The sequence below is a fragment of the Trifolium pratense genome, linkage group LG7 (assembly GCF_020283565.1).
Source record: "Trifolium pratense cultivar HEN17-A07 linkage group LG7, ARS_RC_1.1, whole genome shotgun sequence".
In the NCBI taxonomy this organism is placed as follows: domain Eukaryota; kingdom Viridiplantae; phylum Streptophyta; class Magnoliopsida; order Fabales; family Fabaceae; genus Trifolium; species Trifolium pratense.
In genome coordinates, this window is record NC_060065.1 from 31137705 (window position 1) to 31208965 (window position 71261).

Consider the following 71261-nt stretch of genomic DNA (forward strand, 5'->3'; position numbering starts at 1 on the left):
ATTCAGAAATAGTTAAAATTTGAACCAATCCACATATTTTATCTTTCGTAACAATCCATATCTAAAATTTAAACTTGTTTCAAACTTATCTAAGAGAATTTTACTTCAACAAACTCATATTGAACTACTATTTAAACATAGTTAGAGTCAAATTTCTTAACCGATCCAAATCAGTGATATTCAAGAGCAACATCAAAATCAAAATATTCATAAGCCTAAGGAATTTGGTCACACAAACCAGGTATGACTTTGAATATGAATTCATGATTGTTTTGTTATATGTGACATAAAGTTTTATTTTTGGTATAAGAAATACAAAAACCTTGAGTTTGTAGTATATAATTATAGTCAAATTTGGTAAAAAAAAAATTATAGTCAAATCTTTCTTTAGTCAAACTCTATAGAACCGAACTTTTAAGTATGAAGAAGTAAAAGTTAGATTTATTAATTTACAATGAAAATCAAACTTAAAACCTCTAATATATTACTCAAACTCACCACCAATTGACCAAATTTAATCTTATGAACAAGTGATTAAAGTTACACATGGAAAATTTGGATTTCGAACTTGACACTTCGATAATAATATATTCTAGTAACTAACAACTGAAATACTGTTATTGGATTTTTTTTTTGTTGGTCAACTTAAAAGTGAATAAAAAAAAGTATTGAAATTTGAATCCGACTTTTGCATGTAAATAGGATATCTACCAACTGAGTTAAACTCGGTACTTTCCCTTTTTTAGCTATAAATAACTCTCATATACTTCACTTTGCCGACCTTAAAAATTTATAGATAGCATAGTACAATGAAATATGATTGAAAATCTAATACAAGATCTACATGTTTTCTTAGTAAAAAAATAACAGTTTTTTCCCTCTATTTTCGTACGTTGTTGTTTTGTCCTGATCCATCCCGTTTAATTAGCAACCTCGTCATCAAAAACAGAAAAATATCGAAACCAGTGCATAGTGTCTCCCACTACTCTATCTGCACTCTCATAAAGTCACCATTTTTTCAAATAAAGTCACCATTTTTGGTTAGTCTTCATCTCTCTGACTCATCACACACACCTACTTTCCTTATTTACTGTCTCACATCACAATTTGTTCTTTCCTGCAAAATCAAAACGTGTGCTTCATTTTTTGTTTTGTTATTACTGTTTTGTTATATTATATGCTTTATTAAATACATATTAGTATACCCTTTTGGATATTTTAATGAAAAAAGTTTGCTTTTTTGAGTTTTGAGATTAAGTTTTCTTCAACCCTTTTCATTGGATATACTTTTCTTTTGCTTCTCTTGCTTCTTTTTTTGATACTTTTTTGATTTGCCTTAGATACCAAGTGGGGTATAACTCCAAAATTAAATCTTTATTGTTTAATCTCTATTGGGTATGTTTGTTATGTTATAATGCTATATTATGTTCTTATCTATGATGTTTTATTTTGAAGGTGATTGTGAAGAAGCAAGAGCTGGGAAATTCAAAATGTCTAAGGTTTTGATTCATTTGTTTGGTGTTTTATGGCTATGTTCTTGGTTGATGTTAACTGGTGAAGCTCAAGTTGTTGATGAGTTGAAATACAAAGATCCAAAGCAACCGATTTCGGTTCGGGTTAAGGACTTGTTGAGTAGAATGACTTTGGAAGAGAAGATTGGTCAAATGACTCAAATTGATAGGAGTGTTGCCAATGCTAATGTTATGAAATCTAGTTTCATTGGTAAGAGAACTAAGAACTCTATTTTACTTTCATAGTTAATGTCTTTTGAATTGAAAATCTATATGCATAAAAAACATGATTTGTCACCAAGCTTATAGTTTTATGTGATGTTTTTCTCTTGACACATCTGCATTTGGTTTTTGCAAGTCGTTTTTGTTTAGTGATACGCTATTTAGTACTGAGTGTTGTCAGATAGTGGCTATAGCGGCCTTAGGCCTGTAGCTTAGCAGAATTTGAACTACCTGTTATTTTCTGTGATCGGCGATTGACAACATAACACTGGATAAATGTTTTCCATTATTTGTTTTGTTGGCTATGAATTTCGTGTCTTCCTATAAAAAATGGCAACCTTGTGCTAAAAAGCTCTCCAGCTTTGGATCGTCGATCTATTTTGGGCAGTGTTAGCTTGCATTTGCAACACACTTATTCAACAACTCAAACTTTTTAAACTATATATCCATTGCGGTCATTTTGGATGCCAACTTGGGATAATAAGTTAATGTCACCAGCATTTAATTTGTACTTACTGCATTTGCATATTAACCGGTTGCTTTAAATGCGTGCAGGCAGTGTATTGAGTGGTGGCGGTAGTGAACCCCTTCCAAAGGCTAGTGCCGAAGATTGGGTGAATATGATTAATGAATTTCAGAAAGGAGCTCTATCAAGTAGATTAGGGATTCCTATGATATATGGTATTGATGCTGTTCATGGACATAATAATGTCTATAATGCCACCATATTTCCCCATAATGTTGGACTTGGATGTACCAGGCAAGTTTTTTTGATTATCAAACATTTGATGCCAAAGTTTTCATGTAACTTGATATTTGTTTGTGTATATTTTTTGGTGCATCCTTCTTTGTTATAATAATCTTCGATGAACAGGGATCCGGACTTGGTAAAAAGGATTGGTGCGGCAACTGCTCTTGAAGTCAGAGCTACAGGGATTCCTTATACTTTTGCTCCATGCATTGCGGTAAGTAAAATAAAGATACGAATGATAAACGTGTAAAAAATGCTTTTTGTTGGACAAATTTGAGGTTGTCAAATATGTAATATTTTTCTTTAAATTTTACTGATATCTCGTAAACCGTTATTATAGGTATGTAGAGATCCGAGATGGGGTCGGTGTTATGAAAGCTATAGTGAGGATACTAAAGTTGTGCGAGAGATGACAGAGATCATAGATGGCCTACAAGGAGAACTCCCGCCCCATGCCAGAAAGGGATATCCATATGTTGGCGGCAAGTATGACAATTAATATTACAAACATTAACCGCAATTGTTATGTTACAGTCTTACTGAGCGGTTCTTTCTGTTTCTCTATCCTTCACTAGGCTAATAAAGTTATTCATTTTTTGTAGGACAAAGGTAGCGGCTTGTGCTAAGCACTTTGTTGGAGATGGTGGTACAACCAAGGGAGTAAACGAGAATAATGCGGTGATTGACTGGCATGGATTGGAGAGCATTCACATGCCTGCGTATATTGATTCCATCATTAAGGGTGTCTCTACGGTTATGATTTCATACTCCAGTTGGAACGGTGTAAAGATGCATGCAAATCGTGATCTAGTCACCGGCTTTCTCAAGAATAACCTTAAGTTTAAGGTGATTAGATTAGCCTCGCTGTATTCATCTTTTTTCTTATGCATAACTACGTAATAAATGGCGGAGGTGTAGTTCTATGCTAGGGAAGAAAATATTATTCAGCATCAATCGATTACTAGAACTATTTGAGTTTAGTATTATGTCTAACTACAATTATTATTTGCTTATTTGTCAGGGATTTGTCATCTCAGATTGGCAAGGTATTGACAAAATCACAACACCTCCTGGTTCAAACTACACATACTCCGTACAAGCTTCCATTGAAGCCGGTGTTGATATGGTTAGTCCATTTTTTATGCTGAATTTTACTGCAGGCTTGGAGCATAAAAAAAAATCCGTGCAAGTGTAGCTTATGAAACAATGTAATGTTTTCTGAAGAATAGATTATAGAACTCATTCTTTCTTTTTGTCAACTAATCATTATAGGTTATGGTCCCAATGAAGTTCGACGATTTCATTCAAGACCTTACGCTCTTGGTCAAGAGTAATGTCATTCCAATGGATCGTATTGATGATGCCGTTGGGAGAATTTTGCTTGTAAAGTTCACCATGGGTCTTTTTGAGAATCCTCTAGCCGATTTCAGCTTAGTCAATGAGCTTGGAAGCCAGGTATTCATTCAAACCATATCAACCTTAAAATGGATATTCAGTAACAAACTTGATTCATGTTTTTAGTTCAATCAGAACATTAAAAAACAATGATCTCTTTCCACCGATGAAAATAGTAAATTTGTATTCAATGAATATATGTCTCGAAACCTACTTTTATTAAGAAACTAAACATTATAAGTTGACATTTTTTGTTAATATTACCTTTATTGACTTTATCAATATTTTCTGTTTTATGTAATTACAACTTTCTGTTATATCGTATGACAATAATGACAACAAGAGTTTTGAGATATTTGAATATGTTGTTTAATTAGGCACACAGAAACTTAGCGAGGGAAGCTGTGAGAAAATCTCTTGTGCTGCTCAAGAATGGGAAAAATCAAAATTCTCCACTTCTTCCTCTTCCAAAGAAAGTCCCAAAACTCTTAGTTGCCGGCACTCATGCTGATAATTTAGGTTACCAATGTGGCGGATGGACAATCAAATGGCAAGGGTTCATCGGTAACACTGACACGAGCGGTAAGTGACTCTCAAACACTTGTAGCAAGTTAAGGTCTTTCCTATGGAAGCATATGAGATTCTAGGCGTTACATAAATATTTTTCAATTTTACTCTCGAGTCCAATATAATCTAAAAAAATGCGGACAAATAGTAAGCTATGATTGAAATTAAGATGTTTTTCTTTCTGTGGACAGGAACTACTATTCTCAGTGCTATAAATTCAACAGTTGATCCAAGCACACAAGTTGTTTTCCGTGAGAACCCTGACGCTGATTTTCTTAAATCCAACAAATTTGATTTTGCCATTGTTGTTGTTGGCGAGCCTCCTTATGCCGAGACTGCCGGGGACAGCACAGAACTTACAATGTTGGATCCAGGTCCCAATATCATCACCAACGTCTGCGGAGCTGTCAAGTGTGTAGTCGTCACCATTACTGGCAGACCTATTGTGATTGAACCATATCTTTCTTCTATAGATGCATTGGTTGCAGCATGGTTACCAGGCACTGAGGGACAAGGTGTGACCGATGTTCTTTTTGGTGACTATGGTTTCAGTGGTAAGCTTGCAAGGACATGGTTCAAATCCGTCGATCAACTCCCAATGAATGTTGGCGATCCTCACTATGATCCACTTTTTCCTTTCGGTTTCGGACTAACTTCAGAATCTGTCAGAGACCTAGTAACAAGGTAATTATCAATGACATTTCTTATAGACAATAGAATTAGAGTTTAACAAAGATGCACTGTAACTGTAAATTAGTTTTACACCGACATCTGATGAAAACTCGTCATATTGCCACATAAGCTCACTTTATAACCCGTTTAAAAAATGGCTGCAAAAATACTTGTTTTTCATTGGACGTCAGTGTACAGGACATTGCATGTTCCATATTTCATTGAAATTTGTATCAACTCTTCATTTACAATTCAACTTTCCTATTCAACCAATGTCCTTGGTCATTAACAACTTTTCATTTGACTTCTGTTTTATACTGATAAAGCTATCAAATTATCAATTGTGCAGGTCAACCTCAGCTTCTGAATTTGTGAGGGCTTGTATATTTACCATTATGGTGACACTACTCACCAGCTTATATTTAATTGGTATGTTTTTCTTCAACATAATACTCTTATGTTTAATTATGTCTCCATAATCCATATAGATAGGATATAATACAAATGATTGATTGTTTGTTCAATTTGTTGATAGGTTAAGCAACACATTCATGGGAGAGCTTATTGGATCTGGCAGCTAGAGAACTAACTTGGGATACATCCTAGATTAGTCCTATTTTAGTCAAATTCATTATATTATTATTATGACATTATTATTCATGAAATAGAACATTTTTTTTCGGTATATACAAAGATAATTTCTTTACTCCCGAGTATTTATTTGTTTTTCTTGAGTTTAGGCTTCAGGGATTGATTGTCTTTCTGCGAAGTTTAATTTGCATGACTTAAGATAACATATCACCCACCCCCAAAAATTAGTAATTAACTAATTATTATACGCGAAAGGATTTATGTTGGAATTTGACTTGTTAAGAAATGAACTTCCTGCATCTCGGACACAGTGAATATTGAACAGTTGATACCGATTTACAGAACTCGTGATGTGCGCCGTTTAATTTGTATCCAATTACTTGCATTGGCTAACTGCAATTATAACTGGAATTTACAAGTTAAAAATAATAGAAATCTTAGCAATGTGTTTTATAACACTTAAGTAAGAAATTCGTGGGAGTTCCATGAAACAGAGTGAGATTTACTTTTTTCAGCATTTCCTTTTCCAAAACATGCTATTCTTACTAAGAACAAGTTGTCCAGTAAAAAAACAAGATTAAGAACAAGTTGATGATTAAAAATCTCAATACATTATTGGGTAAAGACTTGTTTTAGTACCTAGAAAAAAAATAAGGTGCCTAATTTAGTTTCTGAATAAGATTACAAATTGTTCTTCAGAATTACCGTTTAGGGGTACATTAGTCCCTAAGAAAGAAGTTAAACACCCAAAATAGAGGCTAATGTTTTGAGACTAAAATGAGACTTTAATCTACACTCCACTTGTTAGATATAATAAACCCAATGAAAGAAAGACGTGCAATGCACCCTAGATACATCAATAACAAGAATTATATGCAGAAATGAACAATATATAAAAACTGTGCATAATATCATTGAGTTATTTCCTTCATTTCCTTTGGGTGGAATCAGTAACAAGATCTAATGTAAGCTTCTAACCCGTAGTACAGAAACAAAGTATACAAAAGTATATTTAACTGTTAAGAGTAGTCAAAAACTAAGGGTTGAGGAGTAGTCAATTCATTAAAAAATGGGACTAGTACATATGAACAAATAACAACCAATAGTGTTACAGTAAATTTGAGAAGATCCTGCTTGAGTTGTTCAAATTCCCTTCTTGCTTATCGAATGCATCCACAAGGAGCAAACTTTATTAGACTTTTCATACAGAACTGAATACTCCTTTCTGTCGACTGACCAATATAGGGACTCCTAAACATCATGTGGAATTATTTTCCAACATTTGCATCTGATATTAGCCATAGTTCACAAGGATTGTCCTTACATTTTTTCCCGATTCAGATGAGATGCTTGCACGAAAGTACTCCAGTTTTTGGAGGATATTGTGTCCTTTCTCTGGCACACCCGTGGTGGGAAGGTGAAAGATCATACAAACCTGAAAAGAGAAATAAAGGGTTTATACTACATTAGACACATTAAAAATTGCATCGATTACTTCCAAAACTTAGAATTCTAGATAATGACAGACAACTGGAGTTACAGGATTATAAACAATTGAGTGAAATTATAACATGACAATGCTAGTAAGATGACAACACAAATGATTTAAGCCATAAAATTAGATGCAAAATCAGTAACAGATAGGTTACACACTGTTAACAGAAAGTGGAAAACCAATGTTAAAAGTTGTGAAGGGCAGAAGGGTATCAGCTCAGTAGGTAAGAGACAATGCAGCATAAGAGGACGGAAGGTAAACAAACCCTTGCACTTTAAGAAATAAATGTGCGAATCCTGAATTTTAAGAATCTCAACAAGCATCGGGAGAACAAGAAGGAAACCAAAAGTATTGATAAAATGTGAACCACCAAAAGCCAAATGAAAATATAAAAAAATGATGAGCAAAATACGTAAACGGTTATATAAAACAATGTAGTGAAACTGTCACAAATCCATTCTTAGTGTTTAAGAAAGATATATCTGGTTGTGTTTAAGAAAGATGCATAATAACTGGATTTTGTGATTCATGAATCCATGATTTGGAATTGAGCACAACAGCATATACTAGAATCCATGCGCCCAACCCCTCCTAATATGATTGAGATACTCAACAAAAGAGCAAATCCCTTTAATGATTACAGTATCATGCCACAACTAAAGAATGCTGTGACATCATCTGAAAAATTATGAAACAATCATCACCAATAGTGTCATACTGACAGTAGGCAGTAGCTAAATAGTTTGTCATTCAAGTGAATCACCATGAACACTACAGCACCCAAATGAGCTTAAAACTGTGGCAGAAGTCCTGAATCCTGATGTATGAACTGTATAGCAGCACGGTAATCGTGCGCTCCAACTTATGCAAAACACTGGTTTTTACCCAAGAATGCAAGAGCGCTGAATTTTTTTAAAACGTCTGAAAAACTTATCACTGTTCATGAAAATCTTCTCAGGTAAAAACAAAATAGAAGTTGAGGTCAAGACCAGCTATCCTAAAGACTTGGCTATTAAGTGAAACTACAAAATAATACAATCTCTATATCTCTAATACACCTCCTCGCATAAAAGTCAAGCAGGTTTGTGATTAGTACCAAGCACTTTCAGAACCCTCAGTTAAAATCTATCTATAAAAGGAGATGAACCAAGCCACTTAAATACTCTACCGAGCATCCCATACCACTCGATGTGGAACTTGGGCACTCTATAATACCCAAGTCTCTATCAGTTTGCAGCGTGAATAATGCACAAACTTACCTAGTACTGAAATTTAATTTTCTTTTAGATGAATAAGGGGTAGCAAGGAACTAACTCATTACCTGTTGTTGGCCATAAAGGTTCTAATTTCAATATTAAGTCAAAGGCTAAGTCTCCTGAAATCTTAAGCTATCTAGTAAAAACACGTGGATGGCTTCTATATTTGTAGCAGTCGTCATTTTTGTCTTGTAACACATTTTTATTACTACATCTCAGGTTAGAAGGTAGAGAAATCATAGATGAAGAAAGGGAAGGTAAGAGAACAAAAGCATCTTGAACTATCCTATTCAAAACAAACACATGCAAAACAAATTATTAAAAAGTATTTCTATGCAAGTGCACATTACGAACCCTTTTGTTACATTTGTGCTTCATTCATCCTTGCATCATTTTCTCCCTCTTTGCTTGCATCATCCTGGTTTGAGCTAGCTAGCAAATGCTGATTCCCTACAACACTTCCGTCGCTCTTTGCTAAAGAAAGATGTTCCATAGGAAGAGAATTCCTTTTGTAATTCCAAACAAGCATTGAAATGTAATCTTGAGGTGTAACAAGACCTTGTTCTCTAATGCAACTCTGTTGCTCCTCCAAAGTCTTTGGATCTTCTAGTTTTATGTATTCTAGCAATGACTTTTCATGGTCAGGCCTCCAATTACCAGGGAACGGGGTGTAATCCGTCTCGGGTACGAGAGACATCCTTGTATACTGGAGCCCGTCGATTGATTCGGCAAGACCCATCCTAAGCAGATTATGGTACTCAGGAGACTGCCCTTTCTTCTCCTTCAGTGGACGGCTCAGATTTCGAGAACCAATCTTATACACTTTTGCACGCGAGCGAAGCTTGTATTTAGCAGCGTAAAGCTTTGCAAGCGAACCTCTTATAATATAAGAACAGAAGTTCACAATCTTCTTCCTATTGTCTGCAAACCTATACCACTCAACCATGGTTGCCAAAAACTTGTTCATTTGAGCATTGGTATGAGCTTGGGTGGCATGAAACATCCTAAAACAAGGTTGGGGATCGGGATCTCTATCACCCTTTAGAAAGCTCAACTTTCTAAATTGCCTAATGCATTGCTTTAAGCTCGCCGTAACCGACAAAAGTGTTCCTACACCCTTTTCACTAATGATCTTACCACCGGTCGCAGTGTACCTAAGAGTTGGATAAACAACTCTTCTACAAAGCACATGATCAAGAAACATTATACCTTTCGTTATATGTTCTATAGGAAGGCATTCATTATCAAGCTTGACCATTAACTTCTGGTCACAAAACTCAATTAACTGTTTCCTCAAAGTAGCCGTGTCTGCCCTAGGACCCCGAACACCAATCAAGATATGACCACCATATCTTATAAAATCCATCTTCCTAGTTTTATCAGGTCCACTAGTAGGCACAAACTCCGGCCAAGAAGTGTTTCCTTGCTCGGCTTCCCCTTCAGGACAATTCCATATAACATCACTCTTAGAAGGAACATAAATCTCCTTCATTTTCCCTTCCAACCAACGATCCAACTCATCCAAAACAATATTCGCCAGAAGTGGACTCAAAATTCCACAATGCCCCCAATTCGGAACCTTCTCAGCTTCCTCGGGCGCAAAACCGAAAAAAGTATCCAACCAATAAGGATCCGGCTTCGGTTCATCCTCATTCAAAACCCTCTTCTTCTGATACTTCCTTTTCGTCTTCTTCTTCTCTCTATCATCAACATTACTTACCACAACCGGCGTAACCAACGCGGATTTCAATAAATCAACAACCATCTTATCCCTAACATCTCTCATAACAGCATTAATAACTAACCCTACTTTAACCCCATCTAACAAAGTACTCAAATCACCTTTCAAATACCACAAATAACCAGCAAAATTCCTTCTAATAACTCTCAAAACCGTATGCGGCGTCCTCCCAGGACGAAACGCATACGATTTCTCTGAAAACCTAGGTTCATAAATAGGTTCAAGAATCATCAACAAAACCTCCTGAACAATTTTATCCTGAAAAGGTGTAGGTTGAGTAGTTGTCAAAATCATTTTAATTTTCCTTTTCGATAACGATTCATAATCAGTTTTATCAATCGGTGATTTGATATGAAATTTGAGACGCGAACCCCATTTAAAATTACCATCAATAACCGCATTTCGAAGAGCGAGAAGATCTTCGAGTTGCGGTCGTTGAATTGAACTACGAGGAGTGTATGAACCGGTTTCATCGGTGGTAACTTTTTGGTAAGCGAGGAGCCAGAGTTCGAAGCGGCGGAGATAGGAGGAGAGGTTGGTGATGATTTTGTCAGGGTGGCGGAAATTGTCGATCCACATTTGGGAACAGAGGGAGAATCCGTCTTCTTTGAGGAGGGTGGAGGGGTCGTTTGGATCGGGTGGTGGACGGCGGAAGTTGGTGGTGGTGGAGGAGAGGTGGCGGAGGAGGTGAGGGTGTAGGGGAGTTAAGGTGGGGATTGTGTGTAGGGGATTGGTGTGAGTGAGGAGTTGGAGAGTGAAGAGAGTGAAACGACGTCGATTCATTGTTTGTGAATTGTGAGTATTGTGTGGTGAAGAAGAAGGTTTGACATAAACCCAACAAAAACCCTCAAAGCTTTGCTGAAAATCAATCCATGGCGTTTATTTCATAGGAGCGATGGTAGTAAAATTGTCAAATTTTAAATTAATTTGGTAAACCGATATAAATAGGGAGATTAAAATTGTACACATAAAATAAATAATAAAAAAGTGTTTGTGTTCATGGGACAAATAGTAAGTTTTTAGGAAATTTTTATGAAAATATGTGAACTAGATATATATTGGAAATTTAAATGAAATGGTTAAAGAGTGTCTCAGAAATTATCAGCATTTTTATAATAGAGAGATTAAGAGTTCGATTGATATGTAAAATTTGGATTTAGATTCAGTGAATTCATCAAAACCAGTCACTGCAGTCAAATAGAATATGAGTCCTTCTAGATATCCAATGGACTATATTCCGCCACATCATCCAATTTTTTATAAAGGCAAATTGCTTTATGTCCCTTGACTGCCCTGCAATACTTTTGGCGGCAAATTACATGGGGATTAAGTGCCCATTCTTCTCTATTGGTAAAGTTAAACCTCAACAATCTTCTCCATTGATGAAACGTTTCAAAATTAACTCAAAACAAAGTAAGTTTCTTACATAAATTGATCTTTTTTTGTTGCAATTTTACATATTAGTGTTTATATTTGGCATATATTTGCTTCATATTCCTTTTCATTTAGTTGTAAAATGTGAATTCCCTGATTATGTTTATCTCTTTCATGAGAACATTTAGTTCTAAAATTTTGCTTTATATTCTCTATATGTAGTTCTTATTTTTATTGTTGATAAAAGACCCAATTTCTTTGATATATCTTGGTTCTGTATAATTTTATTTTAACAGGTTAGGTCAAACAATGACAATAGTTACAACACCTAGTGTTGGTATGAAATTTGATAGTGTAAATGAAGCATGGGAATTTTGGGCTGCGTATGGGAAAGAAAAAGGCTTTGGATTTAGAAAACAATGCACCAACAAAAGGAAGGACAGCTATATTAGATCGTTCCGATTCGTTTGTTGTAAAGAGGGTCATCGAACAAAGAATCTGACATCGCTCTTGGTGAAGAATCCTAAAGCTGAGACAAGAACCGACTGCCCAGCGAGAATTGCACTTAGTAGAAAGGATGAAAAGTTTGTAATCCACGAGTTCGTAGAAGCTCATAACCACCTTTTGCAGCTTCCAGAAACAACACACATGTTAGCCTCACATCTTAAAATATCTGAAGTTCAAGCATATGAGATTGAAATGGCGGAAGACTCTGGGTTGATGCAAAAGGTCTCATTTCAGCTCATGAGTGCACATGTTGGAGGTAGAGATAATCTTGGATATACTCGGCTAGATGCGAAGAACTATCTAAAAAAAGAAGAAAGCGTAGAGATAATTTTGGACAGATGCAAGAATGATTTTGGACTATGGATATTTTGGTGATGTAGTTTCTTTGGATACAACATATTGTACCAATGGTGCTAATAGACCATTGGCATTATTTTCGGGTTTCAACCATCACAGAGGTACAGTCATTTTTGGGTCTGCACAATTATATGATGAAACTGCTGAATCATTTGAATGGCTATTTGAAACCTTCCTTCATGCACATGGGAACAAAAATCCTCAAACACTGTTCACTGACCAAGACAGAGCAATGGCTAAAGCGCTAGCTGAGGTGATGCCGGAGACTCGACATGGATTATGCACATGGCATTTGATGCAAAATGGAATCAAAAATCTTGCACCAAAATTATTGAAAAGAGGAACTCATTTCATGTCTGACTTTGCAAAATGCATGTATGAATATGACCAAGAAGTGAAGTTTGAGGTAGCTTGGAGTAAGTTAGTTGCTGATTTTGATGTCTTTGAAGAAAATTGGGTGAAGTCAATGTATGCTCTAAAGGAAAAATGGGCAGCATGTTACATGAAGGAAGTAATCACTTTAGGAATGCGAAGCACTCAACTTAGTGAGAGTTTGAATTCCAATTTTAAGGCTTACATGAAGCCGAACATCAATATCGTCCAATTCTTCAATCACTTTGAAAGTGTTGTTGAGGAGAAGCGTTATAATGAGTTAGTTAGTGAATATGAGTCTCGACACAAACTACCAAAGCTAAGGTATAAGTATTCATCAATTCTGATGCAACTTGCACAGATATACACTCCTACAGTTTTTGAGGTGTTTCATGATGAATTTTCATTGTTTTTTTCTACTTGCATACAAGAAAGAAATGTATCTCAATTTCCTTTTGAATATGTTATCACCTTAGTCAATGATGAAGGAGAGTGGAGAGTGTTATTTGATCCTATACAAATCCATATCATGCAATTGTAGAAAGTTTGAGACTTTTGGAATACTTTGTTGTCATGCTTTGAAGGTGTTTCAGGCAAATGATGTTAAATTTATCCCTGAGAAATACATTCTAAAGAGGTGGACAAAGGATGCACAAAGTGGTATAATACATGACATACATGCTAATGAAGTTATGGAAAATCCCGAATTATCTATTGCACAACGATATAGACAATATCAGAATATTTTCTTTACTGGTTTTTCTGTGCAATATCATATTTTATGTACAATATCAGAAACATATTTGTTGATTTTTCTAGTTTACTGGTTTAGAGACAAAGTAATTTAAGAACAAAACAACCTCATTTATTCAATATGAAATTTTTACAATAGAGTAGCCATAAACCAAACCAAGCCCCTTTTACAACCATTGGCCCCTTTTATAATATGATAACTGTACAATGTTCCTAACTTCACCACTTATCATTAATCTATATCCCTTCCAAAGCAACAAAACACTACATCAATACACCGGTTGATAACAATTTCAAGCTTCATCCAAAACCACAAAGTAGTGCATCCAAAGCCAAGAAATTGAGTCATGCATATTCATTGTTAAGCACATTCTGCAATTTTATCAGTATAATACGAAAGAAACAAAATCAATATCTTCACTATCTTCCTTCTTATTTGTCAACAAATTCAAAACAAAAAGGAGAAAAAAATAAAATCAATTTTCTCCATTGTGCTTCAATAATTTCACTTTCTTCCTATCAATAAATACAAAAGAAACAAAATCAATAGAGAAAGGTAGAAACAAACAAATCTAGAATAAGGAAGGAAAGAAATTTCATGTTTTTATCATTCACCCGTCGTCTCTCGCAGCTAGTCATCTCCAACCATAGGCGTCGCTGCGTCATCTCCGACCACAACGCCGCTGCTTCGCCCACCGCTGCGCCGCTGCTTGCGCCGCCCAAGTTGGTGGTGTTGTGTGAATCGTTCGCAAGAAGAGGATATCTATTTCACGGGTTCAAATTTAGGATTTAGTCAAAAGGCAAAGAATTGTTTTCTAGCTTTTATTATCAAAATAGATTTTGACCGCAAGATTGATCTAACGGGTCAGTATTTGGAGAATGAGACAATGGGTGAAGGAGAGAATCCAGACCCATTGACTGCAGTGACTGCATCACTTGGTGAATTCACCGAATCCAAATCCGTAAAATTTAAGTACTCTAGTAATTGTTTGCTAAAAAAACAACTAACTTAAACAAAAAGTTATGTTTAAAAAAAAAACTTAACAAATAAGTTGTTTTTTATTTTTTTTATATTTTTATAATTAATAGATAATCGAGTCTTTTAATCATTTGATTTAGAGTTGACATATAGTCGGCGGTGCATACTAAAATTATTTAGCAAGAGAAATCAATCCCTAAATAAATATCAATTATTTTGTGCCACAGAGTTGCGTGTATCTTATTTTGACTTAAAATAAAAAATATTCATTCGTCCAAATTGATAGAAAACTTTGATGTAATTCAAATTCAAAGTCACTAAAAACAAAAAGGATAAATTTGCGAACAAATATATGACTAAACTCACAAATATGACTATATTTAAGTGTCCAGAATATCCAACATCAAGATATATAACATTGATGATGACTCCAAAGCCGACATTATTGGATCTGCACTAGACCGAAACTAATCTTTCAACCTGAAACAAATGAACATCGTACAAAGATGGAAAAATAAAATACACCTCATAAAGATGAAATAACAAAATAAACCGTACTTATTCAAAAATAAAATAAACCATACGAAGATGAAAAATCAAAACAAACAAATACATGAAAATCACACTTATTTATTAACGAGAAAGAAAACAATTTGAATGGGTGATTCAATGTCAAATTGACTTTAAATCACCTCTCTCCGGTGGGCTAAGAAGAAGAAGACAAAAAGTGGTGATGACTAAAATTAGAAGAGAAGAAGAAAAGAAGAATTTTTTTATTTTTATATTATAGTAGTCATTATAGTCTTTTTTTTTTTTGACAATATATAAGTCATTATATAATAAATTGATCATTAAGATTATTATATTATAAAAGGTAAGAACGAGAAGTACTTATAAGTTATACACAAGAAAGAAACAACAGGTTCATTTGAATCCATGCTCTTGAGATTTGAATTTTATCGGTTCGTCTTAGAGTCCACTTTATTCGTTACATCCAAAGATTAACAGCTTTACTTTGAATACATGACTTAGCTAGCTTAGATATCTTTTTGGCAAGAGTCACATTTGACTTTTTAAAGGATTAGGCTTGACTATACTTGCTTAACTTCATACATGCCACTAACATATAGTTACACGTCCCAAGTTCGTTGTGCATCATCAATTTAAAAGTAAAAAAGCACAAATTATAAATCAACACATGACAATTGATATGCATGAAAGGTTCAATTCAAATGTGGCTATTTGTAAAATTAATTAAAACATGTTCCTAGCTAGCTATAATATATAGTCAAAAGGATTCATGATTTTTACGGTTATTACCGTTAGCTCAGTTTTCTAGGATCAAAAGGCTGTACTATTAATATTATTACCGAGAAAATTAGCAAATTGTGTTACTTAGATTCTGAAATCAACATTATTTATTTGCTCTTAACTTAAAATTAATTTACTACTTTTTATAAAATATTGCTCTTTGGTTGTCTCTACGGACAATCGGCTATGTTATTCTCTATTAATTTACTATTTTTTAACCATGAGTCCATGATTGAAACTACCTAAAGAGTATCCAATATATCCACACATAAAATATTACTTTTGATACCATCCAAACCGAAAAAGAATTTAAAGATCATACAACAACTAAAAAATCCTTCAAATTGGGAATGTAAGGAATCAACAACAAAAAAATAAAGAGAAGGATAAAATTTACCTTCAAGTCTTCAACAATGGAAACAATCCTTCAATTGAGATTTATGATTTAACAATGGAGGATTAGACTAGTTCAAAAAAATAATGGAGGATTCGTTTGAGTTTAGTCAAAATGTTATGATAAACTATAACTTGAATTGACTCTAAATATGTTTGCCTTTAAATAAGCTTACAATAGAAAAATAAATTTAAAAAGGGTAAATAGGGTTTTACCCCCCTGCAAAATAGGCCATTTTTGCATTACCCCCAGCAAAAAAAATATTTAGGCTTACCCCCTGCAATATGAAGATTCCTTGTTTTTGCCCCCTGAGAGTACAACAAGGCAGCTGATGGAGATAGAATCTTGACATGGCACATATATGTGGATTTTTTATATTTTTTATTTAATTTTTATGCCACATCAGTTAACACTTAATAGTTACTATAACTTTTTTAAATAAAAAAAAAATAAAATAAAAGGAAAAACAACAACAACGTCATTGCTTATATAAAAAACAAAACAGCAACATCATCATCATCTTCAAACTATGATCTTCTCAAACCAAAAATTACAACAAGAACACAAAATCTTCACACTAAGCTCTCTCTCTCTCTCTCTCTCTCTCTCTCTCTCTCTCTCTCTCTCTCTCTCTCTCTCTCTCTCTCTCTCTCTCTCTCTCTCTCTCTCTCTCTCTCTCTCTCCCTCCCTCCATGACCGGTGAAACTCCGCCACCGCCCCTATCTTCACCATTCGTCGCCGAGTTGAACAACAAGAACAACACCAAGAAGAACAACAACATCAAGAACAAAGCATTACCCAAAATTCAAGATTTGAAAAACGCATTACCCAAAATCCATAAATAGTTTGTAAAACCACAGTTGAAAAACTCATATCTCCTTCAAATTTCATCAACAAAATTGTTTGTAAAATCCAAAAATACAAAATCACATAAATGAGAACATGGTTCTTCTTCTTCTTCTGCCTTGATTTTTGAATCCTTCGACAAACCCAGATGTGTTCTTCGCAAATAATGAAACGAATGGGTGTTAAGAGATCTGAGTTTTTCAATTTTGGGGTTTGAATTTTGATTTTTGGTAAGAAGAGGAAAAGTTACGTTTGCAGGTTTATGGGAAAGGTAGAATTTAGAAGAGGAATAATTTGGAATCTGGATTTAATTTCTTTTTCTTTTAAAAAAAATAATTATGTGGCATTATTTAACTATGTGGCATAAAATTTTTAATAAAAAATAATGAAAAACCACGTAGGCATGCCACATCATCGATTTTGCCCAGTCATTGTACATGTTGTCGACTAGGGGGTAAATGAGGGAATCTTAATATTGCAGGGGGGTAAGCCTAAAAATTTTTTTTGCAGGGGGGTAACGCAAAAATGACCTATTTTGCAGGGGGGTAAAACCCTATTTACCCATTTAAAAAAGATAAAAACTAACTTATTTTAAATTTAAAAGATAATTATCCTACTAATAACAAACTTAAGGGGTCAAAATATCTTTTTTTTGTTTCTTCTTAAAAAAAAATATATCTTTTTGTTTCAAAATCAAAATTTCAGTTTATTTTTTTTTACATTTTTTTTAAAATTCTTTAAGGGGCCGGCCCAAAAGCCCGTGGGCCGGCCCATGAAAAAGTCTAGTCCGATAAGGCATGACCCGATAAGGCCCGACCCGTGAAAATATATAGGCCTAATGGGCCGGCCCGGTAGCCCGACCCATTTTGACAGCCCTAATTATATTAATAAAAAATTGCGCATATCTTGTTTTACCAAGTTTTTTTTGGTCACATTTATAATAAAAAGTTAATAATAAATTAAGTATTTTTTTTGGTTGACAAACATTAAATATCTATACATGGTACAAAAAGGAAAAACTACTCCACTGAAACTATTACATTGAATATCTATTTTGACTGAATAAAATTTAAATTGGTATAATAATAATGCTTAAAATATCTATACATGGTAAAAAAAGAAAAAAACTATTACATTGAATATATATTTTGACTGAAAAAACTATTACATTGAAATTTTTTTTGGCTAGAAATTTCAGAATTATCGGAGTTCGAACCTAGACTCCGTGCATATACAATGCAACTTAAAATAAATTTAAATTGGTTTAATTAGTCTATTGGTCCCTTAAAGACATTTTAGGTTTCACAATGGTCCCTTAAAGAAAAAAAGGCTCAGATTGGTCCCTTAAAGAAAAAAAGGCCCGGATTGGTCCCTTAAAGACATATATGTTTGTCATATTGGTCCTTTCCGTTAAATTTTAACTCCAAATATAACAAAAAATTCCAATGGTTAAAATTTTAAAAATTAATAAGGTTTTTGGTAGACCACTTACACTTAATGGCATCAACAATCCAGTCAATTAAAACTAACGTTTTTTTGTAAAAAATTGACATAAAGGACTAATTGAGAAACGAATGTGTCTTTAAGGGACCAATCCGGACCTTTTTTTCTTTAAGGGACCATTGTGAAACTTAAAATGTCTTTAAGGGACCAAAAGACTAATTAAGCCATTTAAATTTAAAGAAAATATATATACGACGAAATAATCATGGTTGTAAAGTTCTTGTACACTTGTAAACAATCTTTTTCTCTCCCGCGATTGAAGCTTCTCTTCTTCTCTCTCTCGATTGGATCTCCCTGACTCTCATCCTTCCCGATTCTAGGGTTTCCCATCCAATTCCACGAATTCCTTCGATTCGCTTCGTTTCTAGGGTTTCTCCGCCACCAGATCCATCTTCAATTTCTTCCATCCGAACCTTTCATTCACATAATTCATCATGTTTTGGCGAATGGCTGGATTGTCCACCGCATCTCCGGTGAGTTCTACAATTTCAATTTTATATCAATTCGATCTTATCTTTGGTATGTTTAAGCTGTACGGATACTGAATTTCGTGTTTTATTGGTGGTTTCTGTTGATTTTCGAGAAAACGTTGGAAATGAAGTGTTATTTGTATTTGATTTGCTTCCAAGTTACCATAACGTCTATTTTTTCGCTCAATTATTTTATTTTTGATTAGGATTTCTTTTAATTGGTGCTTGTATTTACTTGTTTGATTATACAGTGATAAGTTTTGATATTATGGATAGTTTGTAGTTACTGTTTGATAAATTCTATGAGAATTGATATCTGCGTTTTGAGATTTTTGGAAATCTAGGTGTAGTATTATTGGACTAATGGAAGTATGAGATTGTTGTTAATTGATTTTTGATTTTGAATTATTTGAATAGCTCTAGTTGAGATAAGTAATTAATGGTGGATAAGAATTGTACCTAGATGATGAACGGAACAGTGTGGAGGGTTTAAGATGCGTTTTGTAGTTACTGTTTGATAAATTCTATGATAATTGATATCTGCGGTTGAGATTTTTGGAAATCGAGGTGTAGTATTATTGGACTAGTGGAAGTATGAGATTGTTGTTAGTTGATTTTTTATTTTGAATTATTTGAATAGCTCTAGTTGAGATAAGTAATTAATGGTTGATAAGGACGGAACATGGATGGCGGGTTTAAGATGCGTAGATGATGAACGGAACAGTGTGGAGGGTTTAAGATGCGTTTTGTTGTTGGGTACTAATGAGTGTGTAATTTAATTTGGATATATGGTGTTCATGGTTTTTGCTGGTATTTAATTTGGATATAAATGAAGATATTTTGGTGGTGAATATCTTATTCTTAGAAGCTTTTCCTTGCCTTAATCAGGACAGTGGGTCTCAATCTGGCCTGTCCCTTTTGAGCATTTTCTTATGATGCATTTTGAAGGTTTTGCCAGCACAAGTATGGCTGAGGTTTTATGAAATTCCTTGCAATTTTATGGACCCAATACCCCGTACTTTTTGGCAGATAGAATTGCTTTTACCCCTTACTTATGATGCATTTTGAAGGTTTTGCCAGCACAACTATGGCTTAGGTTTTATGAAATTCCTTGCAATTTTATGGACCCAATACCCCTTACTTTTTGGCAGATAGAATTGCTTTTTGCTTCAGTTTGATGTTATGCTTTTTGTTACTTTAGAGGTTTTTTCATTTATCGATATGCAAAAGATATTTGGAGGGCATTCTTTTAAGTCATATTGGAGACATTTATGTAATACCTAACCAGGGAACGGGGTTTCTTATCCTCTGCTAGATGTGCTGTAATACCTAACCTCAATTTCTAAGGAGGCATTTATGTCAGGCACTCGAATTAACATGTACCACTACCATATGCATCTCTAACATTTTATTTGATATTGCAGATATCATTTATATTGTTTTGTTTGTAATAGATGTGTTAGTTTTGACTGCTTTGTACTATCTTAATTTTTCCCCTTCCCTTATATTAGTAAATTACATGCAAGAAAATTGTTCTATTGTAAAACTGAATTTACTAGAAAAAAGAGGGAAAACACTCTATTAAGAGGATATGAGTTCCTCTGAAATAGAAAAAGAGAAGTATATTTGAGAACCAGAAAAATGTAAAAAGAATTCACCAACTTGTCACTTCGGGTGGTTAAGTAGTTGCTGGAAACCATCTTTCCATGTTCGCGAATGGAGTTTGGTTGTTATTAGAGTAATTTACTTATTTACTTATATGCTAGTGTTGTCAAATAGCGGCGCTATAGCATAGCGGATTTTGGTGAATTCACACTGAAAATCGCGGCACTATACTCATTTCAGTATTAGGGCAATAGTCGTCACCATTCTAGTTTCGGCTAGCGGATGTAGCGGCAATAACGGAGAAAATACAACTTTAGAGTCTTCATATGTGCCACACATGGCCTATTTTTAAAATAGAGAACCTGAAGGATCAGTGAGTATTACTCCTATATTCACCGTAACGTGAAACATAGCTTTTACTTTTATATTCACTATGAAACATAAGCTATGCACTGCTTCCATTCCCTTTTTTATTTGTGCGCAATAGATTTTTCTGTTTCAACGAATCGCACGTAGAGATAGTGATAAGACACATAGAGTTAATGGTATTTCATAACTAATCGATTGAGCAGATAGCTTTTCTTGTATAGATGACTTGTTTCAACTGCTACACGGTTTCCGCTATTTGCCCACAACACACTATATTTATTGTTGTTTTAACTTTTAATATGAAATTTAGATACCTCTTGGTGTGTTGATTTTACTGTAATTCGGTGTATTTATCCTGCAGGTGGAGACCATTATGGATAGGGATAATTTCACTTTGGAGGAACTACTCGATGAGGATGAAATAATTCAAGAATGCAAGGCTCTTAATAGCCGCCTTATAAATTTGTAATGATCTTCTTTTCCACCATCAGATTTATTTCTTATTAGAGATTGCTGTTCTGATACTGTGTTGAAGAAATTATCCCTGTGAATTATAATATTATTCATTATTCACCAGATCAGTTTATTAACTGACTTGAGGATAAATGCTTTTGAATTCATACTACTGTTCTGGAATTAGGGGCGAGACCTAAAAATGATATAATTGAGATACTTGCTTAAATCACTAAAGTGATCCCTTACATTCTAACAAATTGGACTTTTGCCTCTACATCCTAATTGATTAAATCAGGAAACAAATTATAGGTTTGAGTTTCCATTTTGTTGACTTGTGAGTCTCATAACTTGGATGTTAGAGATTAAATAAGTTTTGCTTATCTGATTCTGATTCAAGGACTTGAAAAATTGTCATCTGGGTTAACGCTAAATTTCTCGTGATTGATGAAGAAATTACCACAATGTTTAAACAGAGTAAAAACATGTATAAAAAACTTATTTAGCTTGCTTTTTATAACAGTCCTATTTCCTACTGTAATTCTCGTAATTGCATTTCAGTCTTCTTTTGTTATTACAAAGGGTGAAGTTTGATCTGTGCTGTTGACCCCACCTAATGGGAATATTCTTTTGTTGTTTTATTGTTAAGGAATGGTTGCTTTTTTGGTGTAGCTCCGAGTAAAAATGTATTTCTTAAAAGTTATAAATAAAATTCTTTCATTTCCTTACTAAAATATCTGTTGATTCTTAGGTGGACAGTTACTCCTGCCCTGTAGGAGATTATTGTTGGAAAGTTGTAATTTTCATGCAATAATAAAGTCTGGAATATAATTTTTCTAACGCATGATTTTTAGTTATATAGCTCTTTTCGCTAATTTCCCTTATTGGCTGACTGCACCAGTATTGTTTTTTATATGGAACTTATTGCGGTTTTATATTATCTATTGCAGTTTGTCTGGAAAAGCACAGGTTGAGCAATTGGTGCGATACATTATTGAAGAGGCTCCCGAGGATGCTGAAAAGAAGCGGACCTTTAAGTAGGTTGCTCAAATTGGTGATGGATTTAAATTCCTATTTTGCTGCACATTTGTTGTCATGCATCTTAGTTGCTTATTGTTTTTAACAGGTTTCCTTTTATTGCTTGTGAGATATTTACCTGTGAAGTTGATAACATACTCAAAACTCTGGTAGAGGATGAGGAAGTAAGTGACAAAAACTTCTTTTCTTAACCCTTTTTACCTGACATTGATCTTTGAAAGAACTGACTGCATTACTTCTTTGCAGTTGATGAATCTGCTATTCTCCTTTTTGGAGCCAAATAACTCCCATTGTAACCTACTAGCTGGATATTTTAGCAAGGTACAGATTTAAAAAAAAATTAAGTTCACTGCATATTTGGTTATGGTTTAGAATTCATTTTGGTGTGGACAGAGTTGATGTTGCCTATGGTGTTAATAGTGCGCTATAGTGTAGCGGCGCTCCTCCCCACTACGCTAGTGGGCCGCAAATAGTGGGTGAATAGCAGTGTGATAGCAGTTTCGTAGGTTGGTTGGGGGGAAAATTACTGAAAAACCTAGTTTTGGAAAATATTTCATTAAGTTGGTTGGGGGTATTTTGGTCCTCTTCGCACCCTTTGGGTGCCCTAATTTCTCAGAATCACGTGATAAACCCATCAACTCCAGAGTTACTACTCATGCTTGCTGATTCAAAGATTATTTGAAATGAAAACTAATCCTGCATGAGTTGGCCATTGGCCAATACTTTTTTTTTTTGATTTAGTTGTATTATAAATGATCCTCGCCCTTGTGTTTATTAAGTTTTTATGCTGCTAGGTAGTTGTATGCCTGATGCTACGCAAGACAGTTCCTTTCATGCATTATGTTCAAGTAAGTTCAGAACATCCTAACTTTTTCATTCAGAAGCATATTTTGTTACGGCGAGATGCAGTTATCACATTGAATTGTAGTGTGCAAAATTATCACTGCAGAATAAAATGCATATTTGTTTGATTGTGATGATGTAACCGATAACTCCCTCTGTTTCTTGCTTCACTCTGCAAGTGTTGTGGGATTATGGTAGGTCAAATTATTTGAACTATTATGGAAACTTTTGATGTAGTTCCATTTGTTTATGGTGGATGTTTAGTGTTAATGGCATTATTGCATCGATTGACAAGATATCATATAGAATATGATTGTGACCTTGACTATGCTAGTTATTGGCATATGGTGGTTTGTGTAAAGAGGACTCAATATCCCTCCAGAAGAATGATAATGATAATGAATCAGCACATTTCAGTAGTTTATTCTACACTGTGATGTATATAATATCTATACTGTAATGCCTTCTCTTTATGGGTTTATTAATTATTAATAGTAAAGCCGTCTGAATTGGATCTTGCTATATGAAAAGCTGTCTGAAAAAGTTTTATTATTGGTAGGCATCCCTCACATTACAATTTGATTTTACGGGATTGAGTCAGGTCCAATCCAAATCTAAGATGGTATTAGAATCTAAATCTATTGTAGATCCGCCGGGCCACCTCTTTTATTTGGCCACACTCCAGTCTTAGGCATGAGGGGTGTGTGTTGAGTTTCACATTGGGTATGATATGACCTAAAAGACTGTGTATCAATCACTTTACATGCCGATTTTCAAAATAAAATAAATCACTTTACATGCCGGTTTGTTGTGCTTGAGTTAGACTCAATCCAAATTCCACGTTTTTTCCCTCTTATGTTCTTTCAAAACAAGCTTAGTCTATAGGATGAACTAAGCCAAATTACTTGTCTGTTTCTCTTATTCTCTATTGGATCTACATTTATAACAATTTGATGATGTTAAGCTTGCGAATAAGATTTTCTTTGCTCTTACCTTTGCTTTTAAAAATAGCTCAACTACTAAATCATAGTTTGATATATGTGTTGTGTGAATCAAAAAAATACCCTACAGATTTGCCCAGATCTGTGGCATCTAAAATAACACGTCTGAAGAAAAGGTATGATAAGTGTGGATATTTAAAGAAGTTGCTAGATGAAAACAACTTCAATACTATTTCATAGTAATCTATATTTTGATAGTGGACTGATTAGTTGTTTTTTTTAGTGTCAAGCTTTCATTGAGTTGCAATTAAAAATTTGCTAAATTTTTATTCAGGCTCACCAGGAAATTGTGAAGAAACTAGTTGAGTTGATTGGGATTACATCTATCATGGAGGTTTGATTTTGGCAACATTTATTCTTTGTTTTGCTGTATATTATCTTTTTACTTGTATTTATTGTCAAATAAAAAATGTCCAAATGTTTACACGATGAACTATTTATAGATCCAACAATCCAAACATTATTAAGCTAATCCTGTTCTAAGTTGGAAGAAGATAATCCATAATAGAATAAAAATCCTATATAATAAGCATCCATAAACGATCTCAAATGAAATGTTCTGGATGAACATGTACCATAATATAATCACCCACCCACACATTTAAAGATTGAGAAGCACAATGCACATTAAAGCTAGCTTATAATCGTAGAGAGCTTACATTAGAGGTCAGTTGGTAATTAGAGATGGGAGCAAAAGACTTTAAAGTCTGAGGTTTTAAGAGAAATGGGTAATGGAACAAGAGGAATAGGCCGGCGAGGAGAAATAACTTGCTTCTTTTATCTGTAGAATGTCATTATATATATAAATTTAACTAAGCAGGCACATATGGCCAACAAATCATGCAATAAAAAATGATTTATCCCAATTGAAAACCTAATTATTATGAAATGAAAACCCTTATTAAATAAGAAAACTAGATATCTACATCTATGTGAGTGCCTGCGTGCTGATTCTAATGGTGATTTTTCTCTTCCACAAACCAGGTTTTGATTCGCTTGATTGGCGCGGATGAGCATATCTATGTAAATCACGTGGATGCAATGAAGTGGATTGAAAACACTGATGTGCTTGAGATGATTGTAGACAAGTTCAGTTCTTCAGTAAGTATCATAATTTTGTAAATTGTCTACAAGATTTGGGTGTTAATATTTTTATATTAAGTTCACTTGTACCGCAAATAAGTAGATTAAGTATGTGAATATGCGTTGATGCTAGATAATTTTTGAGGAGTGTTAGTAACACACTCTCTAACACAATTTTCTTGTCCTTGCCGTTCTTGTCTGGGTTATAGGATTGAATAACTGAATTCCACTGTGGAGCGTATTCACTTGTGCTGAAGTTTTGTTTTTTTTCTACTAGTGGATATCTATCTTATCATTGTGTTACTTGTACTATCACTTTTCTATAATAAAACTTATCCTTTAAACCCACAAAGACAAATGTAGTATACAGATTGTAGTTGGTTTTGATAGTTTCCTAGGAAGCATGAACGAATAAATGGTGTAAGGATACTGTGTATAACCAGATTCTCACTATTGAGAAGGCCGGAACATACATTCTCACTGACTATACATTCCTTTTGCGTGGTTTGCATAGGATTCTCCAGAAGTGCATACTAATACAGCAGAAACACTCTGTGCCATTACCCGATTTGCTCCAGCAGGGCTTTCTGCCAAAATTTCGAGCCCCAGGTAATTATTTTTCCTTGTTACCAAAACAATCCTACATCAGTTTCTCACGACTTTAAGTTGATGCATTTATTTCTCCGAGTGATAACTGATATCATATTCTATTTGCAGCTTTATAGGAAGATTATTCTCTCATGCTCTAGAAGACTCTCGGCCAAAATCTGTTCTTGTTAACTCATTATCTATATGCATATCTTTGCTAGACCCTAGGAGAATTTCTTTTGGAGCTTATCATTCCTATAACCGTCAAATGACTAATGGATCCACTGTAACTGCAAATCCTGAGACTATTGAAGGCATGCTAGAAAGCCTAGGTAAGACTCCCCCATCAACCATGAAGTTCAAATGACCTGTTATTTTTAGGTCTCAAATTAGATAAAAACTCTTACCATCTGGTTAGTATTACTATGTATGAGCTCTATATAGCATCTAAGTATCCCAGATGCATAATACGATGTGTACGACACAATATGGATACACGAGTATGAAACATTTCTATAAAATCAAGATACCACACAACCTAGATACATTAAGACATACCCACACACTTATGGGCACACTCATGTAGGTTTATTAACATAAATATGTTGAATACAACATTTTGTGAAGGTACCACACAGGTCTAGATATGTTAACCAAAGGTTTCTTCCTCATCTAAAACTATTTTTCTTCATACCCACCAACAGGAGAAGAACCAACAAAGTTGTGATAATGAGCGAGAGAGGTGATAATCTTCTCATGGAAAATAAAATCACGACGATACATAATATGTCCTCTTGGGTTGAAGATGCTTAGACGATCTATACAAATATAATACGCCCTCTTGTCTTGGGTTGAAGACAACTCTAATATGTGCACAATTGCTGATTATAGAGCCATATCTGAGCAGCTTGAATTATGTAATGGGGGGTGGATAGTTTATCAATGAACACAATGCTATTTAACTTGCATCTTCATATGCATCTTTATATTGGTTTAATCTCTTTTAGTAATTATAAAGATGTTTATTCTGCAGGTGATCTACTCAAGCTCTTAGATGTTTCTTCCGCCGAAAATCTCTTGCCAACTACTTATGGCAAGTTACAACCACCTCTTGGAAAACATCGTTTGAAGGTTAACAAATTTATTGGACTTATTGCATTTGACTATTTAATTATGTTGGCAATCAATGGTTTAGTTTTGAATATTTTCTGCCATAACATAACACTTCTATAATTTATATATTTATTATTCATGATTTTATAAGTGTGTTATATTGCAGCACTTCCGTTCTGTTAACTTAACATTTGCTATTTCAGATTGTAGAGTTTATATCAGTCTTATTAACTGTTGGTAGCGAAGCTGCGGAGAAGAAATTGATTGATTATGAAGCAGTACAAAGAATTATAAACTTATTCTTCGAGTACGTTCAAAAATTCTGTTATCTTGTGCTGAAGTCATTTGATCTCATGCCTTGATACACTGTTTGAATGTCGTAGGTATCCATACAATAACTTTCTGCATCACCATGTGGAAACCATTATAATATCATGCTTGGAGAGCAAGAGTTCTTCTCTTCAGGAACATATTCTCCGTGATTGTGATTTTGTTGGGAAAATTATTCAAGCAGAAAAGCATTTGACATTGGAAGCTGGTACAAACAAGGTCAAGATCTCTTCCACCCTCTCCCGAAACATAAAATTGTATTAGCTTTAATGAATGAATGACTCAACCTCTTCAATACTTTTTTTGATGATAAGTATTTTTATTTTAAATTTATTTTTTCAAAATATTTTCATGCAGCCAACGTCTCCAGCTGAGGGTAAATCACCACCCAGGATAGGAAGCATAGGCCACTTGACCCGTATATCTAACAAACTTATCCAGTTAGGGAATACCAACAGTGGGATTCAGGAGCATCTGCAGGTTTGTTACTATTCTGTGTGAGGATTTTCAAGTGTTTAAACTCAAATTGCCATACTGTTTGGTACTTGGTATATGTTGATCAACTATGTTCTCCTCCCATATCCCAATATGTTATTGCCATCTGTCTAGATATTTTTTTTTTACAGAAAATGAATGTTACAAGTTAACTGTGTTGCCATGAAGCTCATTTTCAAACTTTCCAAATCTACAGGGAATTAGTGAATGGGCAGACTGGTACATGAATGTTCTATCAAACCGGAATGCTGTGGAAAATGTCTCTCAATGGGCGTGTGGGTATGTCGTATTTCTTGACCTACATGTTTTTCTATTCCATGGTTGATCACTTGATCTCCATTTGCACTATCTGAATGACCTTAAAAATTAAATATAGCCATTCCTTCTGGTGCATCATGCATTTAAAACATCCTGGTGAGCATATTTGGAAATCTTACTCTGTAGTGAAAATCTATCCTCATTTCTTAAGCAAAAAATAATAGCAATTGATAAAATCTTCAAAGTATACCTTGATTTTCTCCAATTGACACGTGTTTTCTATTAGAGACATAGACTATTGCTCACATAACCAAGATAAATTGAGCTCCAAAATATCTAATAGTGGTTTTACAGAGGGATGCATGAACTTTCAAGAAAAAATTGTATGTGCCTGTTTTATTAAGACCGTCTGGGTTTTTATACTTTGGGGCAGCTTCACTGTGAGTCTTTAATGGGCATCTTCTCTGTATTGGTCGTCGTAACTCTGTTATTTGTTGTGTGCTTTAAAAGATTTTTATGACGATTTTAAAATTATTGATCTTATAGGAGACCGACAGCATTGCATGACAGAAATAGGGATAGTGACGAGGATGATTACCAGGACCGGGACTATGACGTTGCGGCCTTGGCAAATAACTTAAGTCAGGCCTTCCGTTATGGCATTTATAATAATGATGACGACATGGAAGAGGTACAATCATTTTTGTGAGCAGCTGTGTCTGCAGCTGTATGGCTTTTTATAATGTCATTTTTTTTATGGATCTGAATGGAAAAACTGAAACATTTGAAATTCTCATCAGATTTATTGGAGGATTAATTTTCCAATATCTGTTGATGTGTCCCAGTAGTAACTTCCTGTAAAGGCTTCCAATAGTTTTTCTTCATAATAACCAAAAAAACCTCTGAATTAAAGAAGGTATAAGAAAGTACTCCCTCGATCCCAAAATGAGTGAACTTATTGACCATTTCACAAATATTAAGAGAAGTGTATAAATGAAAGGGAGAATAATATTTTTACTGAAGTAACCTTGATAAGCATTGGTGTATTTATAATTACCATAAATGCAAAATGTTGAATTAAGAGTGATGTAAGTAGTATTAATTGAGAGTGAATTAAGAGGGTAGAATTGGAAAAAAGTAATTAATATTGTTTTAAAAATTGAAAAGGTTGGTTATTTTGGGACAAGTTTTTTGCAAAAAGTCATTCATTTTGGGATGGAGGGAGTAATATCTTTGTACCATGAATAGTTTTTCCAGTGTTTGGGAGTGTGTTAGGCTTTAAGGTGCTTGTATAGGAATGATGTTATTTATCTACCATTGACAACCAGTTCTCAAACTCTATTACATCAGCTGCTACTTTTTATGTCAAATTTCTGGTGCAAATTTTGTCCAACAACAAATGGCCAATTTGATCTTCTATGCGTATGTAGCTTTGGAGTTTGGTTACCCAGTGGTTGAGTGTCACTTTACTCATTTTTCATAACCGTTTAATTCATTACTTATTATTGAAAGATAAGTTCTTGCTGGTGACCAAAGTTTTGATTGTGTTGATTCTTTGATTATTTCCGTTTTTATTTTTGGTTGGTTTGGTAGTATTGCTCATCATGATTTTGTGTCATTAGCTCTTGATTTCTGATTTATATTCTTGTGTAGGTTCACGGATCTCTTGAACGAGACGACGAGGTATACTTTAATTTTCCCATCAAATGGTAATTTTTTTTTTTTTTTGTATTAACCCTCTGGTTCCCAGGGGAAGGGGCCCCTGGTAATCCAGAGTTTGGCCGGAGTTAAGTAAAGTCTTGCCAAGAATTGTTCCCACGAGGAATCAAATTCGGGTTCTACTGAACAATTCGTCCTAGGGGGGGGGGGGGGGGGGGGGGGGGGGGGGGGGGCTCATTAACCACTTTAGACCAATGTCTTGGTTCCATCAAATGGTAATTTGGAATGTTGGAATTGATGTGAATGAACACATGATTGAATCTGCAGAGGAAATTTTGTGTCATTAGTATAACTAGGTATGTTCACCTCACTAGTACATTGGACGTACATAGCTTGCCATCAATATTATCATCCAGTTTTTAAATCTTTTGACATCCCAGGACCTTCCCTTCTTTCACAAGCTTATAAAATTCTAGTAGCTTCTTGAATTATTGTGAAGCTTTTGATAAAGCAATATTTTTCTCTAGTATATAAGGGGAATTTAAGCTTTTTCCTCTATGTTGAACTCATGGTTGAATACCTTATCTAGAAATAATTTCATTTTAGTTTGCAGTCATACATCAATGATTGTAACAGCCTGAACCTAATGGGAAGAAGGAAAATGTGGAGTCCCAATTGAACCAGTCATTATGGAAGTGTAAAAAATCATGAAAGTTATACAATAATAATGATGGTTTTTATCGGGTGTCCATGAGCATAGGTGACATAGAATAATGGAGTACAAATGGAATGAGAGAACTGAGGACTTTTTTGGGTTTATTTTCTCAATCATTGATGCTAATAAAATAAAAATATATTTTAAATTTTAAGTTGATACTAATTTGAAGTAAATTATAATATTCGAGTAATATCTTTTAATTTAAATTCAAATAATTAGTCCTAGCCACTAGCTGTCATTTATCAGCTAGTTTATTAGTGAACGTTAGTTTATCTACTACTTTTGTGAACCAAGACTGCAACGCAGCACACGCTTACGCATGATATTTTTTTTTTGTTTGAGGTGATTTCTCATGTTTATCTCATTCATATAAGATCTTTGGCTAAGATTTGATTCATTGGTAATTGTAAAACATCTAATATAATTTATATTGGCAGGATGTCTATTTTGACGATGAATCTGCAGAAGTTGTTATATCTTCTTTGCGGTTGGGAGAAGAACCTGAAAGGTAAATGTTTTGTGCCTTTGTCGATAATTCATGTTTCTGTTAAGTTTACTTCAAATTGAGCTGGCATGCCTGGCATCTGATATTAAGTGTTTTACATTCTTTCAACGTATACCTTATTTGTTGCCTTGTAAAAAGCAGTGGGTCTCTCTTCACAAATTCCAACTGGTTTGCTTTTGAGGAGGATAGAGATAGAGTTGCCAATGAACGGTCAACCGGCTCTCTTGCTTCTCCGTCAGCTAATGCCGAGGAGGGTGTTAAAAATGGCAGCGGAGATTATAATGTGCCTGCCGGTGAAGATGAGGACTTGGCTGATACTGCAACGTCTTCTCCAGAAGAAGAAGCAGAACCAGAGCCAAAATTAGAACCTGTTGGAACTGATAAACCCGTCGAGTGGGTTGAATGGAGAGAGTCTTTAGATGCTAGCAACCCTTCTGAGGTTCTTCCCAATGGAGAACTTGAGTCAGAATCGGGGAACAGTGATCTTGATGCAGCCGAATCATCTCCACCATCCGATGTTACATTAACGAAGGATGGACAGACGGATGCTGCACTATTAGCAACTGTTGATGAGAACCTCAGCATTGAATCCTCTGATCCAATTCAAACAGAAAGTGAAAATCCAAGTTCTCCTGCAACCATTCCTGTGGATGGAGCATTGGCTGAAGTTGGCGACAGTAACAAGGACACAACAGATGACAAGGAAGGAATTGAACAATTGAGTAGCTAATGTAAATTCCTCTGAATTTGGCTTGGAAGACTATGCAACATTAACCAGGTGGGAAGATAAAACTTGGAATCTGGCTGGGCAAAGAGAGTATTTAGTGCCTCTCTGCACGGTGCACGCTGTTTTATTTTTTTTTATAGGAATATTGATTTTTTATTCCCACCTACATCTGAAGCTAGAAATTCAATGTCTGATGATGTTTTAGCTTATGCTGTTTAGGTGCTACTGAATTCTTCACCTGTTCATATCAATATTTAGCTCGCCCATTTAGGTGGTACTCAATTTTTCCCTTTTTAATGTTATTGTTCATATAAATTATAATACAGCTTTGAAGTTTTTGACAAGCAAAAGATTCTTTGTCCGACTTATATTATTGGAGCTCTTAAATAAACCTTTTATGGTTTTTTATGTTGCTAAAAATTATGAAGGAATTATTACTAAATGACGACGAGGTGGCATATTCTGTAATTCATATTTTAGATGTTGTAACTAGAAATGACAATGAGTTTGGACTTGCTGTGTTTTTGCATGTTAGGGTAAACATTTGCATTATGTGAATGGGCATGAGCTCGACCATTAATACGCAAAAGAGACTATTAATACGCAAAAGAGAGTGGTGCATATAGCTTGATACACAGTCATGCCACCCTTATATATGAGTTTTACAAGGTTGCAGGTAAATTGTTTTGAATGAAATTTGAGTTTTATTTTCTCCACTCGTTTTGTTAGTTGTTACATAATCTTAATCTGCCTCAAAATTTGAAGTCCACTATCGAGAGTTTCATTTCTTCATCCTTTATTTGTTTGATCTTGAATGGAGAAATTAAATTCTTTCTCTAATTCTCGTGGCCTCAGACAAGGGGGTTCAATTTCTCCTTATCTTTCTGTTCTTGCTATATAGAGGCTTATCATAAAATCCAAGATTTGGTTGCAACTGCCACTTGGAAAGCTTTCAAATTTGGCAGAGGCTAAAGGACCTCTTTCACATATCAATTTTGCTGATGAACTTGTTCTTTTTGCTGAAGGTAGCTCTAACCAAGCTATCCTTATTTATGAGGTGTTGGACAATTTCTGTTATAATTTCAGTAAGAAAATCAACCTTCATAAGATTTTTTTCTTTCTAAAAAATACAAAATTTGACCTCACTGTCAGTTTATTTGGAATTCTGGATATAGAGGAAAGTCAGGAAACCAATGACCTTGCACATTATTCATTTAGTTTTTTTTTTTTTTTTTTTGAGCTCATAATAATATATATAAATAAGAAAAAAATATTTACAAGAGAGGGGGGGGGGGGGGGCTACACCTTACCCCAGATGAAATAAAGAAACTAAACAAAACGATAATAAGGGAGTTCTAATTTATCATTAAGGAACACCCCCTTGAGAAATTGGCAACGTATTCCACCAAGTGAAACCTACAATAGTGTCCGTGATTAGCAAGACTATCGGCGCAAGAATTTCCTTCTCGGAAAATATGTGAGGTGATCAAATTAAGTCCAAGTAACATGCAGTTTTTTCATCTATTCCGTAACTTCCAAGGGACGACTTCATGATTGGTAAAAGCGCAAAGAGCCACCTGTGAACACTCTCAATCCAAACATTATACTCATAGCTACGCACCTTTCAAACATACTTTTCTTATCTTACTCCAAGAGCGAAAAGAACATCATATCATTGGTTATACTATCCTGGAGTAGTTAGAGTAGTACCCAACCTTTACTATGCGCCAGCTACACGACCAAAATGATGGCAAAGATCTCCGCATACGTAACTGAAACTGTGTCCAATTTCTGCGCAAAACAGTCCTTAAAAGAAGCCAAATTGTTGCGAAAAATTCCTCCACAAGCGGCAGAAGGAGGATTACTCAATACGGACCCGTCCGTGTTAACTTTCAACCAAAAAACCAAAGGTGCTTTCCAAAGAACAAGTGAAATAACAGGAGCATTACGAAGTCTGGGCTGTACCTTAAGACACTGTAATATCGAGGCTTCCGAGTGATCTGTATACCCGACAACTGTTGTTGCGCTCGTGGCAATTGCCGTAAGCACCTTCATCTTCGCAGCGTGTATAGATATCTTGGCATTGTTGAATCGAATCCCGTTTTGGGCCATCCAGATAGAATGGAAAACATGTGTGATGGCTGCCAAAGCAAGATTATGAACATGCTTACTCCAAGAGTTTTTGCAGCTCCTTGAATACAGTTTCTATAGTGGTGCAATCAAAATGATTTTCAAATAATGTGCCTAGCCAATTCCACAACTTTGCAGCAAACTGGCAACTGAGAAATAAATGTGGAGTTGTTTCGAAATTCGATAAACAAACACAGACGGACACCACCGTACAACCACGCTTCATGAGATTTTCGTCCGTTGGCATTCTATTATGTAAGCATCTCCATACCACAAAAGAAGATGAAGGAGGAACAAATTTAAGCCAAATCCATGTAGTCCACTCAACTATAATTACCCGTGTGTGTATAGATAATTATATGCTTCCTGTGCATTTAAAATTCCATCATGTGAGGTGATCCAAACCAAGTTATCGGTCAAAGCTTCTCTTGGCAATACTACCTGGTGTATACGATGCCCAAGTGTAGGATCAACTTCCCGAAGACTTCTAGGGAGTTTCCAATGGCCATTGTTAATGAAAGAGGATACTTTGGTTGTGAGAAAATTAGGAGCTGTTGGAAGGTTCATCGAGTCCACAAGTGGTGTACCTAGCCAATTGTCTGTCAAAAATAAAACCGACTGCCCCGTGCCAATGATCTAAATCGTATTATCCTTGACAGTGTCCACATGATTTCTTATGCCGTACAAAATAGAAGACTTGATGGAGTGTTGAATGGGCTTGCCATGTCTCAAGTATTTGGCGCGACAGAGGCTTGCCCACTGATCTGTACTAGATATAAATTTCCAACAAAGTTGTAACATAAGAGAATTATTGATGTTAGCCAATGGTCTAAGATCTAAACCCACCAGCCTCATAACTAGTGCAAACCTTGTTCCACGAGACAGTACAAATCTTTTTGGTGTTGATGTCTCCGCTCCAAACAAAATTACGAATCCACGCATCCAATTTTTTTAGCAGACCACGTGGCCATAAATAGACACGGAAAGAATAAGTTAACATCCCGTGTATGATGGATTGAACCAGCTGCAACCTTCCCATGATGGATAACAAAGATCCCTTCCAAGAGGAGAGTTTAAGCTTGATTTTATTTGCAATGTCTTGAAAATGAATAGTCTTCGGCCTTCCTACAAAGATAGGGCAGCCTAAGTAATTGAATGGAATGGTACCTGAACTGAAACCAAGAAGATTGGATATCACAACATGTCATGCTCATGCATTTGAGATGGAGCCTGAATAAAACTTGTTCTTCTGCTTATTAATAACCTTATAATCAGTAAAAATTCGCATCAAGTTTCTGACATTCCGCTTTGGTCCTTGACAGAAGATCATGACATCATCTGCGTATAGTACGTGTGTTGGAATGTGAACCCCTCTGAAAAGGCTTATGGGTTTGATTCTCTCGTCACTTAAAGCTTGAGTAATGCTCCTGCTCAAAACGTCTTCTGCTATACAAAAAAGAAGCGGACAAAGTGGATCCCCTTGTCGCACCCCTCGTCGACAGCTAAAATAGCCCACTGCTCTTCCATTAATCAAAATAGAAAGGCGTGATGAATGCAGAATCTCACGTATCCAGTCACTGAAAACATCGCTGAAGCCAAATTGATGCAAAACAGATAGCAAAAAATTCCAGTCAATGGAATCAAAAGCTTTCTTAATGTCAATCTTCAAAGCTATATTTCCACCATAGCTCTTTTTATGTAACACGTTAGCCTCTGAGGTAACAATCACACAGTCAGAAATATTTCTATCAGGGATGAAACCGCGTTGATGGGGGCATATAATTTTTGGAGCAATAGCAGACAGCCGATAAGCCAGTATCTTTGTGATGATTTTAAATTGAAAATTAGCCAATGCAATGGGGCGGAAGTTCTCAATAGTGTCAGCCCCTGGAATCTTGGGGATCAAAACTAAGAGATTAGAATTGAGATTCGGATGCAGCTTACCAGACAAGAAAAATAATTGCACGGCTGAGATGACGTCAGTAGCAATAACATCCCAAAAATGTTGATAGAAGTGACCACTAAAACCATCCGGACCTGGGGCTCCGTCAGCATTCATATTAAAAACAGCATCCTTGATATCAGCAGCAGATGGTACCTTAGTCGGAGTGGCATTATCAGTCGCTGAGACTATATGTGGTATGCAATGCTGCACTAAGTTGTTCTGTGTACAATTATTCTCCCCACAAAAGATGTTCTGAAAATAATGTAAAATATGCTGCTCAAGCTCCTCATTCTCCATCAACACTCCACTGTCTCGGTTAATTAAACGAATTGGTTTGGTAGCAGCCTTAAGTTTTTGCCTAACGATGAAAGTAGGATGTGTTTTTATCACCATGCATAAAGTGTTGAACCCTGGCCTTTTCTTTCCAAAACTGATCTTGCCCCAACAACGCTTTCCAAAACTGATCTCATCAGTGACACCATTACTGTCGATAATCTCCTGTAGCCGAATAACCTCATGAGTAGCAAGTTTCACATTCGTGTCAACATTCCCAAACACATTTTTGTTCCAATGCCTAAGAGCGTTTTTCAATCTCTTAAGTTTCTGTTGTAAGTAGTACATTGGAGCTCCATAAGCGGGTTTGGACCATATTTCTCGAACCAGTCTAGCACAATCTCAATGCGCTGTCCACATTTTGAAAAAACGGAAGTGTAAGACATGCTTCACTACAGCCAGTTCTTGACTTACCAATATCGGATGATGATCTGAGCAGTGCTTGAAAAGCGCGCAGCAATGCACAGACTGCCAATGTGAAAATCAAGGTGATTGCATATGGGCCGGTCCAATCTCAACGCCACATATTCAGTACCTGCTCTGCCGTTTGCCCAAGTAAGGTTTAACTCCAATTGTATTGAAGCGGGACATATGATTAGTATTGGACCAAAGCAAAAAATCCTCACAAGAAGTTTTAGTGGGTAGCCTTTTTCCTCGTTTTTCATGTGCCCCTAACACTGCATTGAAATCTCCAAGAAAAATCCATGGCCCTCCGTATTGCGCTTGTAGCTGAGTCAACTTATCCCATAACAATCTTCGAACCAAATATGAAAGCTTCAGAACTGTTCCATAAAACCCAAAGATTTGGATCTTTATTTATTCTAGAATTAATAACACAAAATTTATTAATATGAATACTATGCCAATACCAGTTCGGAACCTGCTCAAACAAAATCATTGGCTCGGCCAAAAAAAACTATGTCAGGTTTGTGTGTTGATATATAATTTTTTAAAGCTATTCGAGATTCTAAATTCCCAAACCCTCTAACATTCCAAAATAGGAGCTTCATAACGACATATTGGATTTAACACCCCTCGATCGAGTGTTGCAAGGTTGTCCGACGCTGCTAGCAATGCGTTTATTTTACTTCTTTTGCGTATGAGAGACATATAGCGTAAATGGTTCTTTGTTCTCAGCCATCTCCACTCCCTTTGTTTCTATAAACTGAAGATCTCTTTGCACCTCCTCATCAAATTCAGAGTCACTGGCGACCTCAATGTCCGGCTGCGTTTCAGGAACTACTTCTATATTTTCTTTATCAACTGGACCTGTACAAATATTCTGTGATAATATTTCAAACTCAGTAGCAGCTGGAGCTACTTCCATGTTCTCCTTCTCATTTTAACTGGCAGAGTCAGTACCGGTTCCTCTGTGTGAATTTCCCTGCCCCCTACAACATCAAAAACATTGTGGAGAGCCATGCTAAATGATGCGTCTTCCTTTCGTAAGCCCATTTTTGGTTGCTTGTTGTGTCACAGGTCTACTACCTAAGGAGAGGCCACCAAATCAACCACATTGTCAATCTTCTTAGCTTCATCTATAGGAGGATCCATTGGCTTGGCCTTAGCAACATATTGTGTACTCACTGTCTTAGCTTTTTCTGTCTTGATTTTGCCATAGTCTTCCGCGTGTTTCTCTTGTTGAGATTGCAGCCATTTGCAGTTTTCTATATTATGACCAATAATCTTGCAGTGATTACAAAACTCCAGAAGTCTTTCATAAACAACTCCCAACTTGAACGCGAAGCCATCACGTTCCACCACAATTTCGTCATACATGCTACTGGAAATATCCATGTCTACAAGCACACAAGCATAATGGCAAAAAGAACGATTTTTGGTGGAGTCATCAAGTGTTAATGGGGTACCAATTGCACTGGCAATTTCAAAGAGTGTTCTCCGGTGCCAATATTCTTGAGGAAAGTTCATTAAACGTATCCATATCTGAGCATGAGTTTGCCTCTGCGTGTACGGGTTGAAGTCGTTTGTCCATTTGGAAAGACGTGAGAACCCCGGCTTTAAATTCAAGGATCCCATAGACCAAGCTATTCACTTATCCTCAAACGATGCGAATTGGAACTCATAGAAACCCCGGCCTAAGGATACTATCTTCCATTGTCCCTGGGTTTTCCAAATTGTAGACATCTTTCGCTGACAGATCTCGTGCCGTCCATGGCTTATTACCTTTATTCATCACCAAACGACCATGGAGGTTTCGTTTACAATCCGTCAACCCCTTTTCATACTCATCATGTGTGATTTTGATGCAAAGTGAATCGCCTCTGATAGCAGGAGAGGGTAGGCTAGCGATCTGGACGTCGCAGGAATCATGCAACATTTGAGCGAAAAAACGAGAGTGCGTGGGAGGAGGGACAGGTTTGGGCGGGGAGGAGGAGACCATGCATGGCCAATGACAGATGGTGGCCATGCTCAAACGAGACCTCATTTAGTTTTCTTATTGATAAAATGGAAAAACAAATTAACTAGATGGAAAGCTGGTTCTCTTTCTTTTGCAGGTCGTGTCACTTTAGCTCAATCTTCTTTGGCTAATCTTCCTAATTATGTTATGCAAACATGCTATATTATAGATTCTATATGTGAGAAAGCATAGAGAATATGCTTAAAATCTCCACTAAAAGGGATGATTCCAACTTGTTTAAATTGGTTTGAAAGTGGAAAGGCCCTAACATGATACATTATTTTCTTGTCTTAAAAGTTATTCATGATAGACTTATGACTAATGAGGAGAGACACAAAATCAATATAACCAATGACAATATCATCCAAAATCTATCTTGCACGTCTTGCAAGATTGCGATGAAGCTATTGGGCAAAGATATTTTAGCCCAAGTCTCATGACTTGGCTGAAATGAAACCTTGGTAGTGTAGATATTGAAAATACTGAAAATTTCTCAACGCACCCACCCACTTTCTCCCGCACTCCCTAGCGCACCTAAAAAAATTCGGAAAATACGTTCCGAACAGTTTTTTAGTGTAAAATTTACACTATAAAAAATTCGGGAAACGTTTTCCGAATTTTTTGGGGAGTGTGGGAGAAAATGGTGGGTGCGTTGAGAAACCATCGAAAATACTCCTTAAATAACCTTAAGCAAAATAGCCCAAGTCTCTCTGATGTTTGGAGTTTGTACCAATTGTTCTTGAATCCTACCGTGTACACTACTACTATTTAAGCTTATCCAAATCAATTTTCAGAGAACTTTTTCTGTAACAAGTAACGAGTCACACAAATGTTCACAAAAAAGAAGTTAAAATTTTGGTCATTCGAATCTTATATAAACTAAATAATCTTAAGCAAAATAAAACTCTCAAAAGCTGAAAATAACAAGTTCATAAAGCAAACCCAATAACCAACTTGTATTTCATACAGTAAAATCACTTGATGACTGAAAATTTGTTTTACTCAGATATCATTTCGCATTCTTTTAAGACAAAATATCTTGCAAAAACTTGTCTACTAATGGAGTGTGTGGCTTTGCTCTATTTAACAAAGCTCCATTTACTCCCATTCACTTCACTGATGTGGATCACATGCGGCAAACAAAGATCAAATCGCTGCGGCAACACCTTTCCTCTTTTCTCCCCGCCGCCGTCTTCGGCCATCGCAGTGGTGGCACTCTTCATCCCTCAGTGTTTCACCGTCATTCCTTCTCATGACAAAATCAATACATCCTCCTGCCATCTCAGGATGTAATTTTTTAAAGCAAAGGAAACTTTTCTTCAAAAAAAATCTTATTCCTTCTGCCTCACAGGTAAGAGACACAACATCCATGAACAAGAGAACCAAAACAGTTTTATTCCTTATGACTCAGACTGGACCTGCACTACAAGAAGACGGAAAGGGAGAAAAACCGCCGGCCGCCATAGCAGAAGGAAAGAGGCAGCGACAAGGAAGATGAAGAGGTCGTCCTCATAAACATGAAGACAAGCACTCTTTTTTTTTTTGTTATTGTTATTTTAATTAAAAATATACTTAATTATATCATTTAAATGTCAGTCATTTGATCTTATTGTTGGCACATGTCATTCATCTGTAAAATAAAAAGGCATAAATGGCCTAAATCGAGCAAAACTAATATCGATATCAAAACTAATATCAACTTTTTTTAGGGGAGAACTACAATCTATAGACTAAAGGCTAAGTAAACAGGGTGATTTTTTTGTACCCAACTAAGTTCAGCATGAGTCCTTTACCTTTTTCAAAGTAGGATTCACATTTCAGGATTTAAAACTCTTAAACAATTGGTTACTCATAAATAATAACAAATGTAATTGATACATATAATTTAAGATCGCAGACAGAGATATCTTTCAACTCAATGTTGCATTTTGAATTGCAGTCAAAATTGAAGAGGTACAATACTCATTGCCTCACATATCATGACAATTTAAGTGGTAGAATTGAAACTCCATTCCGAGCTTCACGTATTTGTCCCCACCTTCCTAGACGAGGTTCCTGTGAACAGACATTTTATTAATGTTAAAAGAATTCTAGTAAAAAACGGCGCGGAAAATTTGAAGAAAAGACATAGACAGGAATTATTTGGAATAAAATGTTGTACATATATGTAACGATTTAATATTTACACAACGATTAGAGAATATCCTAGTGATGAGGGTTGTGAGAATCATGTGAGAGGGGTTGATTCAGCACAAATGTCGCACAACATACTAATGAACTTGATAACCGTTAACAAACAATACACTGATGATAAATCCTTATATGTTGAGAGTCCTAAACATGTTTTCCATTTCACAGCATTTGAGTTCAGCTTAGCTCAAGGTTAGAAGAGTTAGGTTTGTTTGATTATCAATGGTTATTATGACAGAGAGATACGTACTGGCTTATAATCACCAAACCAACAACAGCTGCAATTATTCCATAAAATGCAATGCATCTAAAAGTGTGAACAATATTCAATGGTAAAAATGGTGATTCGATAGAATTGCAGCACTCAACCATCTCTTACAACAATATCAATCTCTTGCATGTTGGTGGCCGGCTTCTTACTAGTTACTAGATAAAAAAAGTCTACTTCGTATACTTACTACTTAGCGTATAAAATAAGTAAAAAAAATGAAATTGGCTTTCTAGATGAAATTTTCTATAGGTCCATCAACCACCACAATATTCATTTAGGGAAACAGCTGTGATAAACCTGACACCTAACTGAGTTCAAACAAATCCAACTCTGAGATCCTTAACATTATTGATTATTTCATTAAGTTTAATCACTTAACATGTGGAAGTTTCACAGTCACAACTTGTCAGTAAGACAGACGCTCTTATCAAATGCACTGTAAGCAAGAGCTTTTAGGGGGAGAGTATAAGAAAAACAAAGCAAGAGAACTCAATAACTTCGCCAATTACCATGAATATTACATTCCATATTAATATGCTAATCTATAACAGTTAACTATCTAACTTCTGCCATATTAATATGCTAATCCATAACAACTAACTATCAAACTTCTGAAGTAGTTCTGTGAATAAAAGAAAACAAACTTCCGAAGCACAAAATTTTAAGGCTCATGGAAAGCATGAACTCCGATGCCCTTACTATCATGTCAATAGAGTTTAAGAGAAAACTCAGTAAAATGTATACCAAAGAAGAAAAAGCATAGTGATACAACCAGATTCTAACAGTTTAAGTACCTGCCCAACTCCAGCAACTAGGAATCGTGCTGATTTTGCAAAAGCCAAAGAATTCACAAACCCATCCTGTTACACAGAAGATTTATTAAATGCCGGTGAAATTTTCAACTGCAAATAAAATTAAGCATGAATGTAAATCCCATGATTGAGTGTACTTGCTATTCCTTTTACTTACCAACGGTACATTATGAAGAGGTTTAATATTTTTGGCCTCGTTTTCAATTGCCCATAATCTAACAAAACCATTACCAGCACCAGATGCGGCAAGGTCAGTGTTCCTACAAACGGTGACTGCACTGACCCAAGAGTGTACTGATGAACAATGATGATTCTCGGGATGGTGGTAACCATTTTCTGCACAGTGAAGAAAATGGTATCACTCGATGATCCTAACATATTGCTAACTATAACTAACATGCACTACAAATACACAAAAATGACAGAGGTATAGTTACAGGGTAAATGAAACCAGAATCATAGAGAAAATATAATGGCATATTCAGAAAAGCGAAAGAATAAGAAAATGTTAACACACAAAAAGCAATTTGCTATAACAATAATTAACTTGAAGATACGAAGGAACTATTAAAGGTTTACCTAGGTTACCGTTGGGGAGTATTTCACTATCTTTTTGGTCAGATTTCTTGCTATCTGTCAGTAAAGCATGAGCATTCTTCAAAATGTGAACAGGCTTCTTTCTTACTGCACCCCAAAGCTCAATGCTTCCATCATCCGAACCAGACAAGAATTCATCATTATTAACAAAGCAACAGCATTCTAAGGAAGATGCAGGAGCACGAAATACAAGACGTGACTCTTCGTGAACCTAAATTAGAGAGAATACACATCAGTCAATAGTCAGAAAAAAAGTCTAACGAGGATATGGAAATAACCCAAGAAACAGCCTTTGATGATAGGCAAATAGTTTCCTATTAATAAACAACTTAATAACTTTCCACAAACGGGAGAAATGGTGGGAGAAAATAAAGAACATCAGACATATGCAGTGTAGGTAGCCAAATACTTAATACTTCACCTTGGTGAGATTACCTTAAACAACTGCATACTACGATCACGCCCTGCAGTTAGCACCCTTTCTTTGCGCAAACAATCAATGCTTAGTACTTCACTTTGGTGGCCAAACAGAGTGTTCATGTAAGTTCTGTCCTCAACATTCCATATCTTAACCGTTCGATCAAACGAACCAGAAAATAGCTCAGTACTTCCTTCCCTAAAAACCAAAGAAGAAACAGGACCTCTATGACCAGGAAAAGCCTGTCAAAAAAGACAACAGATAAAATCAAACACCGACAATAGTATGTCCCAAATAAATAGTCCAAGATCCCACAGGTTTGGCCATTAATTGCAATTTTGCAAATGCCAAGTTATACAAAATACAAATTAAAGTAAGTCAACCACTTAGCATTTCACTTTGTCAACATAGAACACCTTGCTCAGTTTGAATCAACTCAATACTCACTAAACACACAAATTCATAACAAATTTTTGAAACTCTTCGATAGAGAAACAAATATAACAACAGTCATGTGACATTTTTATCTAATACCAAATGTCACGAAACAAGTAATAAGAGTAAACAATAAGGAAGAGCTGTATTGGTACAGCCTACATAATGTTGTAGTTCATTTCAAATTTTCAAAGAATGACAAGGCTACCTGGAGATGCTCCCTAGTGCGAGTATCCCATATATGAATATGACGATCAAGTCCTCCAGTTGCCAAATAACGACCATCAGAACTCGCAGCCAAAGTCAACATCTGTCTACTTTGCTTTTTTGCAGAACCCTGAGGAGCCTTCAAGCCATGAGACTTGAGAACAGAATCACTAGGCCATTTATACCTCTCACATTTCCCACTCTCAACATCCCATTGCACAATGCCTCCATCTTTCGAAGCCGAAAACCCCTTCAAATCATCCTCAGACAATGCCACAGCAGTGACACATTGCTTATGCTTCACCAAATTTTCAAATCCACCATCACCCCCCAATTGAACCCTAATTAACACACACCCAAAATCAATCAATTTAACCAAATGGGTCACATTCAAATCAAATTCAAAACAAGCCATTACACTAATTATTAATGAAATCAAAATCAAAATTAAAACACAATCAATTAATGACTAATGCATCAAATTTATAAAAATTAAACCTTGAAGCAATAGCTTTTCTAATGCGACCACTCTCCTCTTGCTGTTCCTTTATCATTCTCTGAGCAATAATCGAATCTCTGGCTCCTTCATCATCTTCATCACTTCCTTCATCATCATCATCTTCATCTCTTAGTTCCTTCTCTTTCCTAGCACTTTCTTGAAACTTCCTCAAATAATCCTTAGCTATTCTCTTCCTCGTTTCATCAGCATTCTCCACTTCTTCTACAAGTTCAGGTTCATCTTTGGAATCAAAAAATCCATCTTCATCAGAACCACTATCAATCTCGGCGTCTTGGTCCTCGTCGGCGGCGACTTTGGCGACTTTGGCGACTTTGCGGCGTTTAGTGGAATCATCGTCGAAAAAAGGGTCACGAGATTTCTTCTTGCGGCTGTAATTTGGGGGCATGATTGAATTAAGGCACTGTGAAATTTGCGTTTTTGAAAATTAGGGTTTTTGTTGAGACAGAGACGAAGGTTGCTGCTAGGGTTTAAGTTTTGAACAGAGAGTGTGTTGGAGAGATGAGTGGGTTTATGTTTTTCGGCTGAACGGTGCAGAATTTACAATTGTTTTTTTTTCCTACAATTTTTTTTACTTATATTTTAATTACTATTTAATCATTTTTTAGAAAAATTAAAGCTTGTTTGATACTATGATTATTAAAAAAATAAAATACTACCTTCGTCCCTAATTATAAGACCCTGTTTGACAAAAATGTATTGTTCATTTACCTTGTTTTGACCGTATTTTTTTAATAATATATAAATGTAAATATTAGCATATAAAATCTTGTTCAAAGGTGTTGGAAAAGTATAATGTGTGCAAAACAAAATTATTTAATTATGTTAAATGCATTATTTAATTATGTTGTTATGGTTAAATTGTTAAATGAGAAAGATCTTGTTCAATTTATTTTGATGAGTATTTTCAAAATATTAAATTTTTATAATTTTTATTAATAGAAAATTAAAGATATTAGTGATCAAAATTGTGCATTGACGTACGTGCAGTGGTCAAATAGAGTCTTATAATTAGGGACGGAGGTAGTAAATGTCTATGCGAGTATGAGTATAGTTAAGTTGGTAGAGACATCACACACACACACACACATATATGTAGAAGTCGAACCTTGTTACTTCGCTTTTTTTTTAAAATAAAGAAATGCGACTAGATTTAGAGTCTGAGATCGATCCAAATCTGTAGTTGATTTTAACACAGTTTTTCACAATTTTGAATCACAACCACTGATTTTAGATCGGGTGACTGTGATTAATCTGTCACCATAAATCTCAACCACCGATTCAGATTGGACAAGTAATAATACTATTATTGCGTCAACATAGTTACTGCACACAATCATATTCTGACTGAGACATGGCCACTCGAGCTAAAGTATGAGCCACCATGTTAGCTTGTCATTTAATGGAAGAAATAATAGAGCTAAATTCAAATATGCCACTTTGATTTGCATGAATTGCATCAACTACAACTTTGGAGTCACTTTTTGAACACAATGTTGGACCAACATCTAGTGATAGCTTCGCATAAGGCTTCCGATAATGTCATGGCTTCGCCTTCAATTATAGTAAGCTTCTTTCTAATACACATCCAGCTCCAATAAAATTGCCTTGAGAATACACCAGCTCCAACTTGTACGACCAAAGTCTCCATAAATGCTTGCATCAACGTTGCATTTCCACCAACCGATATGTGGCCGTTGCCAATGGACTATGACAGGATATGTGTCAGTAGTAGCAGCATGTTGCGACATTTTGTTAACAACACAACAATATGCCACCATATGTAAGTAAGACACACATCGCAGTTACCACGTATTCATCTTAAAAGGTGAAATATTAATAACTAGTCTACTTGATAAAAAAAAGTGATTTTTATATCTAAATTAATTTTTGAAAGCTATAGTTATTTTACGTTTTGCTTGCTTGTTGCCACGATGAAAACAATTATTTTACAAAAGAATCATAGTGCTTCTGAAACAACTTCTCATTTGAAATAACTTTTAGATTTGTTTTCTTCAAGTCTCATTCTTTTGAAAATTATATCAAAAAAATTAAAACCCCTAAAAACAAGCACACTTTGCAACAATGCATGATATAGTAATTTGGGGAAAAAACTCTAAATTGGCCACTTCAAGAATGAGCAAAATTAGCTTTGTGCATTAACGACCACTTTTATCCTACATCGGCCTCAAGTGTCACAAATAATGTGGTAATCCTATATGATGTTGTCTCTCCCCACTTCCCATGAATCTTTTATCCCCTGAATTTCCAATTTTGTCCTTGAAAAAACTTCGGTTCGTAGAAACCGAAATTTTTTTTGCCTTGAAAACAAATTTCGGTTTCTAAAAACCGAAATTTACTCTGAATTTGCACTAGTAAAAATTCAGTTTCTGCGAACCGAATTTTTCGCAAAATTGGAATATTAGGGGTATAAAAGATTCACGGGAGGTGGGAAGAGAAAACATCATCCTATATAGGAAATGGCAGGCAGGGCCGATCCATGGAAAGTGCAACCATTTTTCATATGGAGTTGGGGAAAATTTCTCAACGCACCCACCCACTTTCTCCCCCACTCCCCAAAAAATTCGGAAAACGTTTTCCGAATTTTTTATAGTGTAAATTTTACACTAAAAAACAGTTCGAAATGTATTTTCCGAATTTTTTTAGGTGCGCTAGGGAGTGGGGGAGAAATGTTGAGGTGCGGTGAGAAATTTTCGGAGTTGGGACTAAAAAATGTTGGACCCATTTTAAGAGTCAATTTTTTCGTAGTAGATATTAAATATTTGATAATAATATAATTATATTAAAAGTCAAGATGTGCTAGAGGGATTCAAACTCATGACAGTGCACATGAAAAGATTTCATTCCACCATTGAACCATCTATTACAATATAAGAAATTTCATTACTATGGAAAAATCAGTTTTGCCCTTGCTTCATAAATTGCCAAGTGGCTTATTGAGGGTAATTGTTGTCCAAAAAACTTTTAACTAAACTATTACAATATAAGAAATTTCATTACTATGGAAAAATCAGTTTTGCCCTTGCTTCATAAATTGCCAAGTGGCTTATTGAGGGTAATTGTTGTCCAAAAAACTTTTAACTAAACTAAATTGATGTGTAACTGAGCCATATGGCTCACTAACTGAGCCAGATTCCAAGTTTGTGAGAGAAAAGCAAACTATTCATCAAGCCATGGTTGCAATTGAACTAAACCAATTGAAAATGAAATATCAACTTTATGTCAAATCAAACTTTTTGTGAAGTAAAAGACAAAACTGATTTCATCAAAACATTTTTCCCTCTATTCATTCAAATTCACAAATTCAAATTCTCCCTTTCCATTCAAATTCAAATTCACAAAATTTCCCACACTTTATAATTTACATTTCATTAATATATTCATCCTCATATTTGAACTCATCACTTCTCTCTTCTTTCTCTCCTCATCTTTACCTACAATTCTATAATAACTTTATTTTGTTGTGTTTTGCAGAAAAATTAAAAGACATTCATCTCTATCTAACAAGAATAAGAAAACAGGTATGAAGATCAAACTCTTTTTTCTATACTCATTGTTCTTCTTCATTATGTTTTTTTTCTTTCACATCATGTTTACTAAATGATTTTTTTTCTTGAACTCATCGCATCCAACTAAGTAAAAGAAGATCAAACTCAGGTATGAAGATCAAACTCATTTTTGCAATATATCACTATTTTTTTGTTATAGTATTCTTATCTTAAGATCATGAACACATTGTTGAATAACTTGCTATTTCTTATTCTCTTTTTATTTCTTTTCATCTATGAGATCTAAAAAAAGTAGTAGAAGAAGACATCCCAGATACATCTATCCTTTTTTATATTCTTTCTTCATTCATTTTTTATATCTTTGTTCTATTTCATCCCAACTCATAAAAGATATTCTCTACTTTGACTCCAAAAAAAATACTTTGTTATGGAACAAAGATCAATTTCCAGAAATATAAAACAAAAAATATGATGTTTTATAAAATAAAACAAAGAACTATTTGATTTTAAACATCCTTTAGAGAGTAAGATCTATCTGATTCATACAAAAACATAAAATCCAAAATATAATGTTATATTAATTTCGTTCTATCTTTTTTAGAAGGAGAAATTAATAACGCGGAAAACAACGGGTAAGCTTTGAATTTGAATTTGATGAGTTTCTTTATTATTTATCACATCTAGAAAAATTATATTAAAAATCAACATTGATCTCATACTAACAATTTTATCTTATGTGTCTCTTTTTCAGAATGCATAAAAGAGTTAAGTTGAAAAATAAAGAAAGAAAACGGAGAAATAAAACACATACTAAGAAAGAACACAGAAAAAGCGGAAGAACTTGAAGAAACAGGTATATCATATAACATTCATGTTATTTATCGTACAATTTTCTATAACATTTTCTATAACATAATTTCATCTTTTATCAAGTTTCAGATTAAAATTAAATACTGTATATATTTAGAAAAAAGATGAGTGAAAAATATATAGATCTACAAATAAAAAGAAAAAAAATATAATGAGAAAAAACATAAACATTACAAACCATGGAAAAGAGAAGAGTTTTGGAATAGTGAAAAATTAATAATAATGAATTTAATTAAGTTTTGAGGGATGAGTAATTTTGGAAGACTGATTTTTGTGGGTCTCAAGAGAACTTTACATATTTTAATATGATTAATATTCAGATTCAGATGCACGGTAAAATAGTACAACTTGCTTGCGCACGTGATAAAAGTAGTTAAATTAGAGGACAATAATTTAATAAATAAATATTAAAATACATTAAAAATATTTCAATAAAAATAAATATTACACAACAAAAAAAGTGGCTTTTTCTTAGAAATGAATTTTCTCAGATCCAAAAAAATAGATGAAACTAACAACAAATTTACTCATAAATGTAGAATAAAACAAAATTATCGGTAAGAAGAAATAATAGTAGATCCAAAACATATCTGATTTTGTTTTCATCTTTTCTTTTGCCTCTAATTCTGCTGTTGTTTTTCCAGCTTTGTCTCTCATCGCACAAGTTGTCATCATTGTACGTGTTTGGATCTGAGCTTTGTGTTTAGAAAAATGGTGTGTTTTTACTAGATCTTGGAGGAACAAGGAAATTTATGAGCTTACTGTAAAAAAAAAGGTAATTTATGAGCTTCGATGAGGGGAATCGGTGTGAGAAGGTGGGTTATGTACTTGAAATTGGAGAATTGGAGGAAGTTGCAGTCTTGTGTGAGTTGAGATCAAAATGAGAGAAATAAAGAAAGTTGTGGCTCAAAATTTCAGATCTAAAAGACAAAGTAGGTTCAATAGAAGAAAAAAAGAGAAATTTAATGGTAAAGGTGGTGGTGTGTTGATTGGGGAAAGGAGACATTTTTTCACATTACATAAAAAAAGAAAGAATGAAAATAGTGGTGAATGGTTAAGTGTATAGATCACCGTGTGACAGATTATGATTAGAAGTGAGAAAAGAAAATTTTCACTTCTCTCTAAAAAGTAACGTACTGTATAAGTACTAATTAATAAATAATTAATAAAAATTGATGTGTTATTAATAAGTAATTCTCATAATTTAGATCTTAGAAGTCAAAAAGGTTCACATAGGAAGAGAGTAACAAAGGAAAAAAATTGTTTGTTTATGCCTTTGTCACATTTACAACCTTTGTGTGATCCTGAATTCATAATGATGTTGCACAAAAATATATTTTAGTATTTTTTAGAAAATAAACCATAGCCTAAATATATTACTATTCAAAAAAATTTAAATATGTGGGACAAAAATAATGCTACTGATTTATACATGGGATAAATTTCAACTGATATATAAATTTTAACTATCGTATACGTAATAATTTATCACTGATAAAAAATTCAAAATAATTATTACATGCGAAACAAGTTATAACTAATAAAAATTTATAAAATATTATTTTATACGGTATAAGTTCTAACTTATATTAATTTCAAATTAACTATCTATACGGAACAAATTCTAATTGGTAAAAATTTCAAATAATTATCAAACGTGAGACAAGTTCTAAATTAAAAAAAAAAAAGAAAAAGAAAACTTGCAATTCCAAATGATTTATACAAATCATACATGGGACAAATTATACTACTCATTCATATAACTCATAACAATCTCAAAATAACAATCATATATATTAAATAAATCATACATTGGACAATTATGCTACTGATTCATGAAACTCATAACAATCTCAAAATAACTATCATATATACTAAATAAATCTTACATTGGATAAATTATTCTATTGATTTATAGAACTTATAACAATTTCAAAATAGCTATAATATATATTAAATAAATCATACATGAGACAAATTATACTACTGACTCATAATACTGATTAAATAATTTCTTTTTTTCAATTTTAATTAGCAAAGTGTTACTTCTAAAAATATCGTGTAACGTTACAAAAGTAAACTTGAAGTATCCACAAAATCGTTCGGAAAATGTCCATGTTGGGGGATGGAAAAACTTTTGTTTTGACAACGGAATAGAATTCGGTGATAGGCTTCGAGTTGAATTCAAACAAGTTTATCCGAATGTTGGTCAAGTTTTTAAGGTTACAACTTAATTTAAAACTTATTTCTGATATGTGCTACCTAAATGTTTCATTATCAGTTTCAATTTTACCTTTACATTGTTCAGTACTTCGACAACATGTTGTAATTCAGTTCAATTAAGTTTCGTCTGTTTAGTGATGTATAAGTTCTAATCGAGTGGTTGAACTTGACATTTTTATCCACAATGTACGCATTTTACTTTGTTTTGATAATAGCGAACATGACTCGGCCAATGATTCTGATGATTATTTTGATAATGATCGTATTTTGAGTTGGAAGCTTAAGGTCAGCAAGGCATATGCTGACAAAAAAAAGCAACAAGTTTTGGTAAGTCATACATGAGACAAATTATGCTACTAATTCAAGATAATAATCATATATACTAAATAAATCATACATGAGACAAATTATGCTACTAATTCATGGAAATCATAACAATCTCAAAATAATAATCATATATACTAAACAAATCATACATGAGACAAATTATGCTACTAATTCATGAAACTCATAACAATCTCAAAATAAATATCATATATACTAAATAAATAATACATGAGACAACATATGCTACTGATTCATGGAACTCATAACAATCTCAAAATAATAATTATATATACTAAATAAATCATACATGAGACAAATTATGCTACTGATTCATGAAACTCATAACAATCTCAAAATAATAATCATATATACAATATAAATTATACATGGGACAAATTATGCTACTGATTCATAGAACTCATAACAATCTCAAAATAATAATCATATATACTAAATAAATCATACATGGGACTAATTATGTTACTAATTCATGGAACGCATAACAATTTCAAGATAATAATCATATATACTAAATAAATCATACATGGAACAAATTATGTTACTGATTCATGGAACTCATAACAATCTCAAAATAACAATCATATATATATACTAAATAAATCATACATGAGACAAATTATGCTACTGATTCATAGAACTCATGACAATCTCAAAATAATAATTGTATATACTAAATATAACTCATAACGTACAATTTTAAATAATTATCATATATACTAAACAAATCATACATGAGACAAATTAAGGTACTGATTCATAGAACTCATAACAATCTCAAAATAACAATCATATATATACTAAGTGTGTGTTTGGTTTAGTGGTGGTTATAATTGAGTTTGGTAGAATTGAGTTTGACAGAATTGATTTTGGTTAAAAGTGAGTTGAGTAGAATTGATTTATGTTTGGATAATTTTATGTAAAAGTGATTCTTATCAATTTATGTTGTTTGGATAGTTTGGATCAAAATTACTTTTAGATGTGTAATGACCAAAATGGGTCTTAATTATTTTTTTTGACGTGGTTTTTTGGTTTACAATTTTGGCGACGATGATCGAACCTAGGACCTCATACATACTACCCAAATCCCTTATTAAAAATATATAATTCATTTATAGGCTTCATTTGGAGCTTCAACTGAACGCACGTTTAAAGCCAAAAAGCACTTTTACTTTTTTAAACCCAAACAACACACTTTGGAAAGAAATCACGTTTCAAGGCTGCAAACGTGCTTATGAGGGCTGCAAACGTGAATCCAAACGCATAATAAATAAATCATACATGAGACAAATTATGCTACTGATTCATAGAACTCATGACAATTTCAAAATAATAATCGTATTTACTAAATAAATATACTAAATAAATCATACATGTGACAAATTATGTTACTAATTCATGGAACGCATAACAATTTCAAGATAATAATCATATATACTAAATAAATCATACATGAGACAAATTATGCTACTAATTCATGGAAATCATAACAATCTCAAAATAATAATCATATATACTAAACAAATCATACATGAGACAAATTATGCTACTAATTCATGAAACTCATAACAATCTCAAAATAAATATCATATATACTAAATAAATAATACATGAGACAACATATGCTACTGATTCATGGAACTCATAACAATCTCAAAATAATAATTATATATACTAAATAAATCATACATGAGACAAATTATGCTACTGATTCATGAAACTCATAACAATCTCAAAATAATAATCATATATACAATATAAATTATACATGGGACAAATTATGCTACTGATTCATAGAACTCATAACAATCTCAAAATAATAATCATATATACTAAATAAATCATACATGGGACTAATTATGTTACTAATTCATGGAACGCATAACAATTTCAAGATAATAATCATATATACTAAATAAATCATACATGGAACAAATTATGTTACTGATTCATGGAACTCATAACAATCTCAAAATAACAATCATATATATACTAAATAAATCATACATGAGACAAATTATGCTACTGATTCATAGAACTCATGACAATCTCAAAATAATAATTGTATATACTAAATATAACTCATAACGTACAATTTTAAATAATTATCATATATACTAAACAAATCATACATGAGACAAATTAAGGTACTGATTCATAGAACTCATAACAATCTCAAAATAACAATCATATATATACTAAGTGTGTGTTTGGTTTAGTGGTGGTTATAATTGAGTTTGGTAGAATTGAGTTTGACAGAATTGATTTTGGTTAAAAGTGAGTTGAGTAGAATTGATTTATGTTTGGATAATTTTATGTAAAAGTGATTCTTATCAATTTATGTTGTTTGGATAGTTTGGATCAAAATTACTTTTAGATGTGTAATGACCAAAATGGGTCTTAATTATTTTTTTTGACGTGGTTTTTTGGTTTACAATTTTGGCGACGATGATCGAACCTAGGACCTCATACATACTACCCAAATCCCTTATTAAAAATATATAATTCATTTATAGGCTTCATTTGGAGCTTCAACTGAACGCACGTTTAAAGCCAAAAAGCACTTTTACTTTTTTAAACCCAAACAACACACTTTGGAAAGAAATCACGTTTCAAGGCTGCAAACGTGCTTATGAGGGCTGCAAACGTGAATCCAAACGCATAATAAATAAATCATACATGAGACAAATTATGCTACTGATTCATAGAACTCATGACAATTTCAAAATAATAATCGTATTTACTAAATAAATATACTAAATAAATCATACATGCGACAAATTATGTTACTAATTCATGGAACGCATAACAATTTCAAGATAATAATCATATATACTAAATAAATCATACATGAGACAAATTATGCTACTAATTCATGGAAATCATAACAATCTCAAAATAATAATCATATATACTAAACAAATTATACATGAGACAAATTATGCTACTAATTCATGAAACTCATAACAATCTCAAAATAAATATCATATATACTAAATAAATTATACATGAGACAACATATGCTACTGATTCATGAAACTCATAACAATCTCAAAATAATAATTATATATACTAAATAAATCATACATGAGACAAATTATGCTACTGATTCATGAAACTCATAACAATCTCAAAATAATAATCATATATACTAAATAAATTATACATGAGACAAATTATGCTACTGATTCATAGAACTCATAACAATCTCAAAATAACTATCATAAATACTAAATAAATTATACATGGGACAAATTATGCTACTGATTCATAGAACTCATAACAATCTCAAAATAATAACCGTATATACTAAATAAATCATACATGGGACATATTATGTTACTAATTCATGGAGCATATAACAATTTCAAAATAATAATCATATATACTAAATAAATCATACATGTAATTATGTTACTAATTCATGGAACGCATAATAATTTCAAGATAATAATCATATATACTAAATAAATCATACATGGAATAAATTATGTTACTGATTCATGGAACTCATAACAATCTCAAAATAACTATCATATATACTAAATAAATCATACATGAGACAAATTATGCTACTCATTCATGGAACGCATAACAATCTCAAAATAATAATCATATATACTAAATAAATCACACATGGGACAAATTATGCTACTGATTAATCGAACTCATAACAATCTCAATAACAATCATATATACTAAATAAATCATACATGAGACAAATTATGCTACCGATTCATGGAACTCATGACAATTTCAAAATAATAATCATATATACTAAATAAATCATACATGGGACAAATTATACTACTGATTCATGGAACTCATAATAATCTCAAAATAATAATCATATATACTAAATAAATCATACATGAGACAAATTATGCTACTGATTCATGGAACTCATAACAATCTCAAATAAATAATCATATATACTAAATAAATCATACATGGGACAAATAATCATATATACTAAATTAATCATATTACTTCATTTATTAATGAATATATACTGATTACTTTTTGAATGTTGATTTAGCAAAGTGTAACTTAAAAAAATATACACGTAACGTTACGACCCGTGCGATAGCACGGGTCTATTACTAGTTACAAATATATCCTTAACAATGAACCTTATATATCTTTGTACAATTTTGACATTAAAAAATTGTTGGTTTTTTACACCAATTGGCATGATTTTTAGATTTTTGTGCACTCATCGATCTCTTTCTTTTGGAAAATAGAAGAACACAAATAGAGCAACCTATTTAGAGAGGGAGAGAGATTGATTTTGAACAATAAATTACACGATTTATTTAGGTTACAAGAAAAATTCACTCATATAACAATAGCATACAACATAAGGATTGAAGTGATAAACAATATCATGAGTTCAATTCCTCCACTTATAAAATAACAACTAACATTTGTCACTATAAAAACATAAATAACCTCTTTATTAGTGGTATTCAATCACAAAGTTTGGTACACAAGTTTTTATAATTTGATTAGATTGAGCTAACCATACCCTCCTCTGGTGATTCTTTGGAGGCCACAATGTTAATATCTACCTTTGTAGATTTTTTGTTAATAAAATTGCATTGTTTTCGTATTTCTCCTTTATTCCCTGTTAGCACACCAATGTTACCCATTTTGATCATAGACACCTTAAAGCTATCAAAGAAAGCATCTTTGTTATTACTGAATTTGTTGACGATGCTAATGGTATCTGCATTAGGTGTTGAGAACAATTCTTGGTCACTCTGAAACAAGCCCTTGCCAATCTTGAGATTAGAGTAATAGTTGTTGTCGAATTTGTTTGGGGTGGTTGGGTCCAAATTTGTGAGGTTAGTGCCAGTTCCATTTTGAGGGCATCTTTTGATAAGTTTTTTTAAATATGTTGTGTTAAGAGTTGGATCGGGTTTGCCAGTATTATTGAAGTTATACAATCGGTTAACAAATAGAGAGCAATGACTCCTACCAAATGTATGCGCCCCTGAAATTGAAACATAATTATATACTCATTAATACCATCATAAGCATATTTTTAATTAAAAAAAATTGTTTGGGAGTCAAGTAGTAAGCTAATAGTTATAGAAGTTGAAAGAGTTATCTCTACTACAAAAGAGTTAAAGCGATGAAGCTCAAACTCCGATGAATAACAAAATATCAACACATGAGTTTAGGTTTTACACATTGTGGGTGTAACAAGTTTTATACTTTTAGGAAATTACCACCAATCATATATTTGACTTTAAAATAGTTAGACTAAAGTCAAAGGTTTTTGTTAATATGACAATGTGATTAATTAATGAAGTCCTTGAAAATTTGTTTAGCTTATATAGAAGAGAATGGTTCAATGAATTACAATGGTATTGGTTTAGCTTATATAGCAATTGGATCAGCTTGTGATCAGTTGTAAAACTGACTTAACAAACTAGAAATTGAAAATACCAAACCAACTAAAAAATTCTAGTTTATAGAAGATAACAAACTAATTGAACTCTTCCAATCACCAACTAACTAATTGTGTATATTCTAATATAAGTCAAACAAAGCTTAATTAAGATGCTCAATTATGAATGATTTGATTTATTACCTTTTGTTTTGTATAATTAATATTTGCAACATTTGCCATGATTTTTTTTTAAAAAAAACATGTATAGATATCATTATAAATATAAGAAAAAAAATGGTACCTGAAAGTGCAACTAAATCAGTAGTGTTGAGGCCTTGAGCAACAAATGCTGCTTTAAGTTGATCTAGTGCGAAGAAAGGAGCCGGAAGATTTTGATTAGCAAGTGTTCGGTTTGCTGTGAGACTATCCCTCCTTCCAAGTGGAACTTTCCAATAAGGACCATATGACTGTCAACATGTGTAATATATATTTTTAAGATAAATAAAACAAAATAAATTAAATCTTTAATATGTTAAAATACTTCTAAGTAAACATTTTTCACTTGCAAACCTAGCAAGAATGAAACTAAATGTAAAGTCCATTGGATTATAATAATAACTATAAATAATATTAATTTCTACGTAAGGATGTCATTATATTATATTAGCTACTAAAATATTTTCAAAAAAATAACTACAAATGTATAGTTCTTTGTTGTTTTTTTGACGAAAATATTATATTAGTATGTATAGTTCTTTGTTTTGGCACAACTGCAAATGTATAATTCTATTTGAAGTCAATTATTAATTGTATTTAGTACAAGCAAAATCTGAAGTTACATTTATAATTGTTTTAGTTAGAATTTAAATCGGTACAGAAATCACATTATATATGTAAAAGTCGGAGTTTGGATCTCGAACACTTCACTTATTCATTTTTAAGCTGGAATTTGTAGCCACTAAACTATTTGACAAAAAAAATCACCATTAATTTTATTTCTCCTTTTTATTTAACTTCTTTTTGAACCCTTTTTTTATAAGCAAAAAAATTATTAATAAAATTTAACAGATACTCAAACCCTTACGACTACAAAGATCTAGACCCAACATCATAGTGGAATGACAACTACCCACCTAGGGTAGTAGAAGATCCACCAAATCATGCGCTCTTTTTGAACCATTTAGTTTAACTTAGCATAAAATAGTTTTCACAAACTTAGCTCAATTGGTAGGAACATCAGAAGTCAGGTTTGAATTTCGGATATTCTATTTATTCATTTTAAAATGTGAAATTCTAACCACTATACTATTTAACAAAAAAAATTCAATATAAAATAAAAATATAGGATGAGACATACAAAAAATGTAGACGCTTCAGCAGCTAAGGCAAGAATATCAGCACAAGAAACCACATCAGGGCAAGCTTTTTCCACTCTTGTCTTGATTTTGTTCACAACATCCAAACCTCTTAAGGAATTATTGTTTGGGAAAGCTTGTTGTTCGCTCACTATTGTATCCGTGTTGTTTAACAAAACTGATGCATCACACCCCTGCAATCACATACACATATATTTAATTTATTTTATAGACTTATGATAATTGATAAGGACATATAATTTGACTAACAAAATTTAATGTGGTTTTTTATTTTTATTTTAAAAAAAATCTAAAATATTAATCTTAAAATTTAGACTATCTAATCTTAATTTAATGATTCAAATGTAGCCAAAAATCTATAGTCATGTCATTCAAAAATAAAACCTATAGTCATGGGATTGTAGCCGCACACAAATTTTTTTTAGCAATTTTTTTAAAATAATTTACAAAAATAGATTATAATTAATGTAAAATATTTTAACTCTATTATTTTTAAATTTACTACATAAAAGTATTTAATTAAGTTGTTTATATAAATGCGCACTCGATGACATTTTGCCGGTTGAGCTAGGACTTATGAGACAAGTTGAAGTTCAAATTAATCCCGATGAAAACAATTATTGACTAGAAATCAAATATGATTAAGACTTACCTGAACAAAACAATCATGAAAATGAAGCCTAACAAGACTGGCAAAAATACGAGGATCCTTTAATGAAGCTTTCCAAACAGCTTTATGGACAATAAATTGCAAATTAGGACAAGTTTTGCTGTAAAACAATGGATCAAGTTGTGCATCTGAGGAGAAGGGTAACCCTCCAAGAACAAATACTACACAACATAGAACTGTTGCTATAAGATGAGCAGAGACCATTTTTATCTCTAAGATTAATTTGAATTTATTCTACTATTAATTGTGAGAATTAACATGTAGTGAACCTTCATTTATAGAGGGACATGTGACCATGGCCTTGTGATTTGTGTGTTATACACGCAAATGACATTGAATAAACATTAAAAAAAAATCTTATTATGTGGATAGGGCAATTTTATTTTATGGGTCATGTTAAGGGCACATGTTAACATTCTCCTTATTTTTGGAACATGTGAGACTTATACGGTGAATTCTCCTTTCTTCAGTGAAATATATGAGTTGGGATTGAACTCATGATAATTTATTTGAGGAGCTCAAATTCTTTACCATTATCGGTGCACATTCGTCCATTCTATAACATACAAATAAGATAATTAGTACCTTGTACTTTGCTCAAACCTATGTTTTCTATTAGATCAATAAGTCACACCATTAGATCAAATAAGCAATGATGTGACTTATTAATCCAATGATAAAAAACAAAAATTAAATTTAAAATATGAGGTGGTGTTAGACTTTTATTTATTTATACGTACAAAGTGGATCACTATCGATAGAGTGTGTCTTACCTTGGTGTTATTGTTGGAATCTCATCTCATATTAAAATAAAGATGAGACTTTTTCACATAGATTCCTTTTTTCCCCACAACTCACAAGTATCTATTTAAGCGTATATATTATGGCTCTTCTTGAAGCAATTCATCTAGCAATCCGTTAAAGTTGGGATTATGTTATTTTTGAGTGTGATTCTCAAATACTAATTAATTCTATTGTTTTCAATAATGTTGGGAATTCTGTATTTTGTTCACTTATTTATAATATTAAGAGATAACTTGGGCAGACCCTTAATCACTTCTAATGGACTATGCATACGGAACGGTGATTTGTCTAACTATGAGGTTAAGTCTATAATGCGGTAAATGAATATAATTAATTAATAATTGCTCACATTTTTGCGAGGACGATTATTTTTTGGACTAGTCACAGTTTTTTTTTTTTTTTTTTGTGGGTTACTACTAATCACTGGTTGATTTGTTCTTGTATTGCACCTTAATCTTAATTTGATCAATGTTGAAATAAGATGAGTTTGTTTGATTAACAAAAGTGTATATATTATGGCAATGGTTGATTAAACAAATTTCCACTTGGCAATGGCAAGTCTGATATATGAGATAGCACTATTTTAGGAAGATATAGCATTGTTATTATACTTTTTTTTTCTAACAAAAGATTATTAGTATTATATTCTTATTATTATTATTATTATTATTATTATTATTATTGGATAGCATTTTTCATTATAAAATTATCCAATTTAATTTTTCGTCTCCATAAAAATAAATCGTACTTTTTAAACAACCATGATATGATATTAGGTTCAAGTGGTTAATGAATCTCCATAAGACGAATTGTTTGGGAGAACTCGAGTTTGATTTCTGGCGTGAAGAATTTTTGGGCAGATTCTACTTATCTCGCGGTCAAACTTTCGATTACCAAGACCCCTTCTCTTGAGAACCAGATGGTCAAAACCCTACAAAATTATTTTTTAAAAAGTTAGTTCTTGCGTGCTATTTGTTATGATTAAGTGATCTTTCTCATTGATCACTAATGATCACCACACATACTTTATATAGGCAATGTGCCATATACAAGCATTGGGCTTAAAGTACAAACACTTGATATTGGGCTTGCATAATTCTAGGCCCAATATACAATATCCAACATATCCTCCCCTAATTGTATAACCCTACAATTACAAAAACAAACAGCAAACTATACAAAAACTAGAGGAAATTGCTAGGCCAAGCTAAGGCAAACACACTAGCAAGCTAAAACAAGAAAACTGCGCGCGCGCCTAGGCCAACAGGCAGGCCTGCAAGCTGGTTAGGCCAGCCAAGCACACAGCCAGCTGCTGCAGGCTACACAGACAACCTGACCAATTCTACAAGCACACTTCACACTATCATTTCACTGTATTCTTCATCCCTAAACCAGCCTTCAATTTGTAGAATGCATCAATCTTCAATGGTTTTGTCATTATATCAGCAAGCTGCTCCTGAGATGGACAGTGCTTGAGCTCAATTGTGCCTTCCTTTGCAAGATTTCTCAAGAAGTGAAATCTAACATCAATATGTTTGCATCTACCATGCATAATTGGATTCTTGGACAACTTTATGGATGAACTATTATCACAGTAGACAACAGTTACCTCTCTTTGTTCAACCTTCAAATGATTCATGACATTTCTTAACCATAATCCTTGGCAAGCACATAGTGAAGCTGCAACATACTCAGCCTCAGTGGTGGACAAAGTTACAATGGGCTGCTTCTTTGAAGACCAAGAGACTGCACCAGTTCCAATCATGAACACATATCCAGAAGTACTCTTCCTATCATCTAAATCTCCAGCATAATCAGAGTCAGACCATCCAACCAATTTGGCTTCATCTGAGTTATGACTGTACATTATTCCATCAGCAAGAGTACCCTTCAAATACCTCATTATTCTTTTAACAGCTGTAACATGAAGCTCAGTAGGTCTATCCATAAATCTAGCAACCAAGCACACAGAGAAAGCTAAGTCAGGCCTGGTAGCTAGCAGATACATCAAGCTACCCACCATCTGCTTGTATTCTCTAGCATCTGCAGCACTTTCATTTTCATTTTTGACAAGCTTGGATCCAGGCACTATAGGACTGCAAACCTCATTACAATGTTCCATGCCAAACCTCTTCAATATCTCAACTGCATATTTGTGCTGATTTATGAATATTCCTTCCTTAGATTGAATAACTTCCACTCCAAGAAAGTACTTCATCTTTCCTAAGTCAGTCATTGCAAACCTCTTTTTCATAGATTCTTTGAATGCTTGTATCATGTGCAAGTCATTTCCAGTGCATATCAAATCATCAACATATAAGCTAACAATCAGAATCTTACCAGTTCTATCATACTTCACAAATAAAGTATGTTCATGAGGACATTTTTCAAACTTCTCATCATTGAAGTACCCTTCAATTTTGCTGTACCATGCTCTTGGAGCCTGTTTCAAACCATAGAGGGCCTTCTTCAATTTATACACACTATTCTTATTTCCCATCTGATATCCAAGAGGTTGCTCAACATAGATGTCTTCAGCTAAGTCACCATGTAAAAAAGCACTTTTTACATCCAATTGAAACACATTCCAGCTCTCTTTTGCAGCAAGAGCAAGGATTGTTCTTATAGTATCCCATCTAGCTACAGGAGCAAAAACCTCATTGTAATCTATTCCATGCTTCTGAGTATATCCCTTAGCAACCAGTCTAGCTTTATGCTTCTCAATTTCACCCTTTTCATTGTACTTAGTCTTGAAAATCCATTTGACTCCAATTGCATTGGATCCTGCAGGTAGGGTTGTCAATTCCCAAGTGTTATTACTTTTAATGGACTCCATCTCCTGATCCATTGCAGTTCTCCATACACCTTGTTTCTCAGCTTCTGCATATGTCTTTGGATCTTCAGCTTGTGTATAAGTAGCCAAGTTGTGCAGATCATCATTATCTAACTCACTACCAGATACATAGTCATTGTGACTAACTGGTGGTCTTCTATTTCTTGGACCTAATGAAGTTGAGGCTTGCACATCAAGATCATCATCTTCAGAGTCATTTGGAGTTTGAATAGGGTTTGAAGGGAGACTTGCATCTGAATCACTTCCACCATCTTCTACATTGTTGTCTAAATCATTGACTGATTCACTATTCTCTTCTTCAGGCTCATCAACAAACTCACTATGTCTCTTGTCTTCTAATTTGTTCCAATCCCACCCTTTCTTTTCTTCAAAAATTACATCTCTGCTGACTAGAATTTTCTTTTTCTCTGGATCATACAGTTTGTAGGCCTTGGATTCATCACTTATTCCAAGATGTATGCATTTAACACTCTTGTTATCCAGCTTAATCCTCTGACTGTCTGGTACATGAACAAATGCCAAGCACCCAAAAACCCTAAAGTGCTGCACATTAGGCTTCTTCCCACTCCAAGCTTCCTGAGGAGTCATGTTTTTAACAGATAGGGTAGGGCTTCTATTCATGACATAAGTAGCCCATTTCACAGCTTCAGGCCAAAACACTTTAGGTACTTTCTTACCAGCTAGCATGCTTCTAACCATATTCATCAATGTTCTATTTTTTCTTTCAGAAACTCCATTTTGCTGTGGAGTGTAAGCAGCAGTTAATTGTCTTTTGATGCCTTGATTGCTACAAAAATCATTGAAAGCAGTGGAGACATATTCACCACCTCTATCAGTTCTCAGACATTGGATAGCACAACCTGATTCTTTTTCAACTAGCACCTTAAATGTTTTGAAAGTATCTAATGCACTAGACTTTTCTTTCAAAAAATAAATCCAAGTCTTCCTTGAGAAATCATCTGTGAAAGTAATGAAGTACCTGTTGCCTCCATTGCTTGTAGGGTTTATGGGACCACATATGTCAGAGTGTACCAGCTCCAACCTCTCATTTGCCCTCCACACAGCTTGCTTAGGAATGACTTCTCTGTGTTGCTTGCCAGTCAAGCAATCTTCACACTTGTACTCAATTTCTTTCAATACTGGTAATCCATCTACCATATTCTTTTTAGCTAGCACATTTAGGCCTTTAACACTCAAATGTGCATATCTATCATGCCATAACTGTGACCAATCCTCTTTTGAAACTGTTAAGCATTTGGGTGAGATAACTGTAGCAGTCAAAGTGTACATCCTGTTACCTGACATCTGTGAGGTGAACAGCAAACCCTTGTCATCATGAAAGATCTTACAGGTATCATTCTTGAAGATGATGGTGACATTCTTCTGTTGAATTTGACCAATGCTTAGAAGGTTGGTCTTTAGGCCTGGAATATAGTACACTTCAGTTATAACATGTACCCTACCATTGATTCTTAGCTTGATATTTCCCTTGCCTACAACATTCATCTTTGAATCATCTCCAAGTTTCACAGTGTCCCTATAATTTTCATCAAATTCATAGAGCCAATTCTTGTTGCCAACCATATGGTTGCTACAACCTGAATCAAGATACCATCTTTCAGTCTCAAATTCCTCACAATCTTTGCCTGTCATAAGAAGGAACTCTTCTTCATAGTCTGCTTCAGCATATTTTGCTTCCTCCCAAGTAGGACATTCATTCTTGTAGTGGCCTAACTGATGACATTTGTAACATTCAACAGTTTCTTTGCTTATTCTTCCTCTGCCACGCCCTCTTGATGAACCATTCCTTCCTCTCCCTCTCCCTGCACCAGAGACTGTGAGAGCTTGTTCATCGTGGTTCACCACTTTCTTGCTTTTCATCTTTTGCTCATGCACTATCAGGCTGGATTGAAGTGCATCTAGAGACATTGTAGTCACATCATTGGACTCTTCTATTGAACAAGTGACATAGTTGAATTTCTCTGGCATAGACCTCAAGATTTTATCAACAATGGTTGCTTGCTCCATTCTTTCACCTTGAGAAGTCATCTTGTTCGCAATTGCCATGATTCTTGCAAAATACTCAGTCACAGTTTCACTTTCACCCATCTCAATTACCTCAAATTCTCTGCGAGAAACTTGAAGCTGAGCTCTCTTCACCTTTGTTGATCCCTTATACTTCAATCTCATTGACTCCCAAATATCCTTTGCAGTATCTTTGGCAAGAATTGTTTCTAAAATGGCACGATCAATAGATTGAAACAGGTAATTCTTTACCTTCATATCAGTAATCTTGCTTGCAGCTGCAGCTTTGACTTGCTCTTCTGTTGCATTTGCAGGCGCAATTGTAATTCCATTCTCTATCAATGACCAATACTCCTTTGATCTCAGCAGGTTTTCCATCAACATTGCCCAGTGATCGTAAAATCCATCAAACCTAGGGATTGAAGGTTTCAGAAAATCTGAATTCTCTGTCATGCTTGATGCGCAAGAAAGATAAAGAACTGATGAATTTGCAGAAAGATGCAGATTGAGTCTGCAAGATCTTTGAAAAACTGAAGAAGAAAGAAGTTTGTTGAAGAAGAAACACTTTGAAAACGGTTGTAACTAACTTTTTGATGGTGGTTTTGCAAAACCACCACTAGGTCCTTGGATCTTTGGTGATGATACCACTTGTTATGATTAAGTGATCTTTCTCATTGATCACTAATGATCACCACACATACTTTATATAGGCAATGTGCCATATACAAGCATTGGGCTTAAAGTACAAACACTTGATATTGGGCTTGCATAATTCTAGGCCCAATATACAATATCCAACACTATTAAGTTAACATATATTTTTATTATTATGAAATAATTTAAATAGAAATTTTTTAAGTGATAAAGTTAACAAAAATCTAAACTTAAAAATTAAATGTTAAACTCTTTTTATTTTTTATTTTATACTATTACCGTAAATTAGTAAAATCCTACACACGCAATCAAACATTATTTAGATGCATCCTTTCGACCAATTAGAACAACTATTATTAGTCATTGAGAGAAAATTAAAGAGGATCCTAATCCATTTTTTGGCAGTATTCTCCATTTCCATTTTTCAATAGAGATAAATTTAACAGTTCAAGATCTTTGACTTCTATTTCCAAATCCTCTATCTCTCTTTGTGCTGCGAAAATTGAACTTTTCTAATAATTGTTCTGTATTTTTATTTCTCAACTGGTATTCTAAGTATTGAAGAAAATAAAATAAAATGGTATTCTAAGAATATCCGTTATAATTTTATATTATATATTTTTTTTGACAGAATTTTTTATATTATATATAATAAATACCAGATCGTGCTTAGTGAAAAATTATTCGATTCAGAAGGTATATTATTATACGTATACGTAGTACTACACTATATGGACCCAATAGAAGCAAAGTCTCTTCATGAAATAAAATTAATAATATCGGAAGCCAAGTCTACTTATTCAGATAATTTTTTCTTCAATCCATACATTAATACTAAATCAACACATATTGCATCTTATTTTTTCTTCAATTTGGCCAGTTGACTATAAACAATCAAAGTATATAACTTTTCTTTGTTTCTATTTTGTGAAATTTTTTTTGGTTTTTTTTAATCAAATAAATTTAATGCATTTCATTAATCAGTAAATGTTTAATATATAGGAGAATAATCTTAAATATAGAAACTATGAATTAACCGTCTTAGCAAGAGTATCAAACAACCATATTTCGCTTATCTCCGAACAAACATAACCTCAAAGTTTACACAAGATATAACATGATTTGAATAATGTCAACAACAATTAAGTTAAACTTCGAATTGCCACCATACATTGTACGAATAGCTTCAACCAACATTTGAATAACTTTCAAATTGAACCAGATCAAACCCTTTATGACTAACTTCCTTCATGAAGTAAACGCCCAATGTTGTCACACCCGCTTTGACAAAAATGTTGCATCAACATTACATTTTAAAGTGAGATGTTTGTGATGAAGATGGTTTATTTTCAACATTACAGGTATGTATTTATTTTAACTTAGCTGACGAGAATATGGTTTATTTTGTTTTAAAGTGAGATGTTTGTGATGAAAAGAAGATAGAATGCTAACTAAGAATGATGAATTTTAAAAAAAATAAGGAAAATAGTTCTTTTGATCTTTTTCTTGTTCTTGAAAGTACAAGATAATTGATCGCTTCAAAAGTATTTTTATTACTTGATAACAAGTTAAAACAAAAACAACTTTTATGAAATTGAAATACAAAATATTTTTACAAAGAAAACGAGATGTGGAATTTAATGTAGGTGTTTTAGTGGTTTATGTGCATACAAGTCTTTCATTAAAATAACATGTGCTTACATAGCTTTAATGTTGGAATAATTAATTAATCAATTATGGATCCATCACTCCCAAAACAGAGTTTGCAACTCATACATAGTGTTGGAAAAATTGATAACATATATAATATTGTTGGAGACTATAACCTCTTTCTTCTATTATACTCAACTCTTAGCTGATATTTTTCTTTTTTATCAAATAGTTTAGTGGCTAAAATTTCATTTTTATTAAGATGAATAAATGATAGTATCAGAGTTCGAACTTTGGTCTCTACATATTATATGCAATATTATACCAACTGAGCTAAGTTTACGGATTACTGATATTTATTATTCTATCATATAATATGACTAAGAATACTCTTATATATATATATATATATATATATATATATATATATATATATATATATATATATATATATATATATATATATATATATAAACACAAATTGAAATTTAAAAGCAATAATAATCATGATTATATAGTTTGTCCATATCACATATATATCAAGTCACAACAAAACCAAAAGACTCTGAATATATCTTATATCTTATATAGTAATAGTAATAATATATAGAGGGCTTAATTAATAAAATGGTCCCTTAAAGACATTTTTGGTTTCAGATTGGTCCCTTAAAGAAAAAAAGGTCCAAATAGGTCCCTTAAAGAAAAAAAAGTCTGAATAGGTCCTTTAAAGACACCTCCGTTAATCAGTTTGGTCCCTAAAAAGAGGTCTAAATAGGACCAAACTGATTAACGGATATGTCTTTAAGGGACCTATTCGAACATTTTTTTCTTTAAGGGACCTATTTAGACCTTTTTTTCTTTAAGGGACCAATATGAAACCAAAAATATCTTTAAGGGACCATTTTATTAATTAAGCCTATATAGAGCTATATTTAGAATACATAGGTTAATTATAATGATCCACCACATGCACATTGCAATAACATTTTCCACCTTATGTTGACTTGTATTCAGAATGAGCTAGCCATGCCATTTTCTGAAGATTCATTGGTGACCACAACAGCCAATCCAGAAGAATTTCCATTCACAGCATTACATTGTGTTCTAATTTCACCTTGAGATCCAGTTAAAACACTAATATTTCCCATTTTTATCATTGACGCTACAAAATTTTCAAAGAAGAGAGTTTGATTATTGATGAAACTATTGACAATAGAAATAGTATCAGCACCACTTGTGGAAAAAAGCACTTGGTCACTCTCAAACAAGCCATTGCCATTTTGGAGATTGGAGTAGTAGTTTGAGTCGAATGTATCAGGAGTGGTTGGGTCCAAATCGGTTAGGTTTGTACCAGGTCCGCCATTAGGACATATTGATTGCAACGTTTGTAAGTATGTTGTGTTAAGAGTTGAATCGGGATTGCCTGTGTTGCTGAAATTGTATAATCGATCGGTGAAAAATCTGCATTGTCCTCTACCAATTGTATGACCACCTAAAAAATCATAGAGGAAAATTAATGACATTATATTATGAGAAATACAGATTTTGATGTGCTATTAAAGTAAAAAAAAAAATCTTAGTATTGTAGTTTTTTTTCTTTCTAATATATGCTTACATACATATATGCGATATATTTTAATTTTAATGAAACAAAAATGTTATACCTGAGAGTGCGACTAGATCAGTAGTACTGAGGTTTTGATTAAGAAAGTTTGATTTTAGTTGAGTGAGGTTGAAAAAGGGAGCCGGAAGGTTTTGAGTTGCAAGGGTTTTATTTGCTGTTAAGCTGTCCCTTCTTCCCAATGGAACTTGCCAAGTAGGACCATTTGCCTGCAATTTTTGTTGCATTGTATATATATTAAAGAAATTTACCATTAAATTGTATATAATAAACAAAAGTTTAGCCAAATATACATATGATTTTTTTAAAGCAAAGTTGATTTGCAAAGCATGCATGAAGCAAGGTTCTTTCATCTCAAGTATGTTGGCCTTAAAGAACCTAGCTATCCTATGCCGCAAATAAAAAAATATACTATTAAAAAAGAAAAAGAAAAAGGGAGGACTAAGAATATTAAAGCTCACCATGGGAAAAACAAACAAATTTAAAGAAAGGAAGACTAGGTCAATTACAACAAAAATCCTATAAAATAAAATTAGGTGGAAGTTTCCACCAAGTGTAATTTTTATTTGAAATTTCAATGCCACTAACTTATCGGTATTTTCTATGAGAGACAAAAAAAATTCCATTTGAGAACATAATTGCAAAGTATTGGTCCATTTGTTTTTATTCTTCACGGAATAGAAATATAGAATAAGAATTTTTAAAAGTCTTAGTCTAAAATAAGGAATTGAATCATATTTTAACCAAAGATGAGGCTAACATTCACTAGTACAAATATGACATATTACACATCATGTTTACATCTGACGAGCATATGTCAGATGTAAAAGGCTATATGGAGTAGCCTTTTCATCTGGCTTCAATATCCACAGATGTGAAAAATAAATAGAAAAGACTTTTTACATCTGACTTCAATGTACCGGAAGCATAACTAAACGCGGTGGCAATACTGTAATTATCTCGAAAATTGTCTAAAATAAATATATATCTGGGCAAATATATCCTCAGATGTAACAAGTCAGGTTGAGTAAATAAAAAAAAAAAATTGGAACCAAATAATTGATTCAAGTGCAAAACACTCTCAGACGCGTACCTACACTCAAATATAACACTCTCTCTCGATGTCAAGAACAAAACCGAAGAACAAACCCAAACCCTCGATTCGTCTCGATTCGACAATCTCTCACTCTCACTGTCACTCGTCCTCTCTCACTCATTCTCTCGATCTCGATTTCGTCCTCTCTCTCACAGTGGTTCTCTCGATCTGGATCTCGAACCCTAAGCCCCAAATCGAAGCTCAGTGAAACAAATTGAAGCTTCTCTCAGATTGTTATCGTTCCTCTCCCTACAACTGAAAACACAAACAGGTACTGATTCTATTCTCAAATTTTTTAATTTCTTTTTGTTTGGTTAAAGACTGAATTCTAATTATTATCATTATATATCTTTGATGATGATTATTATCATAATAATATGTAATTTTTGGGGTTTTATGTCCTGCTGATGTGCGTTTTTTGTTTGGTTTTATGTGCGTTTTTTTGGGGTTTTTATCTTTTTGTTCTGCTTTTGGTTTGTGGGCGTGTTGCCCTGGTAGTCTCTTTTTTATGTTTGTTTCCTATTGTAATGTGTTGATAGAACAAATCTAACGGGTTTGTTGCTTTAGTTTCTCCCTGACTATTGCTTTGTAGTTTCTATTTCAACCAAGCACTGCTTGTACTTGTGTCTTTAATAAAATTTTGCCTCATTCAAAAAAAATTTGGGGTTTTATGTTGTACTCTACTGTTGGATATCACATGGATGATGATTTCATGAATTTGAATGCACAAGAATAATATCTTATTATCATCTTAGTTTATTCCATGTTCTGTCTAGAGTTTTTATTCGATAATCATCTTGTCATTATTACTATTATTATTACTATTATTATTCGTTTTGGCTGTGGTGTTCTGTTTGTTTTCATTGTGTAGTAGTTTTGTTGTTTATTGCTTCTTTAGGAGAAGTAGAACTTGATGGAATTAACTTGATATGTATGTTAAATTTCGATTTTTATGGTGAGTTTTTTTGTCTGGTATATAGTGGTAATTGGTAAAGTTTAAGTGGTTCATTTGAAATCTGATTCATTTAAAGTTTCAATGATTTTTGTTTTGTCTGCTATATAGTGGTAAATTTAACACAATATATTATTTATGTTGAGGAGTGTCCGAACACCGTTTACTTCAATCTATTGGTGTATATATTGAACTTGGTTTTCATTATGGTTTGAAGTTTGCTTCTTACCAAAACAAAAATAAGACCCATTTCTCCATCTAAAATTGTGACACTAAAACCAAACAACCATGTATGCTTTGTTGCGTTAATCTTCATTAGTAGTTCAATCTAAGTTGAAATTCATTGGTTTTTGAAAATGTTGTTGCAGATGGTTCCAAGGAATTTTGTTGAGAGATATTGGAAAGATGTATCAAATCCAATTTCCCTTAGACTTCCAAATGAGTCTGTTTGTAAAATGTTTTGGGTGCAATTTGGTGACGAGATTTGGCTTCAGGATTGGAAAAGGTTTGCACGGTCGCTTAGATGCGGAGATCTTAAAGTTTTTCAATACAAAGGAGGATCAGATTTTCATGTCATTATACTTGATGATAGTAAACTAGAAATTGACTATTCAAGTATGATTTGCAACGATAAACAAGAAGCTAAAGAGAGTGATGATGATGGCTATGTTGAGATTACAAATGAGGCTGATAATGCCAAACAATCCCTCAAGAAAAAGAAAATCAACTCAAATGATAGTGATACCACTACTGCTACAACTCAAGTGACAAACATTGTCAATAGAAAAATTAATACAAAGGCAACCCAGCAAAAAGTCTTAGGCAAGTTAATATACATCCTTTTACTTATATAGCTATTCATCGGTAAAATATGTTTTTATTTGGTCCCTATATCTCAAATTTTGTTTTTAGCCTTTCTATCCACTTTTCAATCTATATAGCTTACAAGTTTTTAGGCTGGAACTAATTTACTTATTTTCAAGATGTGATCTTTATTTTGTACCTTTAAAGTTTTATAGAGGCTAATGGAACCAGAGGAGGCAGCGGTAAGAAAGCTAAGAAATGCT

At 33.6% G+C, this 71261-nt stretch overlaps 8 protein-coding genes, 1 long non-coding RNA gene and 1 pseudogene across 16 annotated transcripts in view; 4 read left to right on the forward strand and 6 right to left on the reverse strand.

Annotated features, from left to right (window-relative positions):
* The first annotated feature begins 778 nt into the window (after window positions 1–778).
* On the forward strand, window positions 779–5816 carry LOC123897914 (beta-glucosidase BoGH3B-like). Of its 3 annotated transcripts, none has more exons than XM_045948733.1 (12): window positions 779–1040; window positions 1456–1722; window positions 2289–2493; window positions 2608–2698; window positions 2825–2970; window positions 3087–3330; window positions 3506–3610; window positions 3757–3939; window positions 4257–4461; window positions 4638–5130; window positions 5468–5547; window positions 5654–5816. In XM_045948733.1, exons 2-12 carry the CDS (start codon window positions 1491–1493, stop codon window positions 5656–5658), a joined length of 1989 nt encoding a protein of 662 aa, XP_045804689.1. In that variant the 5' UTR covers window positions 779–1040; window positions 1456–1490; the 3' UTR covers window positions 5659–5816. The 3 variants fall into 3 exon arrangements, with proteins under 3 accessions (XP_045804689.1, XP_045804690.1, XP_045804688.1); XM_045948734.1 differs by having other exon boundaries at window positions 1037–1132; XM_045948732.1 differs by lacking the exon at window positions 779–1040 and adding an exon at window positions 1226–1352.
* Window positions 5817–6585: 769 nt separating this feature from the next.
* Window positions 6586–11120, reverse strand: LOC123898552 (nuclear intron maturase 2, mitochondrial). The gene is made up of 2 exons (XM_045949538.1): window positions 8815–11120; window positions 6586–7144 (listed from the first exon to the last, which is right to left on the reverse strand). Exon 1 carries the CDS (start codon window positions 10982–10984, stop codon window positions 8822–8824), a length of 2163 nt encoding a protein of 720 aa, XP_045805494.1. The 5' UTR covers window positions 10985–11120; the 3' UTR covers window positions 6586–7144; window positions 8815–8821.
* Window positions 11121–11877: 757 nt separating this feature from the next.
* On the forward strand, window positions 11878–13352 carry LOC123896244 (annotated as a pseudogene).
* Window positions 13353–13658: 306 nt separating this feature from the next.
* LOC123898257 lies at window positions 13659–14523 on the reverse strand. Its single transcript, XR_006805288.1, has 2 exons — window positions 14180–14523; window positions 13659–14080 (listed from the first exon to the last, which is right to left on the reverse strand). It is a non-coding gene; the product is annotated as an uncharacterized LOC123898257 (long non-coding RNA).
* A 4275-nt stretch (window positions 14524–18798) lies between these two features.
* On the forward strand, window positions 18799–32220 carry LOC123898841 (serine/threonine-protein phosphatase 6 regulatory subunit 3). Of its 2 annotated transcripts, XM_045949863.1 has the most exons (19): window positions 18799–19070; window positions 21403–21506; window positions 22445–22531; window positions 22621–22696; window positions 22779–22853; window positions 23327–23380; window positions 24651–24710; window positions 25361–25477; window positions 25974–26068; window positions 26177–26379; window positions 27081–27178; window positions 27364–27467; window positions 27544–27709; window positions 27848–27970; window positions 28182–28264; window positions 28790–28934; window positions 29897–29926; window positions 31058–31128; window positions 31267–32220. In XM_045949863.1, the coding sequence occupies exons 1-19, from the start codon at window positions 19032–19034 to the stop codon at window positions 31853–31855; spliced, it is 2319 nt and encodes a 772-aa protein (XP_045805819.1). In that variant the 5' UTR covers window positions 18799–19031; the 3' UTR covers window positions 31856–32220. The 2 variants fall into 2 exon arrangements, with proteins under 2 accessions (XP_045805819.1, XP_045805820.1); XM_045949864.1 differs by lacking the exons at window positions 18799–19070; window positions 21403–21506; window positions 22445–22531; window positions 22621–22696 and having other exon boundaries at window positions 23331–23380.
* A 5528-nt stretch (window positions 32221–37748) lies between these two features.
* On the reverse strand, window positions 37749–38297 carry LOC123896245. The gene has a single exon (XM_045946659.1). It carries the CDS (start codon window positions 38295–38297, stop codon window positions 37749–37751), a length of 549 nt encoding a protein of 182 aa, XP_045802615.1.
* A 2059-nt stretch (window positions 38298–40356) lies between these two features.
* On the reverse strand, window positions 40357–44661 carry LOC123898842 (U3 snoRNP-associated protein-like EMB2271). Its single transcript, XM_045949865.1, has 7 exons — window positions 44108–44661; window positions 43611–43950; window positions 42985–43209; window positions 42532–42760; window positions 42110–42288; window positions 41935–42000; window positions 40357–40734 (listed from the first exon to the last, which is right to left on the reverse strand). Exons 1-7 carry the CDS (start codon window positions 44512–44514, stop codon window positions 40657–40659), a joined length of 1524 nt encoding a protein of 507 aa, XP_045805821.1. The 5' UTR covers window positions 44515–44661; the 3' UTR covers window positions 40357–40656.
* Window positions 44662–55379: 10718 nt separating this feature from the next.
* LOC123898810 (peroxidase A2-like) lies at window positions 55380–58795 on the reverse strand. Its single transcript, XM_045949823.1, has 4 exons — window positions 58521–58795; window positions 57850–58041; window positions 56794–56959; window positions 55380–56090 (listed from the first exon to the last, which is right to left on the reverse strand). Exons 1-4 carry the CDS (start codon window positions 58740–58742, stop codon window positions 55603–55605), a joined length of 1068 nt encoding a protein of 355 aa, XP_045805779.1. The 5' UTR covers window positions 58743–58795; the 3' UTR covers window positions 55380–55602.
* An 8199-nt stretch (window positions 58796–66994) lies between these two features.
* LOC123898808 (peroxidase 15-like) overlaps window positions 66995–71261 on the reverse strand; it is a 7552-nt gene continuing 3285 nt past the window's right edge. Inside the window, exons 3-5 of the mRNA XM_045949822.1 lie at window positions 68190–68355; window positions 67448–68017; window positions 66995–67131 (exon numbers count right to left, since the gene is read on the reverse strand). Of these exons, the coding sequence (XP_045805778.1) occupies window positions 67536–68017; window positions 68190–68355 (648 nt within the window). The 3' untranslated portion in view covers window positions 66995–67131; window positions 67448–67535. The remainder of the gene's footprint in view (window positions 67132–67447; window positions 68018–68189; window positions 68356–71261) is intronic.
* The window catches only part of LOC123898814, a 3727-nt gene continuing 1545 nt past the window's right edge, over window positions 69080–71261 (forward strand). For 4 of the 5 annotated variants that reach the window (XR_006805435.1, XR_006805436.1, XR_006805437.1 and 1 more), the window contains exons 1-3: window positions 69080–69513; window positions 70563–71016; window positions 71214–71261. The exon at window positions 71214–71261 is cut by the window's right edge and continues 45 nt beyond it. Coding sequence is in view for 1 of the 5 variants with exons in the window: in XM_045949828.1 (XP_045805784.1) it covers window positions 70563–71016; window positions 71214–71261 (502 nt within the window). In the remaining 4 variants the exon portion in view is untranslated. Of the gene's footprint in view, window positions 69514–70562 lie in introns of all 5 variants that reach the window. The other variant, XR_006805438.1, reaches the window with a different exon arrangement.

What these genes read in the sequence shown, in the direction of transcription:
- LOC123897914 (XM_045948733.1), top strand. Translation starts at nt 1,491, where the DNA reads ATGTCTAAGGTTTTGATTCATTTGTTTGGTGTTTTATGGCTATGTTCT. An exon ending in TATGAAATCTAGTTTCATTG is followed by an intron (nt 1,723 to 2,288) that starts GTAAGAGAACTA and finishes AAATGCGTGCAG; the next exon opens with GCAGTGTATTGAGTGGTGGC. An exon ending in TCAATGAGCTTGGAAGCCAG is followed by an intron (nt 3,940 to 4,256) that starts GTATTCATTCAA and finishes TTGTTTAATTAG; the next exon opens with GCACACAGAAACTTAGCGAG.
- LOC123898810 (XM_045949823.1), bottom strand. Translation starts at nt 58,742, where the DNA reads ATGGTCTCTGCTCATCTTATAGCAACAGTTCTATGTTGTGTAGTATTT. An exon ending in CTGAAGCGTCTACATTTTTT is followed by an intron (nt 56,960 to 57,849) that starts GTATGTCTCATC and finishes ACATGTTGACAG; the next exon opens with TCATATGGTCCTTATTGGAA. An exon ending in TGATTTAGTTGCACTTTCAG is followed by an intron (nt 56,091 to 56,793) that starts GTACCATTTTTT and finishes TTTCAATTTCAG; the next exon opens with GGGCGCATACATTTGGTAGG.
- LOC123898552 (XM_045949538.1), bottom strand. Translation starts at nt 10,984, where the DNA reads ATGAATCGACGTCGTTTCACTCTCTTCACTCTCCAACTCCTCACTCAC.
- LOC123898841 (XM_045949863.1), top strand. Translation starts at nt 19,032, where the DNA reads ATGTTTTGGCGAATGGCTGGATTGTCCACCGCATCTCCG. An exon ending in GATTGTCCACCGCATCTCCG is followed by an intron (nt 19,071 to 21,402) that starts GTGAGTTCTACA and finishes TTTATCCTGCAG; the next exon opens with GTGGAGACCATTATGGATAG. An exon ending in GAAAAGAAGCGGACCTTTAA is followed by an intron (nt 22,532 to 22,620) that starts GTAGGTTGCTCA and finishes TGTTTTTAACAG; the next exon opens with GTTTCCTTTTATTGCTTGTG.
- LOC123896245 (XM_045946659.1), bottom strand. Translation starts at nt 38,297, where the DNA reads ATGGGATCCTTGAATTTAAAGCCGGGGTTCTCACGTCTTTCCAAATGG.
- LOC123898842 (XM_045949865.1), bottom strand. Translation starts at nt 44,514, where the DNA reads ATGCCCCCAAATTACAGCCGCAAGAAGAAATCTCGTGACCCTTTTTTC. An exon ending in GTAGTATGCAGTTGTTTAAG is followed by an intron (nt 42,761 to 42,984) that starts GTAATCTCACCA and finishes TCTCTAATTTAG; the next exon opens with GTTCACGAAGAGTCACGTCT. An exon ending in ACTCCCCAACGGTAACCTAG is followed by an intron (nt 42,289 to 42,531) that starts GTAAACCTTTAA and finishes TTCACTGTGCAG; the next exon opens with AAAATGGTTACCACCATCCC.